Source organism: Orussus abietinus, unplaced genomic scaffold, assembly GCF_000612105.2.
Source record: "Orussus abietinus isolate OABI.00-Male unplaced genomic scaffold, Oabi_2.0 scaffold190, whole genome shotgun sequence".
NCBI classification, from domain to species: domain Eukaryota; kingdom Metazoa; phylum Arthropoda; class Insecta; order Hymenoptera; family Orussidae; genus Orussus; species Orussus abietinus.
The window spans coordinates 109,016-180,511 of record NW_019394345.1 but is presented as its reverse complement, the minus strand read 5'-3'; the positions used below and the strand labels follow the sequence as shown (position 1 = coordinate 180,511).

General features: G+C 40.3%; 1 protein-coding gene across 1 annotated transcript; it reads right to left on the bottom strand.

Annotated features, from left to right (window-relative positions):
* Positions 1–21,215: 21,215 nt before the first annotated feature.
* On the bottom strand, positions 21,216–44,344 carry LOC105698992 (flocculation protein FLO11-like; the record flags this gene model as incomplete). Its single annotated transcript, XM_023431868.1, has 5 exons — positions 44,273–44,344; positions 39,033–39,376; positions 34,335–34,624; positions 30,200–30,304; positions 21,216–21,414 (listed from the first exon to the last, which is right to left on the bottom strand). Coding segments are annotated over exons 1-5 (1,010 nt in total), but the record flags the coding sequence as incomplete, so codon positions are not given.
* Positions 44,345–71,496: the final 27,152 nt, after the last annotated feature.

The following is a 71,496-nucleotide window of genomic DNA, read 5'->3' as shown; positions in this document are numbered from 1 at the left end:
CTCGCGATCCGGTAGTAGCGGATTAACGCTTTTGACGATAATCTAGTTAATCCGCTACTACCGGATCGCGAGATATCTCGTCAAAAGCGTTAATCGGCCAGTATTGGGTCGCGAGATATCTCGTCCAAGGTAACGAAATGGTTAAACCGATTGAGCCATAATATTCCTCTTAAGGTGATATGAAAGAGTCAGCCTGTATATTATATATATACAGGCTGACTCTAAGAAAGCTCTAAGAAGCATAAAACATCATAAACGTGCCCGGATCGCGCCATGTTTGTTCTAGTCCATGATAAGGAAGTAAATTTTGGATGAAAAATGAAATTTCATGAGTTTCAGGGCCTACGTTAGGGCCTCCATATTTCCGTGGTAAAATTTGAAACGAATTAGATGTACCGATTCGTTTCAAATTTTACCACGGGAATACGGAATGCTTCATTTCGTATAATTCTCAACGTAGAGGGTAAAAGACTTCACCATGAATATAAATGTCGGTAACGGGACGCGCCAGCTTCCCATTTGAGTATTCAAAATGACGTTACCACCAAAAAGAGTACAGATGAATTTTAATTTATCGACGTCGATTAAATTTCTCAGCGCCTTTTACATCATCTTAGAATTGGGTTTCCGCGGGGAGGAAAACGTTTTCCTATGTCAGCATCAGCCGGACACTCGTCGAAGCCATGAAAGGTGGTGGTCGGAGTTTTAAAGACGAATGATGGAATTTTATTTCTAAGCGGAAGCGCGCCATTGATGCACCCGCTGTTCCGTTTCCTTTTGGATAAATTCGCGAGGGATGAAAGGGGCAAAGAGCCCACTGGACCGAACCGGAGGGAGCGGAATCGTCGATTCGCTGAATATCGGTAGACTAAAGGCACGTTTCTTCGGCTCCATCGCCAAAATGGCCGCCGGTGGACCCTACGGTATCTCGACTAATTAATCCGCAGACGGGTGTCGGTTAATTGCGCACAATACGCCGGCCCCTTTTCGAATTACGAATAACGCGTCGTGGAGGTGACGCGAGATATCGAATTATCGGGTCATTGTTTCTGACAGGTGCTTTTAGGAGACCTGCCGAGAGGGGCGAAAACGAGCCCCAATATGGCGGGGGAATTGCAAGCTCGAATAATTCACGCACAGTGCCGCATGATCGTCTGCCATTTTACCCGGACCGATGCCCGCTCAAACGTGTCGATGTTAAATTTACCGCAGAAGGAATTGTCGGCTAAAAGTGCTCATGAAATTGTCCAAAGGTGACGTTTTTCATCTAGTAATGTATCAACGAAAGATTAATTATTCAATGTTTTCGTAAAATCTGAGGCTTGGACCCTTTTCCATCCAGGAAATGGCGCCCGTTGAAAGTTTATAAATAAGTATTCTTATCTTTTATTTGTTAGGGAATCATAATTTACACCGGATATACGGGGTAAGTCGTATGAAAGATCGTATTAGATTTACCGCAGACGGAATTGTCGGCTAAAAAACTTCACCTTGAGGTGAAATGAAACCCCCTTCAAATCAGTCGATTCGAATACAACACTTCTTTTAAGAATATTAGACCAAACTGTCCGAAACATTGACACATCACTCCTGATTATCTAAGAATTGTCCTGACACATTCAAACTTTTGATTTTTTAACCAAATTTTTTAACTTATCACAAACCAGAACCAAAATGGCGTGGAGCTCTCATATTTCGATCAATATACAATTATCGAAGGCTCTGATATGAGAAACGAAAGGATCAGGACAATTCTATGACAATTTAGAACACTCTGGTAATCGATAAACTCGTATTTGAACAAGATAAAGGTAAAAAAAGTGTTGTATGGGCTTCTATCCTAAAACGATGGGAATACGAGGTCTCGGAGTGAAAATTTAATTGACCTGGAAATCACTGATAATGCAGGGGGTCCCTCTGGAGTCAATTAGGGCCCCAGAAAGCATGAATCCAGAAGATGTCTGGAGTTTCACTTCGATTTCTTTATAATTATTGTACGAAAACGACAGGTGGAGTATGCCATTTGGTACAATACCCAATCTAATTCGACGCAGCTATAAATATAAAAATGAACGTCGGCAACGTAGGCATTTAGAAAAATCTTCTTCATCGACGTCGATCAAGTTCCTCGACGTGTTTCCCTTCACCTTAAACGTGACATGAACGTCGCCACTGGAGCATCCCTCTTCTTTCGTCTGTTACGAGGAATCATTGCAAGGATCCGTTGGGAAATCGCATTACACTTCCTGGCAGACAATTACTAACAATTAAGGACAATTATGGAAAATTAGGAGAACGCGTCTCGAATGACTCGCGAGTCGATTTACTTTTTCGACCGAGACGATCGCGGACGCGTCAAGAGTCCTTTGCCGAGCGCAAAAAGGAGCCAATTTCTCCCCTCGGAAATATTCGAGGAAGCAGTCCACCCTTCGCTTTCCTCCTCTCTTTATTTCCTCCCGTGGGATGGCTCCTCCAGGATCTCCTCGGCGAATTGAAACGACTACCTCGCGGCGACCGTCCGGGATTCCGGCTCGGTCGCTCGGCTGGGGTTTGTCACTCTTCGTAATGCCGTGAATTATGCGATCCGAGATGGCCTTTTCCTTCTCACCCTCGGGCTCCGCGGATTCTTCCCAGGGATTACGAATTCCGAATTCGGAATTCGATGCCGCCGGCCGGATTCCGCTTTCCTCGGAGCCGACCCGAGACTCGTCGAGGAAAACTCTTCTGGGCTGATAGCGAGAAAGGATTACCATCCCAAGAGAGACATCAATCGACTTCTCAAATGATTCACACCGATGCTTCTGCTAAATCGTTATGAGACAACTCTCTAGGATTTTACCCCCAATTATCCGAAATTGTCTCGTAAAAATGACTAGGGGTCTAATAAAGGGACATCCTTGCGACCCGAGGAAACTCATTTTTCAGGCTGACAAGTAGGTATTATGTTTTTAATAAGAGGGAACTAACTACGTCCATCAATTTTTATTCATGGAGTCGCAAACTTTGTCGTGACATTGATTACTATTCCACGCGAAGGATATTACTTCGGGTACCTAAGGTGAAGTGAAACACGTCGAGGAACTTGATCGACGTCGATAAAGATTTTTCTTAATGCTTACGTTGCCGACGTTCGTTTTTATATTGACAGCTGGGTCGAATTATATTGGGTATTGTGCCAAATGGCATACTCCACCTGTCGTTTTCGTACAATAATTGTAAAGAAATCGAAGTAAAACTCCAGAAATCATCTGGATTCGTGCTTTCTGGGGCCCTAATTGACTGCAGAGGGACCCCCTGCGCCATCTGTGATTTTCAGGTCAATTAAATTTTCACTCCAAGACCTCGTATTCCCATCGTTTTAGCATAGAAGCGCATACAACACTTTTTTTGCCTTTATCCCGTTCAAATGCGAGTTTATCGACTACCAGAGTGTTCTAAATTGTCGTAAAATTGTCCTGACCCTTTCGATTCTTATATCAAAGCCCTCGATAATTGTATATTGATCGAAATATGAGAGCTCGACGCCATTTTAATTCTGGTTTGTGCTAAGTTAAAAAATTTGGTTAAAAAATCCAAATTTTGAATGTGTCAGGACAATTCTTAGATGATCAGGAGTGATGTGACAAAATTTCGGACAGTTTGGTCTAATACCTTTAAAAAAAAGTGTTGTATTCGAATCGACTGATTTGAAGGGGGTTTCACTTCACCTTAATTGGCTAACTTTGGCCAATGATGTACAATATTGGGTGAATGTTGCGCCGTAATTCAATTATTGAATGGGCAAGTACAAACGAGATATCTGCAGCTTATAACATGTAGTATTCGTTTGTTATTCTTTTGATCATTTACGGACTTCCACGGTTTTAATAGTTTCACATTATTACTGCTAAGTGCATTGAAGTAGAGTCAATTGGTATTTCATTATTTGTAAAATGTTAAGCGATTTCATATCGAATACTATTTGGTGGCCTAAATTAAAAAAGAAAGTAAGCCTAAAATTTCAGAAGACTAGTATGAGCAAGTTCATGCAAATTTGTTAATTTGCTAGGCTTTGAAATCGGTAACATGTTCCCATTCATGATCCCTGATTAAATATACATTTCAGAGCAAATCGATTACCTGCAACTTGGCGCGAAATCCAATCGAGTCTTTTGACTTCATTTTGCATGCATGAAAAACATTTGCCATAAAACATAATAAAATGTCATGGATCAAATGTTATTTGGAGATCATTGGAAACACGAAAAACCTTTTAGAATCGAGTGTGCACATTTCTCGATTGTTTTACTGGATGCAAATTGATACCCGAATGGAAATAATCAATATGGATGAATCTCTACGTTCTCTATTCTTTTGATCTTGTTTGTTGAGTTTGTTGATAGAAATTTCAGGATCACTTAGTTCACTANGCAGATGGCGCAGAGGTTCCCTGTTCAGTCAATTAGGGCCCCAGGAAGCACTTGTATAAAAGTTTGTTGATAGAAATTTCAGGATCACTTAATTCACTAAAAACATAACAGTTAATGTTTGTCATTAGAACCTCGAAGTCTTCGGAATGTTACAAGTGATTTGAAGCTTGAAAAATAAAAAAATATAACGATTAGTTCATTTTATACAAGTTAAACTTAAAAGTCACTAAATTTCTAGTCATTAGAGAAAAACAGAGAAAATGAAGACCGTTAACTTCTGGTATTGATTTTTCTGTTACGTAATTAAAACCAATTAATAACATGAGTTCACTGCATTTATAACAAGTACAATGTTAAATGTGATAAAGTTTAATATTACAATTTATCGGAACAATTTACATGAAATTCTATTCCTAGGGTCAGGAGTGAAAGAGAAGACCTCTAGAATGAAGCAAAGCTCAACTGAGTATGTATTTAAAAATTTCCGAGGTTTACCCGAGTTTGCACATACCCACAATCCCAGTAATACAAATTTGAACCTCAACCATACAAGAGCGGACATAAACGTATATTTGCGGTTCAAATGAGAGCAAATTCATAAAATTCCATCTGCCTTGAATTGTTACATTAAACTTCGAATCCCTTCGTGCGTTCATAAAACTTATATAAAGTAAACATTTTCAACATAAATAGATAGTAATATATTATTTTCATACTTTATTATCTTTCTCTTATTTTTCATTTTAAATATTTCACCATACTCTGTATATTTTAAATTGTGCAGTGCTGCAATTACTTTCTTTGGATACATATAAACGGTTGAATAAATATAAAATATTTAATTGAATAAATTAAAATATTTCTCGCAGTGCTGTAATTACTTTCTTTTGATACATATAAACGTCTCAGATATGTACCAGGTTACTGCTTAAGCGCTTCTTGACCCAAATTTATAAAGTTCACTCGTTGGTTTCCAAATGCCTAAGAAGTGTCTTGCACTTTTTAGAACCCTAGTCCCGACGGAATCGTGCATTACTTTGCAAACTTCCTTGCATTTATTCCAATATATTCAAATTTCTCTTCTTTACAGTCCCCTTTGCATTTTTTTAGAAATATATATGTATACTTCGAGGTACGCAATTTCAGCATAATTTCCATATTTTTTTCGGCAATAGTTCATGCAAAAATTGTTCTGCCCAAGCTCTTCGAGTGCACCTTTAAACTGCTCTTTGTAAGAAAGTGCAATGGAAATGAAATTACCGACAACGGAACTCACGAGAGATGCTTTCAGCGGTATCAACAAAGGGCAGGGAAAAAAGACAATGTTCAGAGTGGCGACTCTATTGATATACTTGCTTAAGCGGAAATATTGGGAAATTAAAAAAGAGTGCGCACTTTCTCCATCTGCTCGCCCTGGAAATTGACTTATCCGAGGGAAAAGCAGCCCGAGGGGAGACCCGTGAGATTTCCGATTTCTTCCGTCCCCTGTGATTAAAATTTACATTTTTAGTGGAACTCGCAATCTTCGCGGAACTTTCCTCAAAATCAATTTATAAATAAACTTTAACTATTTCAAATGGATATCGTCCATTTGGGATTCCCCCGTTAAACTTTTCCTTCCAAAAATGGAATTATACTTCGGAACTCTGCGCTTGCAACTCGAATAAAGGCCACAACCTTGTGAAACAATTATAACCGACAGAGACCAAATTAATGACGGCAGTAATCATCCGCAAAAAAAATGTGATCTCAAATAATCACTCCGAGTTTTCCTAGATTTTGACTTCTTTCACTCCATTGAAAAGCGATTTATTTGTGTCGCAAGCGCAGAGTTCCGAAGTTTAATTCCATTTTTGGAAAGAAAAGTTTAACGGGTGAATCCCAAATATACGATATCTATTTGAAATAGTTAAAATTTAATTCAAGGTTCAATTCAAGAAACTTTCCTCAAGATCAATTTATAAATAAACTTTAACTATTTCAAATGGATATCGTCCATTTGGGATTCCCCCGTTAAACTTTTCCTTCCAAAAATGGAATTAAACTTCGGAACTCTGCGCTTGCGACTCAAATAAAGGTCACAATCTTGTGTAACAATTATAACCGAGAGAGACAAAATTAATTACGACAGTAATCATCCGCAAAAAAAATGTGATCTCAAATAATCACTCCAATCGAGTTTTCCTAGATTTTGACCTCTCACTCCATTGAAAAGCAATTTGCATATCGATCGAAGCTTCTCTTTCAAACGGATAACTGCGGTCCAACCCCATTTTGGAAATACATTTCGTTCAATACTTTCACGGAAAACCCGGAAAAGTTTGCCGCACATTCAAGAGGGTCATTGTCCTAACGAAAAGTCGAAGCTCGGAAAGGAAAGCCCCACGGAAGTTCCAATTCCTTCTCTCGCCGGGGGTGCGTTTGCATTTGCATTTCGCTCAGAGCGGGGAAAGTCTGTCTCCGCGAAATCCGTGAAATCCACGGAATCTAAGAAATCCAAGAAACTCAAGAAATCCACTGAACCTCCGCGTCCAGAAGCTCAAACGTTCCGAGGTCGGGATCAAGACGTCTTTTCCGCATAAATTCTATGAATGGAATAATTCACTTTTCGGCAAAATTCCGCGGCCACGTAGTGTTTCCAGCACGTGCCAATAAGTCTAAAAAAATCTAAGAATAAGAAAAAATGAAGACGCGGATAAACGTGTGCTTTAAGGTGAAGTGAAATTCCCTTCAAATCAGTCGATTCGAATACAACACTTTTATTTAAGGGTATTAGACCAAACTGTCCGAAACTTGGACACATCACTCCTGATCATCTAAGACTTATCCAGACACATACAAAATTTGGATTTTTGGAACAAATTTTTTAACTTAGCACAGACCAAAATTAAAATGGCGTCGAGCTCTCATATTTCGATCAATATACAATTATCGAAAGCTCGGATATGTGAAACGAAAGGGTCAGGACAATTTTACGGCAATTTAGAACACTCTGGTAATCCATAAACTCGCATTTGAACGGGATAAAGGCAAAAAAAGTGTTGTATGCACTTCCATGTTAAAACGATGGGAATACGAGGTCTCGGAGTGAAAACTTAATTGACTTGGAAATCGCAGATGGCGCAGAGGTTCCCTGTTCAGTCAATTAGGGCCCCAGAAAGCATGAATCCAGAAGATTTCAGGAGTTTTACTTCGATTTCTTGATATTTATTGTACAAAAACGACAGGTGGAGTATGCCATTTGGTACAATATCCAATATAATTCGATACAGCTGTCAATATAAAAACGAACGGCGGCAACGTAGGCATTTAGAGACATCTTCTTTATCGACGTCGATCAAGTTCCTCGACGTGTTTCACTTCACCTAAAAGTTTGGACCCCACCGACACACGAGTGTTTCAGCCATGCCCTCGAAAATTCAGGAATGATCCAATGAGACATTATTTTTACCTTCAATCATTAACATTAAAACAACTATACCGTCCGATTTCGCTAAATCTTCTTCCCGGGTAGACACAAGTAAAGCGAGAATTCTGTGATACGAAAATTATCAGAACGACGAAGCTCTTCTCATTTCATAATTCGAGACCCATTGTCCTTATTCTCAGGCAATATGAGGCGGCTGAAAATAGACAATTTCAGTTAATAAATAACAAAAACGACCGCGAAATAGATTTTCAACACAACGGACTGATCGTCAACCAGAATGATGACTGTCGATCACACCTCCGAATACGTTCTTAAAAAACACGTCCTCGGTCCCGGAAGCGTCGCAAGCTCGAGGACCTCGATTCGTATCTTACGGAAGAAAAAGGACCACTTCCGGGAAAAACGCCTGGAGCCGCCGTAGCCATTTCCATTTTGACTCGGACAAGTAGAAATCGATGGTCCGTTTCCGGGAGATCTATACGCTCGTATCGAGAAGCAAAGACAAATGGCTGAAAGTTCGAGCCTTTTTTACAAACTGACGGATAGAAAGTTCGGATTGCATCGAAACCCCTAGTTTCAGTGGTGCTCTGAAAAGTTAAACGACCGACGGGATATTATTTTCATCCCGTTCCCCTGACGAATGAAAACGACTATAAGGTATAATTACCCGAAACCTTCCTGGACAATTATACGCGAGGGTGAAAGGAAAATATTGCTTTTGAGAAAGTATTAGGACAATGATTCACCCCCATGAATGGTACAGCGACCCTTGTTTCTATCCCCAGGCAAAACAGAATGGACCGGAAGTTGACATTTTGGTTAATAACCGGCAAAACGTCCATGAGACGTGCTTTCAACACAAAGGATCGAACGTTGTTTCTATCCCCAGGCGAAACAGAATGGACCGGAAATAGACATTTTGGTTAATAACCGGCAAAACGTCCATGAGACGTGCTTTCAACACAAAGGATCGAACGTTGTTTCTATCCCCAGGCAAAACAGAATGGACCGGAAATAGACATTTTGGTTAATAACCGGCAAAACGTCCATGAGACGTGCTTTCAACATAAAGGATCGAACGTGCATCAAAGATGTCACTCGCGTCTATCGAAGCATACCCTTGTGTTCTTAGATGATCAGGAGTGATGTGTCAAAGTTTCGGATAGTTTGGTCTAATACCCTTAAAAAAAAGTGCTTTATTCGAATCGACTGATTTGAAGAGGGTTTTACTTCACCTTAAGGTCTGATAGGACAAGAGGGTTTGTAATCGGACGCCGTTCAGGAAGTGACGCGAAAATGGCGTACCCTAATAAATACTTGGGTTTCCCGTGGGAGTGCCTCAGGACCCTTCTACGTCGTTTTCGTTTTGACCCGACGATGGGGTAAGGCGACTAAGGAGCCCAACTTCATGCAAATCCTATATAAGAGATGTTGCTCTTGAATACGTATTAAGGAGAAAGCGAGAGTTCGGGTACTAGACTGACCATCGAGGGAGGACCTTAATAAATAACTAAAACCCCTAGCCTCTTATTCGAAAATCTTTTACGACTTTTATGCATCGTTTTCGGTTCATCGATACAGAAGGGTAAATATAAAACATCATTTTATGCGACCTATTCATATTCTTTTACGCATACCTGCCTATATATCCGCAGACAAAAGAATTCACAGCCGTAACGAGACATTTTACTGGCAGCAACAAACGTGAACACTTGCAAATCGGCCGACAAAATTATTGTCCAGAAACATTTTCGTTATACCGACGACGAAAAGTCGATTACTTCCCGGGGTAACAGAAATTCTATTCATAGTTGCAATGTTGTTTTTTTAGCAACAACAAATTGTATATCGCTCATTTGTTTGAGGACGAACGATAATATTTTTTTGGCTGTTGCAACAAATTCATTTGCTAATTTAACAAGCACTTTTTATAACGAAACCTCTCCAATGGCTGCATCTATGATTCGATAGAATTGCAAACATTTCTATTGTTGGTGCGGTTATTCCTGCAGTAAGAGCAAAAGATTGGCAATGCCGTCCTTTGCTAAAAGTGTAAATGTTTATTTTTCCGTGTATGTACGAAAAGATCGATAGTTTTCCTGATTGGCAGCCCAGTAATTAAGAAACTCAGGAAAGTTTCTCGCCAAATTAATATAGATACCCCCCAACTTCAGGAACTCCACTGGTCGTTTTTGCTCTTGATCAAATATTCCTAAAATAACGAAAAGTTTTTCCCACGAGGATCGACCGTCAAGAATCTTATAGGAAATAATTAAGATCCTTCATCCTTCTTCCTAAAAATCGCCGCTGTAGCTTTGAAAATACCACTTCTGTACGTTATTTCTATCTTACCCCGTTAAGAGATTAAGAGTGGGGCTTGGTATAACGGGGAGAATAAATCGATTTTCTTTCTTTAATATAAATCGATACTGACACCTATGAAAGATATATTTCCACACTTTTAAACCGAAGTTCAATATATTAAGAATGCTATAAAAAATTCCGTGCTTGCACGTCATGCATTTAAATCGGAGAGCATATCCTTGCGACACACCATTTATTCCCGATTCCACCAACCTCGGTCAAAAAACTAATCCTCGGTTACGAGTTGTACGTTCCTCCACATTTTAACAGCGGGTTAATTTCCATTAACCGCCGATTACATTAACCAGCCGAATTCAATCGTTTTTCAGTTAATCGAACTTCGACCTAAAACTGCACAAACGTAAAGAAAACATGGATTATGTATAACTTTAATGATCGGCAGAAATGAAAGGATCTCATTTCGCAAACCCATTATGCAAAAATTTCTAAATCCATTTATTCAAGAGAAAAGGAAAATAATCACGACCATTTGCGCTGCAGTTGATAGGATACTTTCTTTCAAATATTTAAGCATTATTGTTTTACTTCCAATATTTGAGCAATATTGTTTTTCTTTCCAATACCTAAGCAATATTGCTTTCCTTTCAATATTTAAGCAATATTGTTTCTCTTCCAATATGTAAGCAATGTTGCTTTCCTTCCAATATTCAAGCAATATTCTTTTTCTTCCAATATGTAAACAATATTGTTTTACTTTCAATATTTAAGCAATATTGCTTTCCTTTCAATATTTAAGCATTATATTTTTTCTTCCAATATCTAAACAATATTGTTTTTCTTCCAATATTTGAGCAATATTGTTTTCCTTTCAATATTTGAGCAGTATTGCTTTCCTTTCAATATTTGAGCAATATTGTTTTTCTATTTGGGGTAGCTCACCCCAATAAATAGTTGGAAATTTCCCTTCCCTGCTTCCGGGCGAAATCAGAAGGGAAGACTTTACATCGGGTCCTAAAGAAGTTAAAGAGGCGGATCTATTGATCGGGGGTTAAATACCGACCGCGTGCAATGCCGAGCCCCGTTTCCGTCATAAAACGGAAGACAAGAGAGAGAGAAAGAGAGAGAGATGCGCCTCTCGGAAGGAACGATCGGCCGGCAAAAGTGGATGGAGGCAGTCGGCTCGATGATCGAAAACAATCATCCCCTTCCTCGCCGGGGAGGAAAGCTCTCGTCTAAAGGAACCGACTTCGCAGGGGTGCTTTTGAGTTCGCCCGTTCGCTCGGTGGGGTGGAGGGGGAGGGCAAGGGCGAGGCGTGCACCCTGCACGCAAAAACCGAGATTAATGGACGTCGTACATGGGCATAAGCGTGAAATGCAGTTTATGCCGCAAAAAGAAGAATGGCCCGCTGTATTTTAGCGTTAATGGGGATTTTACCGCGAAACAAAAATCCACCCCCGTTCTACCTTTTTCTTCCCGGGTCTTTAACGGGGAAATCATCTTTTACCGGATATTATGAGCGCGGTACGTAATTTCGCAGGTGTTTCAATTTCGGCCATTAGAGATGACATTTTCAGTTTTCACTTCAAAACTCTTCACTTCGAAAGTTTTCACTTCGAAAGTTTTCACATCGAAAGTTTTCCCTTCGAGTTTTCCCTTCGAAAGTTTTCACTTCGAAAATTTTCAGTTCGAAAGTTTTCACTTCGAATGTTTTCACTTCGAAAGTTTTCACTTCAAAAGTTTTCACTTCAAAAGTTCTCACTTCAAAAGTTTTCACTTCAAAAATTTTCATTTGAAAAGTTTTTACTTCAAAAGTTTTCACTTCAGAATGAGAAATTATGTTTTTCAAAACGCGGATCGGCTGCGTCTCGTCTCTCATCGTCCTCGGGAACGGGATGGGAACGCCTGTAAGTATCTACGCGTCTCCGGTTCATCTCGACGAGCGGCTGAGTGAAATCGTCAACGACGAGCGATAAGTATTCCCGCGGATCGATTTATCACGATCAACCTGAATGCACGCAATTGCGCGCACATTCCGGAGGATATGAAAATTTCATAAGGCTCGGAAAAGGTGAATCATAGGAAGCCCTGGGGGAAATGAACCGAGAGGGAGGCGTGCACCCCCCGGCGTCGCTTCGGCTCCATATTTTTTCGTCTCCTCGTCGACTCGATACGCCGACTAAAAAAAGGAGTTGCCTCTTCGGCCACGGTTGATATAATCCGTCACTGTCGCTGGCATATCGAATTAAAATCCTTCGTTCGGCCTGTCCTTCCTGGGCCGAAGCTTTTTCGTCAGTTGCAGACGACGTCAAAATCACCTTCACCGGCCAGGCCTCGTTTTTGACATTCTTCACGTTTTCGATGCCGGGACAATTCCTAACACCGAAATTGCTTCGCAAATTTAGGAATTTTTTTTTTTAACGGTGAGATTGGGTCGCGAGTTAGGAAGAAACGCAAATGGAATTGACATGGATCACTTGGATTATTTTTTTGGTCCGCAAGAAAATTCCACTTTGTGTTATCTGAATCAATGGTTGTGCTGACGATTGCTGCGATGATATGTCCGAAATCGATTTGCAAGTTATGACTGTTGGACGATAATTAAATATTATTGGAAGCGAATACATTTGTCTTTTTATCGAGATCTGCAGCTGGAACGTAAAATAGAATAATCGATTTTTTTGCAAATTGCAATTAATACCGCGATTATGCAATTGTTTCTCTGGGTGCACGCCTTACCTAACAAGGAAGATATCCCAGGTCGATCTCTCCGATTTGATTTCTTTTATAATATGTTATAGTAGACTAAAAAGTAAGCGACACGTATTTTTTTTTATCTGCCATTAAACACTTTAAGGGGGTGAAACCACCATCCAAAGTAAGGCCTGTGAGGGGTAGCTCACCCCTTAACTTTTTTTTTTCATTGAGAAAATTATATTTTTCATTTCTCGTTATGAGAAAGCTTTTCCAGATGTCGAACGACGCCGAGATCGTAATTTTTCAAGGCAGAACAATTGACAGCTGTTCGATTTCGGATCGCTTCCGATGGCTGCTAACTAGACCAATTGCGCTATCATTTGCCGAACTGATATCAATTAGCGCGACCGTCCATTCCACGTGGACGACATTATGCGTCCTGTAGGGCGAATTTATTGTTGTCGCAATCTGGGGTCGACGTCGTAATCACGTCGTCGAATTAAAATGTCCCTCCCGCGTCTCTCTTCCTCCCAAAGGACAATTTCCGCAACGCTTGTTCATCAGCTGCGAGTGCCGGCCGAGTTGCTTTTTGTTATCAGTCCACCGTATTTCACGGAAAACACTCGCGATCCTGATCTGGAACGAGTCAATTGTTATTCGTATCTGGGATGCGTTTTACACGCATGACCGAATTGAAAATAATAATCCATCCTCGAACAAAAAGTGACTACCCAGTGCTAGGGAAATGGCACTTTCTGGGCGGCCTTTCATTTAGACGGACGAAGGAATGTGCAATTTCAGTTTCAATTATTTCCCAGGTCTATGCTACGAAGTTACGGGCGAATATAAACATATGTACGTGTATAATCAAGGGCATGTGCGAACGAGCACATGCGGAAAAATGGCGCCGGCTTGCTGCATAGTGCGAGAGGAAAACATTAATGACACTTTTTTTATAGGTCAGGTACTTTTTCATGTACATGCGCGTAAGGTGCAATTACACGTGGAAAAATGATTCACTGCGAGAGGTCTCCGAAGTGTGGGGAAGCTTTAAAGGGGGTTAGTAGATTGTGAAATTCGTTCTAATCAATGTGAGTCTTATAGAGAATAAGAAGATGGAGAAAATAGTTACTTATGGAGCTGTATTATTTTATTGGCGAAGTATTTAAAATCGAAAATGTTTCAAAGCGTTTCAAAATGGAATAATAGAATGGCGCCCGCTAATTTCATTGTGTGACAAAAGCGAGAGGGAAACCTTAATGACACTTTTCTTATAGAAGGTACCTTTTTAGGTATATGCACGTAAGGTGCAATTATACGAGAAAAAATAATGATTCAATGCGAGAGGTCTCCGAAATATAGAGAAGCTTTAAAGGGGGTTAGTAGATTGTGAAATTCGTTCTAATCAATGTGAGTCTTATAGAGAATAAGAAGATGGAGGAAATAGTTGCTTATGGAGCTGTATTATTTTATTGGCGAAGTATTTAAAATCGAAAATATTTCAAAGCGTTTCAAATTGGAATAATAGAATGGCGCCCGCTAATTTCATTGTGTGACAAAAGCGAGAGGGAAACCTTAATGACACTTTTCTTATAGAAAGTACCTTTTTAGGTATATGCACGTAAGGTGCAATTATACGAGAAAAAATAATGATTCAATGCGAGAGGGTCCGAAGTATGGGAAAGCTTTAAAGGGGATTAGTAGATTGAAATTCGTTCTAATCAACGTGAGTTTTGAGTGCAAAAAGCAATGAAAGGGTGATTTCTATTGGCCTTTTATTCCTGGCATCTGAATTCCTCTTTCATTGATAATCCGTACCTTCGGTTTTAAAATAATATTTTCTGCTTTCTAAAATCACCTTAACATTTTGTATTAAACTTGCCATTCTCTTAGGATTATGTACAGGGTGATAAAAAATAAAAAATGTCCAGCTTGCACAAGTCTACCATTTTTTAACATTTTAAAACATTGTTATCTCATATTCTCCTTAAGTCAATTCTTCAAACATGATATAAAACAATTCTGTAAGCAAATGTTCCCTGTACCTTTCCACTCTCTTTTAAATTCTCTTTAATTAAAATGCATTTCATGACCCATTAACCCCTTCAACGGAGATTCATCCTGCAGCATGCAGTTCTCGTCAGTAACCAGGATCCCAAAATGCAGCGAAGGGATGAAACCGAAAGTTGCACCTAATTGGCTACACTTTATTCTTTGGATCTTAAAATATCTCATCATCTACAGAGAAATAACGTCAACATTTCTCTTCCAACCTTCCATGAATAATATTTAGGTAAATGAAAATATAACTATATTTATACATTACTGAAAAGACGTATTCAAGTTGCACGGTGTCCCTGGTACCATTTAGCGACATGTCACATCTTTTCATATCCACCGCCATTTTTCACCTGAAAAGGTCCTCAAGATTTATAATGTTTTTACGCATTTTACGAAATTACCGAGTTTTTCCTACTAACGAAGAAGAAGCAAGAGTGACCAAGGCAAACATTTCCAAACAATTTCCTTAATTAATTGTACTCTTCGACAAAATTAGACCCACAATCGACGTAATTTCTGTTCGCAAGTCCGCTGTATATAGTGCCGCGCACTATATGGCCTCGTTGAACACCTCGTTACAACTTCCCCCGACTTAAACGAAATTAAGCGCGTTTTTTACGGGAGTCCGGGTGCCCGGGTCGTGCGGCGCATTTAAATATCGCCAACTTTTTTTTTTTTTAACAGTTTTACAGTTCACGGTTTACGATTTCCAGGAAACCCTTAGGAAGACACGCGGGGAAATAATTGTTTAGAAAGAAAAGTCAAATCTAATTTTTCCTTTTACAATTAACTGTGCTTTTACGAGATGTCACATATTAGCACTGCAGATGCACTTAAGGTGATATGAAAGAATCAGCCTATATACCATATACATGTGCATATATATACATATATACATATATATTGTGACGATGCACCCTGTGGGCGATCGCCCCAGGGCTCCAAATGTTAAACCTTAATCCTGAAAACCTTTAAAATCCTTTCCGCAGGCAGTGGTATTATATTTTATTGTATCATTTCATCCAGGTCTTATTTCAGCATGCTCGACGCTTAAGGTGAAGTGAAACCCCCTTCAAATCAGTCGATTCGAATACAACACTTTTTTTTAAAGGTATTAGACCGAACTGTCCGAAACTTTGACACATCACTCCTGATCATCTAAGAATTGTCCTGACACATTGAAAATTTGGATTTTTTAACAAAATTTTTTCCGCTGTCTAATCGGCCAGGATTCTGCGTGATCGGCCTCTTTCGTTTCACTCGGCCTAGTCTCGTGTGAGCGGCCTAATTGTATTTCGCGGCCAAAGTCTCCTGTGAGTGGCCTAATTGTATTTTCGCGGCCAAAGTCTCGTGTGAGCGGCCCTTTTGTACTAAAATATCGCATTGCTGCCTCTCTTCTCGGTCGGACCAGGAAGCCGTGTCGAACCGAACTCGAGGATGTTGTCTTAAGCGGTCGACACGTTAATTCCCATTTTCGCGAAGCATTCAAAATTTGGATTTTTTACCAAATTTTTTCCGCTGTCTAATCGACCAGGATTCTGCGTGATCGGCCTCTTTCGTTTCACTCGGCCTAGTCTCGTGTGAGCGGCCATTTTCCGAATTTGTCGGCCTAGTCTCGTGTAAGCGGCCTAATTGTATTTCGCGGCCAAAGTCTCCTGTGAGTGGCCTAATTGTATTTTCGCGGCCAAAGTCTCGTGTGAGCGGCCCTTTTGTACTAAAATATCGCATTGCTGCCTCTCTTCTCGGTCGGACCAGGAAGCCGTGTCGAACCGAACTCGAGGATGTTGTCTTAAGCGGTCGACACGTTAATTCCCATTTTCGCGAAGTGCGAACTTCGTTTCATGTACTTTAGTTCATTTTCGTGAAGTGCGAAAATGGTTCACGTGAAATTCCGTTTTACGTGACGTTTTACGAACGATTACAAAAAAATGCCGGCTTGTCCAGGGGCTAACACGTGTTTCTAGAGCATAAATTTAATTGCAGCTGAACATCACAGATGGCGACGTTGGTCCTAAACAGTCGTTAGAATAATGAATTCCCGGGATTTCGACAGTTTTTCATCGATCTCTTCATCGTTACTTTACTGAAATGGCACATGAAACGCTTCATTTCGTATAATTCTCAACATGGAGTGTAAAAGATTTCAACATAAATATAAATATCGGTAACGTGACGCACCAGCTTATATCACCACTTGAGTATTCAAAATGACTATCATCAACAAAGGTTTAGATGAATTTCAATTTATCGACCTAGATTCAATTTCTGAGCGCATTTCATATCATCTTAAACGTTATCAATTTTCGTATTTCATATCAATTTTGGAGTAAACCGTCTGCCGTCTCCGAAAGTTCTCGGCGAGGAGTAACGAAAGGAGGCATCGAAGCGAGAAAATCAAATTCATCGATTTTTTTTCCGTACTAGGTGTGGACTAGAATCGAAGTCGAGCTTTTACGACGGTGGTGCAGTTTTTAGACCTGTAAATGAGAGGCCTTCCAGCACTTTGAAAGCATGCAAACCGTAATGGCGGCGGTGCCCTGTAACCACGTGGCATTAGTTTTCCGAAACGGGCAAGGCCTGTAACGTTGATACATAAAGACGCCATTAAGATAACGTCAGGTTCATTACGACTTGGTTCTCGGTAACGTGGGCTGCCTTCGTAAACTCTGAGCTTTAGGGGTGGCTGACAGCACAGGTGTAACCCCTTAACTCAGGAAACGAATTTAGAAACGATCTCCTTTTATGAGGCTTTTTACTGTGGTAATCACTGGTCGCTTAAATTGGTGTCTCAATTTAAGAATTTTACATCCATGCATATTTCATGAGTAATAACGGAGGAGTCGCTAATTTTGCGGTGCGTGCCCTCGGTACGTAAACTGTATGCTTTAATCACTGCCCTGATACCAGAAATAAATGTCAAGCCAATATTTGTCTCCTACGAGGATTATTAATCATTTTATCAATCAGCGATAATGCCTTTTCAAGTTGTTATTTTATGGCGCGTGCTCTCGGAAAGATTGCACCTCGGAAGCAACTGGCAACCGAGGTGTATCCACCAACTCAGAAAATCAACATAAAAACCAACTCTTCTCTACGAAGTTTCACCAATTTAATCAGTGAGATCACCTTAATCAATTTTCCATGCACATATTTCATTCATAATTGGAAAATAGTTGACACTTTACATTATGTACACCGTAAAACTCGTATATTAGAGCGGCTGACGTCAGACATGCACCTTCCTACCTCAAGAAACGAATGTAAAACATCACCAGCGTTTTTACCAGTATAATAAATTTCATAAATCGTCCTCTTAATTTTTAAGCAGTTATCAACATTTTTTCGTTCTTATAAATTTCACGGGTAATCGCGAAAATGACGCTCGTTTCTCGGTGCATGCTCTTCAGTCATAAACACCATGGTTTATGAATAGCTAGTCAGCCTAGGTGCAGCTCCCGGCTCAAGATATGAGTTAATAAGCAATCTTTTTCCCCAAAGGTTTTTACCAGATTAGTCAGTCGCTAAATTCGGTATCTCAATTCAAGATTTTTTCTCCCGTCCATATTCCACGGATAATCACTGGGGCGTAAGTAGAAATCCTTAGCACAATTTCTTTTTTTTTTTACTGTCCTAGTTGAGATCTATGTAACAAATTTAGGCTCCTTCTCGCGCACCTAAGGATCCGTGCAGTTGACGAAGGGGCAATAAACCCGAGCAAGGATATTCTCAAAGGGTCTCTTTTCAAGGGTTTTCTTCAAAAGTACGGGGCAACTTCTGACGACCATGTTTTTTAACCCTTTGCCGTACTTTAACAAGCTTGACTCGTGATACAAATTTTGGCCCAAACATTACCATCACGAGTCAGACTCGTAATCTCAATTTCGGATAAAAAAATTGTTCTGTGCTGCAAGCAACTTTCCTTGCCATTTCGACCGACTTGGAAAATTTTCACGAATCACTTGGGTTGGAATTTTACCGAGTTAATTAGTACGGCAAGGAGTTAACTCTCTAGAGTGTCCATCTCTAACGACCAGACGTCGCTCAAGGGTTTTTCAGGGCTGTTTCAAATACCGGTATACCTGTAATTACCGTAAACTACGAAAATTGCTGTAATCGGTATCCGTATTCAAAAGTTTTCCATTTTTATATAGTCGATAGATAAGTAACCACGAAACGGTCGCAAATTCCGAGGTGCATGTTAGACCGTAAACTCTGCACTTTACAATCAGTTGACAGCACGGGTGCAACCCTTGCTTCAGGGAACGACATTAACCCTTTGCACTCAAGAGGTGCCTCTCAGACACCGCTGGCAACTGGAATGGCACAGTCCTCAAATGCAAAGGATTAACACTAACTCTCAGGTGCCGATTCAATTATCTTCCGGTACATATTCTACGGATAATAACGAAAAAATCGTTAATTCCTAGGTGCACGTTCTTAACTCGTTCGCTACCACGATCATAGGTAGAACAACAGGATGTGTCACACATACGGATGTGACGACTGGCAGCTATCGAGTTAAATAATAAACCACACATTAGTGGTGGTGATCGACAGACTAAGTGCAACCCCGACTCAAGAAACCAATTTAACATTAATCTTCATTCTCTCGAACTGGTATCAATTTCATCGGCATCCCCATTAAATAATTGTCCAACCTTACATAGTTTACGGAAAATCACGAAACGGCCGCAAATTCCGAGGTGCATGTTCACATTCCGTAAACTCAGCACTTTAAGAGCAGCCGACAGCACTTATCAGGGTGCAGCCCTTATCTCAGGAACCGAATTCAACGCCAATCTTCATTCCTTATTCTTTTCTTCCCGAAGGACGATGTTTACTTGATCAACCTCAGAAATCAGTGTTCAGTTTCACGGAGTGGAACGAAAATAGAGTATTGACTTTCTCCATCCGTAGGTGTTTTACAGATAATCGCGGAAGGGTTTCTAATTCCGGCGTACACGCTCTTAGAACCCATACTCTGAGCATTCGAGCCAGCTTCGTTGTACTTACACGTCCGAGCATATCGAACTGTCCACGCATATGCACCCGGAGCCGTACGAGAGCTAAATTACCCCACGAATGCGGAACAAACAGGGTAATTGCCGTCAATTAGCAAAATGTTGATCCTAGATCCAGGGATTCCGCGATTACGGACTTGATCGAACTGGCGCGCATTTAATCTCGCGACTAATTATTATACAAAGAAGTAGTATCCGATTCTAACATTTCGACGCATCAAATTGAACATATTTGCTGCATCTTAAAAATCAAATAGGGGAGACTAGGGCTATTTGTTACAAGGATGCTGCAGCAAGTTTAGGAAAGCTTTCGCTATGTGCAGCGCCTCCACTTTATTGTAAGAATTTTTTTAAATATTATTTAAATATTTCTCGGACTCAAGAATTGTCGCTACAATGCTTCTCCGCCAGTACCACCGTTAGTTGTTATCTTTCGATTAAATTTCTTTAAAAATAAACTTACGTAAAATCGTAAAACGAATATTAAAATTAAAAACTCATTTGAAAAATTTGCAAACAATGCGAACTACATGACTTTCGAATATTAAATTTATAATTTTTCTTTGCAATTCCACAAGATTACAACGCGGTGTTATAAAATTCTAAATTTGCTTAGAATTTTATAATAAATGTATACTAATTCTCTATTAAGACACATTTATAATATTACTGCAACCTTACGTACCAAAAATGTATGAATTTTATGAATTTCTTTAACAGGGTATATTTCACTACTTTTTGTTGTTATCTTCTCCTTTCTTGTTTTCTGTTGGATTTACATACGTTTTCAGCAGAATTTTTTACAGGTAGCAATTTGTCTCCTCGTGGAGCAAGTACACTTTACAGAGGACAAAAATAATTCAAATTTAAGTGTATTAACTGATTGACATAAAAATATCAACATTACAAAATGTGCCCGAGGGTTTACTCGATCGACGATGATAATCCCAAGTTTCCAAGTAGAACAGGAAACTCGTAATAAATTATTAAGCCGAAAATTAAATAATTAGCCGCGGTCTCCCCTACCTATATTAACGTAAGCAATTAAATCATTTCACCTTCGCCGCCTTTCGCACCGAATGGATTAAATGGGTTTCGCCCCCAACCTTTTCTGAAACAATACCTACAGCTTTCTCAGCCCGCCTCCCCAGGTGCATAAAAATATTCGATAGCTTCGTGCATCGCCAGGGATGTGACCTGGCCGATAGACGGCTGCGCACCCCCTGGGGTGCGAAAAGGTGACGAAACTGAAAAGGAAAGAAACGCGGACCTACCTCATCTCGAAGTCGTGGATGTCCTGGAGGGTGAGGGTGTTGGTCACGTCCAGGAGCTGTCGCATGTTGTCCTCGCGACGTCTGTTGTCGGCGTCGGGGCGCAGGAGGATGGTGGCCGCCGGGGCGTCCAGGGACAGGGAAGGCTGCTGCACCACGATCGTGGCCTGGGCCGACCTCTTGGTGCCTGCTGCACCCCCGCCTTGGTAGCACAAAAAGGAAGATCAGTCCCTTTCTCGAGGTTCCAGGGGTCACCGGGTCGCCGGAAAGCCCTCAGAAGGCCTCCGGAAGGCCCGCAGAAAGCCCCCAAAAAGCCCCCAAAAAGCCCCCTGAAGGCCTCCAGAAGGCCCCCGAAAGGCCACCGAAAGACCCTCGGAAGCCCCCCGAAAGGCTCGCAGAAAGCCCCCCGAAAGTCCCCAGAAGGCCCCTAGAAGACCCCCAGAAAACCTTCAGAAAACCCCCAGAAAGCCCCCAAAAAGTCCCCCAAAAACGCCCAGAAAGCCCCCTGAAGGCCTCTGGAGGGAATCCGGGGCCCCTCGCGGAGGGTAAGCACCATAGAGCTCGTAGAAATTAGAGAGGAGACATTACTACAGCATATGTCTTCAAGTGTCCGGAGAAGGTAAGATAGAGGAAAGAATCCTCTCTCTAAACAACCCCGAAAATATGCTGCGCGCGCATAGGAGCCTCGATACCAAAAACCTGAGCAATAGGGCGAATGGTAAGAAACTTTTTTTTTCCCACAGGAAATTTCCTCATTTCACAAAAAAATGGCACGGCACGGCCTACACTTGTGCAGTAAGAATTTCCGTCAGTATTTAGAGAGGTAAGAAATCTCTCCGTCTAATCTCCTCCGAACACCCCCCTTCCTTTTTAGGTCTCCTTCATTTCTATAAACTCTATGGTAGGCACATGCGGAAGAGGCAGGGCTTCGGAAAACACCGCAGAGTGGACTCGCTGCCATTTTGAGTCGTGGGGGTCGATTGAACTTTGATTTCCTTGCGTGAACAAATATATCTTCGACAAAAAAAAAGAGACCCGTGGTAGTATGGAATATACTTGCGTTTCAATGGAAATTTTTGTTTCCCCCTACGAATAGAGCAATAGAAGGCTGACAGCCTTTCAAGGATTTTGATTGGCAGAATAACTATTTCCTTTTGCCTGGCGATAATTACAATACCACTATTCGACGTGCCGCGATTAGGTTATGGTTTCGCTTGTTACTTAGAATGAATGAAGATATTACGAAATCTGTTTTTACGCTTTTATTTCGTAAGTAAATGCATTCGTAAGGGTTACCGTGAAGTATAGTGCATCATCAAAGGAAATATTCCCAGACGGCACATCTACCGTAATGATAACGAAAGGCTATCTTTTTCGAGTCATCTTTTCGACACGACGAATAGACATATTTTACTAAATATATTTTACTATTTATAAATATTTTACTAAATATAGCAAACTAAAAGATGTCTTTGTATGGATGCCTAATAGAAGAGGTGAAAAACTATTTTTAAGATGTTAAAAAGTAAGTGGAAGGAGGCAGTATCAGTACCATTTCATTCAGATACAATTTTACATATAAATATAATTTAAAAATTATAGCTTTACCTTTTTATACAAAGATAAACTTAATTTCGAAAGGTGCGCTATCATTTTCTATGTCATTTCGTTTAATAATTCAAATTTATATAGTTTTTATCTTGCTAGTGGAGCATTCACAGAGGTTTGTGATGTTCAAATAACATACCGCTGCAGTTGGCAATTTTAGATTACTGTTATAATTTTAGTAATAGTTACAAAGTCATTGGTTACGATTGCAAGGGTTCATAGCAGAGGAAATCGAATTATCTAAAAATATAGTACTTGGTACTGAAATATTCGCTGCCCTTTCAAATATATTTACCAAAAAAAAACAAACATATATTTATGGTTACTTCAAAATTTGGTGAAATATGCCTCTAATATAAACTTAATAGTAATTTTCATAATCTTAAGTAAAAGATGAGGCGTCATCTTTTTGTCGACTGTATGGCATAACCAAAGAATGACTTTTCAGGAAATTCGGCATCTTTTAAACATCGTTTAGTCGTCGCTGTCCTGTTTAGTTCTTGTCACACTTAACACAATATTTATTCCAATTTTCCACTATTTCTTTTGATTAATATGCAACTGGAATAATTCTACCAAAATGCAAGTATATTCTGCAGAACCTAACTTTGTAGGAGGTTCCTCCGGATTTTCTAAATAACAATTACTGAAAACTCTCTCCGTAAAAAGTGGAATAATTCTCACTCTTATCTTAAGTCCTTTTGATCTCGAGAACGTAGGATTAAATGTAGAGCCTTTGGAAAGAAATATTAAAATTACCCTCAAGACTTCCCTGCTGAGCTTTGTCAACGCGAATGTTCTACAAACAGGAACTAAAGGTAAGGAAATGTATTATAAACAGGTCCTTTGTCGCTTTATTAAAATTTGTCTCAGGAAATATTAAACTGAAGACAATAACAACGAAACACTGAATACCTAGTTCATCGTCAGGAACGTCCCACATTTTAAAATTAACTATTAACCGTAACTTATCCCGCCGATATTCAGCATAACTTTTTCTTGTGTTATTCAATAAACAAAAATTCGTAGAGAATTTCCTTCCGTAATTAATATTTTCCCCACAACTTTCAATAAAGCTCCAAATATCCTACATTTACATAACATTGACCTTTAATTTCTACTCACACGTGCGTCAATTCAAGATTGGACATCTTAAACTATAGAGTTTCTGTTAAACTGAATTAACACTCCTATAAGGCAAAATTAGCTACCGAAATGTTAAGTGACATCAAGCTGGCGAGCAGATTTTTTAATTTTTTAATGTCATACGCTACTCTTGTCGATTATTTCTACTCACACGTACGTCAATGCAAGATTGAACATCTGACACTTTAGAGTTTCTGTTGAAGTGAATTAACACTCCTATAAAGCAAAATTAGCTACCGAAATGTTAAGTGACATCAAGCTGGCGAGCATATTTTTTAACTTTTTAATGTCATTCGCTACTCTTGTCGATTATTTCAACTCATACGTACGTCAATTCAAGATTGAACATCTTAAACTTTAGAGTTTCTGTTAAAGTGAATTAACACTCCTATAAGGCAAAATTAACTACCGAAATGTCAAGTGACATCAAGCTGGCGAGCGTATTTTTTAACTTTTTAATGTCATTCGCTACTCTTGTCGATTATTTCAACTCACACGTACGTCAATTCAAAATTGGACATCTTAAACTTTAGTTTCTGTTAAAGTGAATTAACACTCCTATAAGGCAAAATTAGCTACCGAAATGTTAAGTGACATCAAGCTGGCGAGCATATTTTTTAACTTTTTAATGTCATTCGCTACTCTTGTCGATTATTTCTACTCACACGTACGTCAATTCAAGATTGAACATTTTAAACTTTAGAGTTTCTGTTAAACTGCAGTGAGACACCTATAAGGCAAAATTAGCTACCGAAATGTTAAGTGACATCAAGCTGGCGAGTGTATTATTCAACTTTGTAATATCATTCGCCAGTCTTGTCGAAATGGCAGCGACCCGGTGCAAGGTGAAATGCTAATTCGCTAAAAGAAGGAAAGAAGAACTAAAAGCAAAAAAGAAGCATGTCCGTGTAGCCAGGCGAGAGGTTTTAACACGAGAGGGAACTATCCATTTCATCGGATGGTACTTTGTCCTTCTAATGATGAGCCGTATGGTACATCGTTGCAAGTGTACCAGTACCGAGGAGAAACCGTATTCTTGCCAAAAGCTTTTAAAGCCGCGAATAGGTAGAAGCGAAGCTTTCGGCCGATTCCTGACACCGGGCGAACCCCGCGCTCAGTTATTGCACGGTTCTGTATGGTAATGAATGGTTTTGCGGGACACGGTAAATCGCTACATCGCCATATGTAACGTTACGACAACCATAAACTTGGTAACGCTAGAACAGGGCATAACCTTGCGACATGGGCCGCGGTTTCGGGTGACGATACCTGTCAACGGAGCACTTTGCGTCAACGAATCATTGCCAATTTGAACTTGCGACAACATGCCGTCCAAAATAAAATCGTTGCACGAAGTATCACGATTCGTTCTATTTTTATTCCGTTTGCCAAACAGGAAATTAAGACGACACGAAAGCCGCTGAGAAATTCAATCGACGTCGATGAATTAAAATTCATCTATACCCTTTTTGGTGGTAACCCAATTTTGAATACTCAAGTAGCAATGTAAGCTGGCGCATCCCGTTACCGACATTTATATTTATGTTGAATTCTGTTACACTCTACGTCGAGAATAATCCGAAATGAAGCGTGTTTCACATGCCATTTTAGTAAAATAATGATGAAGAGATCGATGTAAAACTGTCCAAATCCCGTGAATTCGCAATTCTAACGAGTGTCTAGGACCGGCGTCGCCATCTGTGACGTTTAGCGGCAACTAAATTTTTGAACACAAACACGTGTTAAGGTGAAGCGAAACACGTCGAGGAACTTGATCGACGCCGGTAAAGAAGATGTTTCTTAATGCCTACGTTGCCGACGTTCGTTTTTCTATTGACAGCTGTGTCGAATTATATTGGGTATTGCACTAAATGGCATACTCCACTTGTCGTTTTCGTACAATAATTATAAAGAAATCGACGTAAAACTCCAGAAATCCTCTGGATTCATGATTTCTGGGGCCCTAATTCGCTGCAGAGGGACCCCCTGCTTCATCTGTGATTTCCATGTTAATTAAATTTTCACTCCGAGTTCTCGTATTCCCATCTTTTTAGCATATAAGCGATAAAACACTTTTTTTTGCCTTTATCCCGTTCAAATGTTCAAATGTTCTGGTCTGGGCTAAGTTAAAAAATTGTTTCCAAAAATCCAAATTTTGAATCTGTCAGGACAATTCTTAGATGATCACGAGTCATGTGTCAAAGTTTCGGATAGTTTGGTCAAATACCCTTAAAAAAAAGTGTTGTATTCGAATCGACTTCGTTGAAGGTGGTTTCACTTCACCTTAACCACGGGACAAGCCAGCATTATCTTGCAATCGTTGGTGAAAGTATTTTCCATATTTTCCCTTCTGACTCTGTAATATTCCATTTCTACGGCATTCGAAATTGTTCGAGCCAAATTCTGAAACTCTTCATTTTCGGTTCTAAGCCTCGAAGAAGCGTAAAACATCGAAAACGTGCCCGGGCCACGCCATGTTGGCTCTAGTCGATGATAAGTAAATCAAGTTTTTATGAAAAATACTTACAAAAATACTACTTTACTGAAGAATACAACTTCAGGGCCTCCATATTCCCAAATTTACCGAATTTGGAACGAATCGGTACCTCCAATTCGGGGAATACTTTCCCTAACGATGTGACTTCTCATATATGTATATATATATATAGGCTCACTCTTTCATATCACCTTAAGGACACTTGAATCGAAGGCCAACACAAAGGAAAATTGCAAGTAAGCTATGAAGGAAACGTCATACGGCTTCAAGTGCGCGGTTGCAGGTACAGAGATATTACTGAATGAAACTGTGTCGTGATTTCGACGAAACGGGAAACATTTGTCAGTATTTCAATTGTTGTGCCCCTCTCGTGCTAGAAACGTGAACACTGACACCTCAGCACACAACAGAAGAAGGAGAGGAGAAATAATGCGGGATAAGAGACGACGCAGACAGTGATAAATAATAGCGGATAGTCAACTGGCAAACTTGGTCGATTGCGGAAGAAAGAGAATTTTCTTTGCACGATAAATGCGATCAGAGAGCCTCAATGAAACGTTCCTTTTCCGAGTTCTTTTCTCCTCATTTCAGGTGGCTCTCGGTTGAATTTCTTTATTTAGTATTCCTCGTTCCGTCCGAGGTATTTCATCTTCAAAGCAGATTCTCATACCAAATCTCACGAAATTCACGCCAAAAGCCCCCAGGCACTAATGGCAAAACTACTACTCTACGTAAGCGACAACTTTTCGAAAAATAAATCTATGCCGGCTATTGGATAGAGAACACCCGCGACTAGTTGAAATTAACCAGAAAGAAGAAAAACCTTAGTGATACTCTCTCCCCTATTTCGAATGAAAGCCCGATCAAATAGCACCGATTTCACGTCAAAAGCCTCAAAAGCGGGTAATCAAAATCGAGGGAGCCTCCGGCCAGGGTCATTTAATCCGCCTTAATTATTTATTACGTCGACTGAAAGCACTCGAAACAATCGGATCATAGAACGAGAACATATTTTCAAGATGCACGGTGTCATGAAGTCTCTGGACTGGAATATTTAAGGTGAAGTGAAACCCCCTTTAAATCAGTCGATTCTAATACAACACTTTTTTTTTAAGGGTCTCAGACCAAACTGTCCGAAACATTGGCACATCACTCCTGATCATCTAAGAATTGTCCTGACATATTCAAAATTTGGATTTTTGGAAAAAATTTTTTAACTTAGCCCAGACCAGAATCAAAATGGCGTCAAGCTCTCATATTTCGATCAATATAGAATTATCGAAGGCTCTGATATGTGAAACGATAGGGTCAGGACAATTTTACAACAATTTAGAACCCTCTGGTAATCGATAAACTCGCATTTGCACGGGGTAAAGGCAAGGAAAGTGTTTTATGCGCTCCTATGCTAAAACGATGGTAATACGAGATCTCGGAGTGAAAATTTAATTGACCTGGAAATCACAGATGGCGCAGGGGTCCCTCTGCAGTCAATTAGGGCCCTTGAAAGCATGAATCCAGAGGATTTCTGGAGTTTTACTTCGATTTCTTGATATTTATTGTACGAAACCGACAGGTGGACTATGCCATTTGGTACAATATCCAATATAATTCGATACAGCCGTCAACATAAAAACGAACATCGGCAACGTAGGCATTTAGAAAAGTCTTCTTTATCGACGTCGATCAAGTTCCTCGACGTGTTTCACTTCACCTTAAACGCGGATGAAAGCACGAGATTCATTTGCCTCGGGAACAAGGTTTCTGAAAGGCCGGTAACGAATTCTGTCTCAATGACCGTCTGAGAATTATTCCGCGTGTTAGCAAAGAAATATTCCAGGAAGAAAGTCCTCGACTTTAGGGCGGTAACGAGATCAAGAGCACCGGCGATCGAGTGCGAGCTCAAAGGAGCTCCTACCTTCGAAGTGCATCTTCCGACCTCGAGAGTTCACGACCGATCGAAATCTCTCGCTTTTGCGAGTGTCGTTGGTCGTCCCTGCAAACTCGAACGAGTGCGAGAACTCGCTCGAGAGCCCCTCGAAATCCTTCGTCCGATTCGTCTCAAAAGTATTTTTCCGTTTTTCGATTTCTGTTCTTTTTTTTTAATCCTCCATGCCCCACGTTTCTTATATTTTTGGAATGAAAGAAAAAGCTGAACATCGAAGAAGCGTCGGTATGGCACGGATAATGTGCTATACAAACGTGAAATACAAATTAAGTAACTTTTTAAAAAATTCCTTCCAGTCTTGAGATCTTAAGGTGAAGTGAAACACGTCGAGGAACTTGATCGACGTCGATGAAGAAGATTTTTCTAAATGCCTACGTTGCCGACGTTCGTTTTTATAGTGACAGCTGGATCGAATTGTATTGAATATTGTACCAAATGGCATACTCCACCTGTCGTTTTCGTACAATAATTATAAAGAAATCGAAGTAAACTTCCAGAAATCCTCTGGATTCATGCTTTCTGAGGCCCTAATTAACTGCAGAGGGACCCCCTGCGTCATCTGTAATTTCCAGGTCAATTAAATTTTCACTCCGAAACCTCGTATTCCCATCGTTTTAGCAAAGAAGCGCATACAACACTCTTTTTGCCTTTATCCCGTTCAAACGCGAGTTTATCGATTACCAGAGTGTTCTAAATTGTCGTAAAATTGTCCTGACCCTTTCGTTTCTCTTATCAGAGCCTTCAATAATTGTATATTGATCGAAATATGAGAGCTCGACGCTATGTTGAGTCTGGTCTGAGCTGAGTTTAAAAAATCCAAATTTTGAATGTGTCAGGACAATTCTTAGATGATCAGGAGTGATGTGTCAAAGTTTCGGACAGTTTGGTCTGATTCCCTTGAAGAAAAGTGTTGTATTCGAATCGGCTGATTTGAAGGGGGTTTCACTTCACCTTAAGAAAAATGTTTTATTCGAGTCGACTGACTTGAAAGTGGTTTCACTTCGCCTTAAAATCGTAATGGTGAAGAAAGCGTGTTTGAAAATCAAGAATTCATATCGTGTACGCTACTTCGAAGTCGCAAGGGTGCACGGATGGCTTTAGGCTCTCCCTTGTCAGAAAATCTTGGGAAGGCCGGAATTTAGCATCCAGGAAAGTGCCTCGTGACTCGAGTCCACTTTGGAAGCATTTTGAAATAACGTTATTACTCTCCGAGAGTCGCGAGTCCTTGGCAGTCCCCGAGGCAGAGGTGGTTCGCGTTCGCCCGGGCAATTTCCCCGAATTTCCGGGAATTTCCCGCCGTTTCGAGGATACTTGGAGAAAATGCCGGGCATTTCAATGCACTCGGAGGTATCGCGAGGCTTTCTCGCCGCATAATTGACGTTAGCGCTTCCCGGAGCAAGAGACGAGCCACCGGACGGTGGGACATTTGTCACGAGGCGAGTTCAAAGGAGAGGCCGAAAGCTCGATAGCGTTTGACGTGAACGCGGTTTGCGCCCCTAATGGCGGGGCGCAGGGTCGCAGGGGCACCGGAAGTCCCCCGGTGGCCGGAAGCGAGGAGTAGAGGCTGCCAGAAAGAGAGGAAAGTCAGAAAAGAAGGCGGGAGGTGTCCTGGGAGAGGCGTCGGCGGTGGCGGTCGAGTTTTTCGACCCGTGGCAGAGAAACGTGTTCGTGAGACGCGAGGCAGCGCAAAAAGGACAACAGACAGTTAAAAGCCCACAACTCCACCGCATCAATTTATACCCCCCCGCCACGGAAAGCTCGCCGGAAGTTCTAGGGACTTTTAGACCGGACTAGGCCCAGGAGATCGTTCCGTGGCCGGGCGGACTGTACCTAGTGCGCAAAACGGGAAAAAGAGCCTGACCCACGAATGAATGGGTGAAACGAGCGGATGGCATTCTGAAAGAAAGAACATCAATTCAATTCCTTTAACGTGCCGCTGTGCCTTCCACCACGCTCTTGCGAGCGAGGAGAGTCGCGGGGCTAACGAGGTAACGCGCGCCCGTCCCGGAGAACGGAGCGGTTCGACTTTGGTTCCACGCGCAACACCGAAGGAGTCGGAAGTGGAACCCTGGCTATTCGCGAACCAGGTACCGTCACCTCGCTGCCGCTCCCTCGACTTCTCCCCGTTCTCCTCTCTCTTGATACCGGGAAAACGATTCTCTTCCACCGAGGTGGAAGAGAACCGATTTTCCTTGAGGTATTACTTTTTTCTCTCCAGTCCTTCTCCCTCTCTCTTTCTCTTTCTCCGTGACGCTTGGCACCCGGCGTCTTGCGGATCTTATTCGCGCGCGTTTCCTTTGTTTACTGAAAACCGGTAATGCAATATGTTAACAAAGAATACCAAGCGCGGCCTGATCTCTCTCCACCATATCTCTTGTCCACATCGCGGTAAGAAATGGGTCGTAAAAGTCCCCAGGATTTTCAGCGCGTCTCTCGCGTAAATAACTCGACCAAAGAATATCTATTGTCATTTCCCTGAGTGCCCGATTATACTTTAAGACGAAATCATTTCGACTTGGAATGAAATACCGTCCTTCAGGGTCAGTCATCCCCCCTGGGGCGCTGAAAACCCTAGGAACTTATGAAATCCCACTTTTTGCCATACATTCACCGATCTTCCTTTTTCCTTTTCATTAACGCTCATCTTGGCCACAAATGCGAGCTATTAAAAAGAAGTGCGAAATTAAAAATGGGGCTGGAGGGGGGTGACGATACGGGAGGGAAATCGCTCGGAACGGGCGTTGACTCGAAATTAGGGATCTACTAGTTTTCGCAAACATTTCATCGTATCTTTACAAAGGTCTCGTCAAAACGTGTCCGGAACTCGACACGTCTATAATCAATCGGCAATTATAAAAGTTATTAATTCGATCTAACGGGGGTGTAAGGAGCGAGGGGTCTCTACAGCAGGGCGTGCAGGGGTTGCTGTTAATATTTACAGAAAATTCAGAAAGATCAGGACGTAAACCCCCTGACGACTCGTTCCATGTCGCCCTTTGTTTCCCAGAGCTCGTCCCTCTATTTTTTAGGAAATTCGGAACGCTTCGCGTTAATTATAATTTCTCCCCTAATAATCACAAATAATAACGCGAAAACAGCTTCGAAAGCGTCCCGTTTCCCGATCAGGAAAAATTCAGCCACCATTTTCTGCAATACGCGTGTTTGTTGTGCTCAACCTTCTACCCTTACAGTCTCTACTTGCTGCAAAATTATTGAATTCAATGTAGAAGAGATCGAGGTCAAGTGTAACATGGGGCAATTCTAACAAATATTGTAAATTATTTATTCAAACTTGAAAAAGCACGGTGAAGCAGTGGAAGCTTTCCATAGATATTATGAATAACCCGCAGTGAACTGCTTCAAGCAAATTCGCGAAGGTTCGAAATGAAGAGCGTTCTGGTGGTCGATCTTCACCGAGAACGCGAGGGCACTTGAAACATTATTTTTACCGAGGCTGATGAAGGATTTCGCTCCGGTGCCTAAGTACGTTCTACCGAATGCACGGAGTTTCTGAGCGGGCAGAAAGACATACATATCAAATATGGAGCTCGGCAATTAATTTTGGAAGCGTTCCAAAATTCGACCGCTCGAGGGACCTTGAGCCAAAAGTTTGGAACTCGTTTGTGAAGTTGCGATACGAAGCACGAAGCGTTACAGGTTCGAGGTAACGAAAACACGTGATCCCAACTCTACTACTCGAAGCTGCTTGGAAGTATTTCTCCGTTGGATGCGACGGTTAACCACAAAGGCAGAGAGAAAATCTTTTTGTATCATTTTACAAGGAGAAAGTCCCTGGATATAATTGACTGACGAAGCGTTCCGAGCTTCGCGCAAACGCGCCGGCCTCGAACTGCCAAGAAGTACTTGGCGTCGTGACTCTACTGCTAGAGAGTCGTCCCCGAGGACTGGAGAACGTTTCGCCACCCCCCACCTCGTGCAAGGGCGGGTAGAGTTGCCGTGGACGGGACGAGTCGCGTCCCATTTCCCATGGACCGGCTAATTTGAAACTGCGACCAACCCTCGCAAAGTTGGAGAAAATCCGGATAAAACATTTAACCGTTTAAACAGTCGACTAATTTACCACCCGGAACATCTTGGATCGTGCAATTGTAAGAAAATACCGCATTGACCCAAGTAGAACACTTCCTTGGCCAAAATATAGCGAAATATTGGTCCATTACGTGGACGTTAGCCAATATACAGCCAATAATTTTGCAAATGTTGGATGCAATTTGCAAATGTTGTCCGTTGGATGCGACGGTGAACCGCAAGGGCAGAGAGAAAATCTTTTTGTATCATTTTACAAGGAGAATGTCCCTGGAGATAATTGACTGACGAAGCGTTCCGAGCTTCGCGCAAACGCGCCGGCCTCGAACTGTCGAGGAGTACTTGGCGTCGTGACTCTACTGCTAGAGAGTCGTCCCCGAGGACTGGAGAACGTTTCGCCACCCCTCACCCCGTGCAAGGGCAGGTAGAGTTGCCGAAATTGAAGGGGAACAAGTTCCCCATGGACGGGACGAGTCGCGTCCCATTTCCCATGGACCGGCTAATTTGAAACTGCGACCAACCCTCGCAAAGTTGGAGAAAATCCGGATAAAACATTTAACCGTTTAAACAGTCGACTAATTTACCACCGGAACTTCTTGGATAGTGCAATTGTAGGGAAATACCGCATTAACCCAAGCAGAACACTTCCTTGGCCAAAATATAGCAAAATATTGGTCCATTACGTGGACGTTAGCCAATATACAGCCAATCATTTTGCAAATGTTGAAATTAATTTCTATTTTAAATATTGAAAATTAAATGTCATTTAAGTATTGAAAATGAAACACTTCCTTCGCCAAAATATGGCGAAATATTGGTCCATTACGTGGACGTTGGCCAATATACAGCCAATAATTTTGCAAATGTTGAAATTCATTTCTATTTTAAATATTGAAAATCAAAAGTCATTTAAATATTGAAAATGAAACACTTCCTTGGCCAAAATATGGCGAAATATTGGTCCATTACGTGGACGTTGGCCAATATATAGCCAATAATTTTGCAAAGGTTAAAATTCATTTCTAGTTTAAATATTGAAAATCAAATGTAAATTAAACATTCGTTCGACATCGTAAGTCGCAGTCCTTGTTTACATATATTGTTTCAATGTTGTTATTCCCAGTTATATATAAGATATATGTTTTTCAGTATTGAATTTATAGCAAATTTTATATTTTAAGGCCAATATTGCATTAACTACGGAAAAACCGTATTGCTTCTAAGCTGCTATTTCCACGTGAACTCTATATTAGCAATGTGATACTATACTTATATATTAGCAAACATTTATTCCATATTCTTTTATCAATGTCACTCCGACGATCGCAATGAAATATTGACGATTTACGAATTCGACATGGAAATACCAACATAGCACTGATCCGTAGAAACAATGTTGGTTGTATATTTTTATTTAAACACGTTTCAATATTTATAAATATACGCATGAAATATTCATCTAATATTGAAATAAGTACAGGCGATAGAAATTTGTTTTCGGACGTGGAATACATACATCTTTTCAATACTTTTTAGACATTGTTTTCTTAAAACTGTTCAACATTCAAATACGCATATTGGTATAATCTTTCAAAATGTTCACAAATTGTACTCGGTAAATATTTGAATTTGTTACACGACCAATATTTATATATAGGAAACCCAATGTTTAAGCAATACTGCTTTTCTACTTGGGGAAACTGCGGATCCACGGAAAGACTTGAACTATCCTTCAAGTTCTGAACGGTAATTAGTCACAGGATTTATTTCTTAAAAAAAGAAGAAGAAGAACCAAATCTCTTGCGCGGCCGTTAAATTAATCGGGCTCGGTTCTGAACCAACTCTGGATTAACTGTATATACGTTTTGCGTCCGATTACCTGTGGACCTCCCTCGACCTCTTGACCCCGTTGACCCGTGAGGAGTGCAAGATGGCTGACCTCCGCAGAGCGAGATGTCCAAAGGATTGGTGGTCACGTTGATGTTGGGCTTGTTCTTTTGGCCGGATTTGGACTCGCTGGTTCCCTTATCTGAGGATTGCTGGATTCTGGAGATACCGTTGAACGACTCGCTCGCGTTTTGCCTCTCCTTAGCGGCGACCAGCGACAGCATCGAGTTGATATGGTTCGCGTCCGGTTGACCGGCATCAACCGAACCTCTGACGGGGGTGCTGAAGAATAAACGGACGAATCCCTCGGGATTAAAACATAGAAAAACGTGTAAAGTCAGTTCTACGTCTATACCGGAGATCGAAGAGAACCGATAGCCCGTAAAGCGATGAAGCAAAATTTCGCATTCAAGATGGCTTTGAAAATTGGAGATGATTCGAATGCTAGAGACGTACGAGGATGTATAAGAGTGTCCCGTAAGTTTCTTCCTTTTCTTTGATACGAAATGAATACACGGTGCGGAAGGAACTTATGGGACACCATAATATTAGGGTTCCTTGTTCCGTGAGTTATTGGTTAGCCCATTACAGAAAAGACATTCCGAGGATGTTCAGTCGGGGATGAAATCGGTCGGAGGTAAAAAGTAGACAGGTTGAGCGTCGAATTAATGCTCGGCACTTCGGAGGTTGAAAAATCCCAAATCGAAAAACAGTTCTGAGGGATCAGCAAAAGTCACGGCAGATCCCTATTCGGGAGCTGGATGGAACGTTCTGCGCTCCTTTCTCAAAAGGAAAAAAAACACCCTCGAGGATTTTCAGGATTCCAGGGCGGGATGGAAATTACCGTAGGAGGTCCCTCGGGAACCTGGGGAGGTCCCGGAAGAATATTCCACGAGTCGGTCTCGTTAGGGATCCGCGACCCGCCGATCGGGAATCAGAGCGTGAAGGTGCTTCTTCTGCCGCGACAGATGCTTAATGCTGCAGAAGTTAACCCGGGGTAAAGAGAGGTCGGGGAGGTCCCTGAAGACGCGAGATCCGTCCATTGATATTTTTCTTTTTTTGCCCAACTAGACGCAATTCAAATCATTTTTAAACACGAACGCCTTTTCCCCTATCAACACCTGGTCGTGTCTAAAGTTATCGTACGAAAGAACAAAAGTACCCGGAACTTAACACATTTGCGACCGCTGACGTGAATTCACGTATTTTCAAGTTCTATTCCTGATTGCCGCTGACGTGAATCACGTCCATAACGATACACGATACAAGTTTGCGGCAACCACTTTCAGAATTTCATTATTTTCGCCGGTACTCAGTATTTGAAACTGAAAAAATTTGCCGCGAGCGAATGTGTTAAATAATTCATTCAAAGGAGAGAACTGTAATTAAATTACTTTATAATCTCTCCCAGAACCTCGCGGGGAATAGACAAGGGATTCGGAGGTGTTGCAGCGTGGTCAGGAATATTTAGAAAGGGTAGAAAAACCAGGTTACACCCTACTCTCCCCTCGCCACTTCCACGTGCTCGACTCGCCTCCGGGCCTCCTATGAGAGAGGACCCCACGTCAACATTGGGCCGTACATAGGGCATCATCATTCCATCATCAACATTCGCAAATCACGCACAAAGTGTAGAGGCCTTAAGGTGAAGTGGAACCCCCTTCAAATCAATCGATTCGAATACAACACTTTTTTTTAAGGGTATTGGACCAAACTGTCCGAAACTTTGACACATCACTCCTGATCATCTAAGAACTATCTTGGCACATTCAAAATATGGATTTTTTAAAAAAATATTTTAATTTTGTCCATACCAGAACCAAAATGGCGTCGAGCTCTCATATTTCAATCAATATACAATTATCGAAGGCTCTAATATGAGAAACGAAAGGGTCAGGACAATTTTACTACAATTTAGAACACTCTGGGAATCCATAAACTCGCAATTGAACGGGATAAAGGCAAAAAAAGTGTTGTATGCGCTTCTATGCTAAAACGATGGGAATACGAGGTCTCGGAGTGAAAATTTAATTGACCTGGAAATCACAGATGGCGCAGGGGATCCCTCTGCAGTCAATTAGGGCCCCAGAAAGCATGAATCCAGAGGATTTCTGGCGTTTTACTTCGATTTCTTTATAATTATTGTACGAAAACGACAGGTGGAGTATGCCATTTGGTACAATACCCAATATAATTCAACCCAGCAGTCAATATAAAAACGAACGTCGGCAACGTAGGCTTTTAGAAAAATCTTCTTTATCGCCGTCGATCAAGTTCCTCGACGTGTTTCACTTCACTTTAAGGCGACACGAAAGCGTGATATATATACGTACGCAAAAAGTGAAAATATTGATGAAGCTTTTCTTCAAACTGGATGCACCAGGACGATCCAACTCCATAAATTATTCCCGGCCATAAAAGCGAGACGCAAACTTGACGGAAAACCGTGTCTCTGGTTCAAAGGGAGGCAAAGCGTGTCCCGGATCGAATCGGGAAAACTTCCTTACGGCGCCGTTCCGCGAGCCTCCTCCCTCCGTTCTTCCTCCCCGGCACGTACGCGCACTTCGAAGAAGAGGCCTTGCATTTTCCCTGGGTACCGAACAAAACTCGCGCAATTCGACCTAAGTGCCCCCCTGCAGAGGCTAGCTCGAGATCACGAGAACCCGCGAGGAGTGTTAACGCGCGAAGAGTTTGAAAAGCTGGGCTGAAAGGTTCTCCTTGGGCTCGTATGAAAAGGGACTAAAGGTGGACCAAAATAGCCGCCCGACAACGGAACTAATGGCGTTCACCAACACCCTGGGATAACTGCATTTAGATGACATCCGAGTTTTTGAGCACGCATTGGTGCTCTAAGCTTCCCATAGAAGCTTTTTCTTCTTTAACCTTTTCGTTACCTTGGACGAGATATCTCGCGACTCAATCCTGGCCGATTAACGCTTTTGACGAGATATCTCGAGATCCGGTAGTAGCGGATTAACGCTTTTGACGATAATCTAGCTTCCTGGCACTAATATTTTGACATTCTAGACAAATTATACCACGTAGAAAGTAAATAAAAATAATTTCATTAAATTAATAAAAACTGTATTTATTTCTTCCTTTTAGCTATACGAATTGAATTAGTTATAAAACATATTCATCCAGAATGTCAAAATATTGGTGCTAGAAAGCTAGATTATCGTCAAAAGCGTTAATCCGCTACTACCGGATCGCGAGATATCTCGTCAATCATCCAGAATGTCAAAATATTGGTGCTAGAAAGCTAGATTATCGTCAAAAGCGTTAATCCGCTACTACCGGATCGCGAGATATCTCGTCAAAAGCGTTGATCGGCCAGTATCGGGTTGCGAGATATCTCGTCAAAAGCGTTAATCGGCCAGTATTTGGTCGCGAGATACCTCGTCCAAGGTAACGAAAGGGTTAACACATTCGCTCGCGGCAAATTTTTTCAGTTTCAAATACTGAGTACCGGCGAAAATAATGAAATTCTTAAACTGGTTGCCGCAAACTTGTATCGTGTGTCGTTATGGACGTGATTCACGTCAGCGGCATCGGGAATAGAATTTAAAATGACGTGAATTCACGTCAGCGGTCGCGAATGTGTTAATATTTCCCACGTGGTAGATCGTAACGCATCTACGAGAAACCTGCGTTTATGCAAATTTAAAGTGCCATAGTGCAGGGTATATTGATTTTTTAAAATAGACCGATGAACTACGCCTGGCAGATACCCCGTTAAAAACCATTCATAAAATTCATACACGGTTAGTACATAAGATTGTTATAAAATTATAAATTCGACATTCATTTCGTCGTCTATACCTTCGGACTCCGTATCCAGATCGTACCAAAATTTACATAAGACCATCGGGAAGATCTACCTTCTTTCCAACAATAAAAGGAAATCATCGCCATTCCAAAATCTGGTGAAAAGTTATGCGTGAGCGTATGTATAAAAAATATGAACATGTACGGGAACCCGATTCTGGAGTTCATACGATCAACTTTTGCATGCGAAATTGACAGTTCGTATCCAACTGTCAAATATTGACCAACAACGAGACTTTGCAACAGTGCGGAATTTTGCATGCGAATCCATTCATCTGTGAAAAAAATGCGCATGAATTCCAGAATCCGATTCCTGGTCGAATTGGTAACCTTCTCCTTTTTTAGATGTCGGTTCAAAATCAAACGGAAATGAAAATAGAAGATTCCTTCCGATCCATATTTTTGGATACGAATCTATTCGTATGCGAAAAACATGCGCATGAATTCCAGAATCGGATTCCTGGTCGAATTGGTAACCTCCACCTTTTTCGAAGTCGGTTCAAAATCAAACGGAAATGAAAATAGAGGATACCTTCCGGTCCATAATTTTGCATGCGAATCCATTCAGATGCAAAAAAAATGCGCATGAACTCCAGAATCGGATTCCTGGTCGAATTGGCAACCTCCTCCTTTTTTAAAAGTCGATCTAAAATCAAACGGAAATGAAGATAGAAGATTCCTTCCGATCCATGATTTTGGATACGAATCTATTCGTATGCAAAAAAAATGCCCACGAACTCCAGAATCTGATTCCTGGTCGAATTGGCAACCTCCTCCTTTTTTAGAAGTCGGTTCAAAATCAAACGGAAATGAAGATAGAGGATTCCTTCCGGTCCAGCTGCGGCAACTCGAAAAAACGTACCTAAAGAAATCGGTGACCTTGAGGTCGGGCAGGGGCGGGGTCCGTCCGCTGGTGAAGGTGAACCTGGACTCTTGGTGAGTCCCGATCATCGGGGTGGGTGGCGGGGCCCCAGGACTGTCTACGGCGTGGTTCGAGCTGGGGGCCTGGCCCCCGGGGGCAGTGCTGTGCTGGGCGTCCTTCGTACCGGATGCTGGGGTGGATTCTACGTAGCCGGAGTTGGCTCTGGACGGGGTCTGCGTGGTACCGCTCTGCGAGTGGGTGGTCACGGGGGGTGGCGACATTTCCGGGAATCCGTCTATCAGGTCCAAACTGTCGTCCGGCTGCTCACCGTCCGTCGTGGTCACCTGAAACCAGGTTATTTCGACGTCATACGGTGGAGTCGAGGTTACCGCGAAACTTGGCCCGATGTCAATCACAATGGACAGTCTCCGAGGAGGTGCGCATAATTCGTAATCCGATTCCTTATTGGTATTCGCAAAACAATTTCTTACAGGTGGTTTAACCCTTTTAGTGCCGGGCGAAAAAGAGGTGCTTATGCGAAGATAACCGGCCGAATTTTACGATTTTACTAGGATTTGGAAAAAGGCTCATAGAAACCAAACGAAAAGCAATATTTACATAATTCAAAAAGCAGGGTATTAAGGACAAAATAGAGAATAAAACGGTGACGGTAATTTTTCTATATTCATTGAAAATTACATAAATAACAAAGGTATAAGTGATCAAAAAAATAAGAAAAATTGAGTTCTCTGTTTCAAAACGTAATTGCACATAGGAAAAGTCATCTTTTTATCATAAATTTATGTAGACCGTTTATTGCAAAGTAAATACTTTAAATTTCCAATATATTTTTTAACAAAATAAGTAATATTGCACAAGGAACATAAAAAATAACTCCAAGGCACATGGGAGGCGCCGGACGGATTATCTCATCCGAAACAAGTAATTGTTATAGGTTATAGGTTGTTACAGGTAGGTTATAGGTTGTTATAGGTGTTGTTGTATCGTTATTTTAATTCTCTCGTAATGAAATTAGACTATTTATAACGTATTATAAAATTATTTTGAGATAGAGATCTCTCGCAAAGCGAATAGTAAAGCGCTACAAGGTGCGGGCCGATATATCGGCTCTGGCACTTTTCGCCAGTGCAGCGAGGGCCGATATATCGGCCTCCGGCACTAAAAGGGTTAAAGGGCCGCTAAATCTGGAGTTGAAGTACAGACTGTAGAATTTCAAGTGGCAGCATCGACACGGCGTATCGTTTCGGAAATATGTTAACTGGGGCGGATTCTGTTTATCGAATTCTCCCTAGTAGCATAGAATAATTTCTAAATATTTCTTTGTAATCTTTGCTAAATATCGCAAGCGACAGATCTTTTAAGATTTCCTGTAGATTTCATTCGAAGATATTTGAAATATTTCTTGAAAATCTTAAAGACATATTTAGTTTCAATAATTTATAAACATATATAGAAATTATATTTTCTAACCTATGAACGTAATAATAATACATTTTTTACTTCACGACCGTTATCGGACACTTCATTTGGTTTCAAAAGACACGAGGTATTTTTCTAATATTTTCGTCCCGCTATTTCATTATGGGAGCACGACTGTGATTTTGATTTTAAATATTTTTAAAACGTTTATAATCTATTCGGCAGATAATATTTAAAAGATACTTCTATTAAAATGAAACGAAATGTTTTGTATATCTGGTAGAAAAATATTATGAAAACACATGGTAATATTATATAAATATTATAGGGATAATATTCTAAAGTAAACGTTGAGCAAATATTTCAAATGTCTGCTAAATATTAACAAAATGTACGATATTCGTTACATACATAGAACATATAGGACAAATATTTTGTGCTACTAGGGCTATGTATATGCAGGGATGATTATACGAGAGAAAGAGGAAAAGGGAAAAATTAAAAGGCAAATTATTCTCAGATGTAAATTAAATGCAGCCACTGATTTGAATTCTGAAATTCCGGTATTCAATTTCGGATTTAGCGACCTTTGGAATTCTGAAATAAATTCTTATAGACATGAGATTACGGAATCAAACAACATAGGTTATGCGCACATTCCGTTGCATCGAACTGAGCAAGGATTTCTAATTTCTAGATAGGACCCAATGATACAGAAAATGATGTCGTTAAGCAGAATGCACATTATTTCCTCGACTCCGATTTACTAGATTTTAATTTGGTTTAGATTTATCGCTAATTAAAATGTATAACAATTCCGTCTCAAGTCCTCCGTCTCTAACAATGGCGAAGCACGTAGTGGCTGTTATTCGATGCGACAAGCTCGATTAAACTTCTACCCGAAATTGATTAACTCCCAGCCTCGGTACGCAGTCTCCACTTTAAGGTGAAGTGAAACCTCCTTCAAATCAGTCGATTCGAATACAACACTTTTTTTTAAGGATATTAGACCAAACAGTCCGAAACTTTGACACGTCACTCCTGATCATCTAAGAATTGTCCTGACACATTCAAAATTTTGATTTTTTTTTAAATTGTTTAACTCAGCCCAGGCCAGAACGAAAATGGCGTCGAGCTCTCATATTTCGATCAATATACAATTATCGAGGGCTTTGATATGAGAATCGAAAGGGTCAGGACAATTTTACGACAATTTAGAACACTCTGGTAGTCGATAAACTCGCATTTGAACGGGATAAAGGCAAAAAAAGTGTTGTATGCGCTTCTATGCTAAAACGATGGTAATACGAGGTCTCGGAGTGAAAATTTAATTGACCTGGAAATCACAGATGGCGCAGGGGGTCCCTCTGCAGTCAATTGGGGCTCCAGAAAGCACGAATCCAGAGGATTTCTGGAGTTTTACTTCGATTTCTTTATAATTATTGTACGAAAACGACAAGTGGAGTATGCCATTTGGTACAATATCCAATATAATTCGACACAGCTATCAATAGAAAAACGAACATCGGCAACGTAGGCATTTCATGGCATTTGAGGAATTTGATCGACGTCGATAAAGAAGATTTTTCTAAATGCCTACATTCGTTTTTATATTGACAGCTGTGTCGAATTATATAATATATAATTTCAAAATAATGCAACTGTATAATTTGCAAGCACAAATTCTGATGAAAACCGGGACATGTGTAATTGCCCCAGAATCATTTATTAGTTAAACTGTGAGTCTACACATCTCTAGTGCTTATCTTACAAAATATTAACATCACGACTCTTCAATTCGTGTTTAATGTTGACATTTCTTACTCATTGTCGTTAAACATTGCGGGTCACCGTTGTATTCACCTATCAACTGTGTGCTAGTCTCATTGGATGATTATTAATTAATTTTGAACGTCTCAACAATAATACATGCTTTACTTCATAACGTTTTCATTAAGAATGATGTTATGTGCTTGCGACAAATGATAATTATCACTCAAGTGAATTACTTTGTTACTACAGTTGTAGACGTTACTGCCAAATCGATGTGTCTACAACTATTCCGTACAATAGCTCATATTTCACTTAAATTGCACATTGTATATTTTTAGCAGACTACAACTCTTGAAAACTACATTCTCCACATTTACACGCTGTTGTCGTTACAGTTATTAAAATTGTAGTAGGAGTGATATTTCATTTTTCTCAGTAAAATTTTCCTATATCGTCTAAAAATTATTAGAAAATACATAATATATTTGCATTCTGTCAAAACTGATCGGATTCGTACAAACGAACCCTGTAAATTTAATAAAACACAACTAGTCGGTCTGGAAACTTTTGTTATTAGAAAAGAATTTGTATAATATCGTTTATCCTAATTCCAGTTATTACAACACCTTTTCCGTGGAATACACGCAGGTGGGAAGAAATCAATCACCAAGCTGGTATCTATTATTACATTATAGGACAATGTTTCTCAAGAAATATAATAAAATATAGGCCGTATTGCTCAGCAAATGCTAGAAGGCCAGAAAAACCTGCAATTACTTGCCAGTTTACCTGTCAGGGTAGAGTTGACACATTTCCTGATTGTTTGACAAAATGTTCGAGGTCTTCCAGTAATGTAATATTCATATCGATTACGGATGACATGCTTTGCGGTTGACATTTCTCAATATACTACATAACATGGTGCATTACTGAAATTCATGGAATTCAGTGACGTTTCTTTGAATGCATGTAAAGCGTCTTAGGTATTCCCTGAGTTACCCCTCGAGCCGCGCTTGACCCGAATTTATAAAGTTTACTCACGGGTCTTCAAATTTCATCTAAAGCATCTTACCCCTCTTAACTCTCTACTTTTTACATTTTATTTCGCTAGGTTCTTAAGCATCCGAGAAAAATTATACGATCTCGGCATATGAGCCCATAATTATGAAAGTGGTCTAAGTCAAAATAAAAAAAATATGAGTTTATCAGTTATTTCACCCCACATTATTTTAAACTATATTAATTCAATGTAATTTTTACGATATTGTCAAAAATGAAACATTAGAGAGTGGTTGTAATTTCAACATTATATGGAATTCATTTAGTGTTATACCCCACCACTAAACCAGTCACGAACGAAAAACAAAAAGATATTATGTGTTTACTACCCTTCCCTTTCCTTCACTTTTTCAGGAACATTTTAAGAATCTTAAAAACTCATCATGACAAAAGCCTAAAATGATAAATATGGATTACTTTTTAAAAATAATTAATAAACGTTCATAAATGATTTCATTAAAATTATTGTTTGTAATAAAACTCGTAGTTTTTTTATTGCTTTTCATAACCAAAGAACTTTACTTCTTGAGCCTAGTATCTGTCAAATAACTTCTTGCACGAAGCTAGGGGAACTTCGTGTCTCGACAAAGGCACATCTATCTCACTTCTTAGTAGATCAGAGTATCAACCAATCACGCTAACGCGTTCACTGACAATTCGACTTACTTCGAATGGGGTATACGATTAGTTAATCGCGCTCTAAATAAATGTGGGGGAACATTTGCTATTAACCCATAATTACCTTGGATGTTAACTTTAACCTACGATTAAGTAATCAATGGTTTAACCGAGGTTGGTGGAACTGGGCATACAACTTCTCGTAACGCCCGTTCTGGGTGATGGTCTGATTATGATGACAGCCAAGATTGGCTGTAGCAAAGATTTGTCGGCACTTATGATAAGTATCCATCGTGCAATTCGGAATATCGATGAAACATTGAAAAGTGATACCCGGACTGAGCACTCACCGTGGTGACCATCGTGTTGGCACTATCAGTGCTGGTGTTGATGGTGGTCTCGGAAGCCGTGCTGGACCCCATGACCACGACTTTGGGAACGGTGCGACAGCTACGACTTCCGCCCGCGGACTTGAAGTTAAGCCTCTTCAGGGCGGAAGCCGCGTGGGCCACCAGGTCCCCGTTGCGGGAACTTCCGGTCCCGTGGTGTCCCCGCGGTGGCGACGACTGCGACCCCCCGGAACCGCCCCCGCCACCCCTCAAACCGCCCACCTCGCCGGCCGAACCTCGGTTTTCCGGGCATCCCTGGAAAAAAAGATCGAGAATCCGGTAATTCAACCTCCACTTCGTAACCGACGACCTAACGCCCTCTCCAGAGTCGACAGAAAATAGTCTCAGAATCCAGTACCGACCTCAAGGCGATAAAAACTTTTAAGATGATATGAAAGGTGCTGAGAAATATAATCGACGTTGATAAATTAAAATTCAATCGTACCCGTTTTGGTGGTAACTTCATTTTGAATACTCAGGTGGTAACGTAAACTGGCGCGTCCCGTTACCGACATTTATATTCATGTTGGTCTTTTACAGTCTACGTTGAGAATTATACGAACTGAAGCGTTCCATATATCATTTCAGTAAAGTAATGATGAAGAGATCGACGTGAAACTGTCGAAATACCGGGAATTCATTATTCTAACGACTGTTTAGGACCAACGTCGCCATCTGTGACGCTTAACTGCAACTAAATCGTTGCTCTAAAAACACACGTTGGCTATGAGAGACGTGCTCTTGCAATCTTTGGTGAAAGTATATTCCATATTTTCCTATCTAACTCTGGAATATTTCATTTCTACGGTATTCTAAATTGTTCGAGTTAGGTCCTGAAACTCTTAATTTTCGGATTCGAAGCCTCCAAGAATCGTAAAACCTCGAAAACGTGCCCGGACCACAGAATGTTGATTCTAGTCCATCATAATTAAATAAATTTTGTGATGAAAAATGAAATTTCGTGAGTTCCAGAACCTATTCGAAGGCCTCCATATTCCCGTGGTTAAATTTGAAACGAATCGGTACTCCCAATTCGGAGAATACTTTCCCCGACGATTTGACTTCTCAGATACATATATATATATAGGCTGACTCTTTCGTATCACCTTAATCCCTACTTTCGTACAAATGAAAAATATTCTAGGTCAGTTCGAAATACTAAGGCAGAAATTAATGGATATTACTTTGGCAAGAGGGCGCTTAAATGAAGTCATTAAAACTTTCAGATCTTGGCCCCTAGTTATAATTCAAATAAATGTGCATAAATGTATAGATATGTGTAGGTAGATTTATTAATTGCTACGAATTTTGCGGATACGCAAAAAAGGGAAAATAAAAGGACCTGAAATTTCGAGGTTAGGTAATTGGCAGGGTGACGACCAGCGATGTCAATAGTCGGTCTTACGAATTGCGAGCGACATAATTTTCGAGATCTCGGGGAAACGTCGTAATTGCTGTTCCACGCCGAGCGGAAGATATTTCCTTTCAGAAGAAATTATGCCCGAGTGCTTTCCGGGAATCGATCGGCAACGCGTCGTCCTGTAATGAGAATTCCCTAGACAATTGGTTTGCTCGGATAGCTCGCGTGCGACACAATTTTAGAGGGCGATCCGAACGATAAGCGAAGGACATTTTGCGTGGGCTGTGGATGTTTCTGATCCTCCGCGGAGGCACAAATCCACTTTGCCATAAAGACCATATCCTCTTATCCGTCCGACCCAATATAGCCCTTATCGCGAAGTGAACCGGCACGGCTACGCCAGATATCTAAAAACGGAAGAACCAAATGTATGTACGTACAAAGTATAAAAAGAAGACTAAGAGAACTCCACAATGGCTCGCAGAACTTTATCACGCGTTCCGACCCGCCGGATCAATTTGATATAAAATTGCATCTCTTCAAAAAGAGTTCATAAATGATACTTGGTTTTTTTTTTCAATTTTCTGAAAATTTCAGCGCACCGACCCCGGACACTAAATGCTTGCGAATCGCAACTTGAGGACTCAAGAGTAAAGGGATTTCATTTGATTTACTTGAATCACAAATAAGTGAGAAATTGTACATTTTTCTCGTCGCAATATACAATGGAGAGAAAAACCGATAGGGTTTCGCGAGCGGTTAAATCACGGCCTCCTATTACCAGGGTATCGGTCAAAGTCAGTCAATTCGAGGAGTAAATTATCAGGCCATTGCAGAGGCACGTGAGTGATGTAGGTCATGTGCGGTATTCGCCGCGGGTGCAAAGCGCGCGAAATAACTACCGGGGGATAAATTGTTCCGTCCGTGGTGCAGCTGCGGAATCGTCGGGACGGATCGGTTACTCTCCGCACATTTTTCACGGAGCCCGAAGAACAAGAGGTCCACTTTTCAACCCTTTGGGAGTGAGCGCACCCTTAAAAAGGATCCTTAAATCTCCTATCTCTCCACCCTCCACCCTGAAAAAAGGAAATTTCGCCGAGCCGCTCACTTCGATTTTCGATAAAACATTTTGGAACCGCTTTTACGGGCAAACTCGAGGAGCAAAAAATCCCGAAAGGAAGTAAATCAGGTCGCTAAGAAATTCTGGAGAAATTCCCCTCCAATATTCTTCGCTGGGAGGCTGGAAAACTAATGACCGGTTCCACCAACCTCGGTTAAATCGTTGATTAACCGTTACCTAACCGTAGGTTAAAGTTAACATCTAAGGTAGTCAAGGATTAAAAACGTAAGCGTTCCCCCATATTTATTTAAAGCGTGATTAACTAATCGTATGCCCCATTCGAAGTAAGTCGAATTGTCGGTGAACGCGTTAGCGTGATTGGTGGATACTCTGGTTAATTAGAAAGCAAGATAGATGCGCCCTTATCAAGACACAGTCTCCCTATCTTCATACAAGAACTTATTTGACAGATAGTAGCCTCAAGAAGTAAAGTTGAGTTTGGTTACGAATTAATATAAAATATTTTCAAGCGTACTTCGATCATTAAAAAATTGTAAATAAAATCATAAACGCCTTCATCCGCTTCGTCATAAGATGTTGACACATCCTCAATATAATCCATGTTTTCCTTACGTTTATGCAGTTTTTAGGTCGAAGTTCGATTAACTGAAGCTAAACGATCGAATTTCGCTGGTTAATCTGAACGGCGGTTAATAAAAATTAACCCGCCGTTAAAATGTGGGGGAACGGGCAACGCATTGTAACCGAGGATTAGCTTTTTAACCGAGGTTGATGAAACCAAGCATTAATGTTGATTGGTACCTTGCACTGCAAATTTGGTTGAATGGGTTAAAATGCGAGTTAAAATGTCTAATCAGAATTTATATTATGTTCAAGTCAAATTTATCCTGTCAACTGCAGCGTGAATGGTCGTGATTATTTTCCTTTTCGCTTAAATAAATGGATTTAGAAACTTTCGCATAATGGATTTACGAAATGAGATCCTTTCGTTTCTAGCGATCATTAAAGTTATACATAATTCATGTTTTCCTCGCGTTTGTGCAGTTTTTAGGTCGAAGTTCGATTAACTGAAGCTAAACGATCGAATTTCGCTGGTTAATATGATCGGCGGTTAATGGAAATTAACCCGCCGTTAAAATGTGGAGAAAGGGGCAACGCATTGTAACCAAGGATTAGCTCTTTGACCGAGGTTGATGGAACCAAGCATTAATGTTGATTAGTACCTTGCACTGCAAATTTGGTTGAATGGGTTAAAATGCGAGTTAAAATGTCTAATCAGAGTTTATATTATGTTCAAGTCAAATGTATCCTGTCAACTGCAGCGTGAATGGGATTTAGAAACTTTCGCATAATGGATTTACGAAATGAGATTCTTTCGTTTCTAGCGATCATTAAAGTTATAAATAATCCATATTTTCCTCGCGTTTGTGCAGTTTTTAGGTCGATGTTCGATTAACTGAAGCTTAAACGATCGAATTTCGCTGGTTAATATGAACGGCGGTTAATGGAAATTAACCCGCCGTTAAAATGTGGGGGAACGGGCAATGTATTGTAACCAAGGATTAGCTCTTTGACCGAGGTTGGCTGAACCGGGCATAAGTGTCCCAGTATCGCGTTGCAAGGCGACGCGCACCGCCACGTACGTACATGCATAAACGACGTTAAAGCAAACCGCGCAACAATGGACGACACGAACAAAGGCCTCGATGCGCGCCATCGGCGAGAGCAGACAACTGGTAACAGCCCTGCCAACTCCAGATTAATTACAACCTGGCCAATTAAGAACTCCGATTCGAGTCCGCGGCGCATTCGTATTCCGCGCTCCGGCTTGGTGGGGCCCGCGGTGTGTGCGTTTCGTGAGTGCGGGTGAAAAAATAAAAGAAGAAAAAGCGGAAAAAAGAAAGAGAGAGAGGGAGAGAGAGAAACGGCTGGCACACTTGCCACTGTTCTCTCGAGGTCGTCCATTGACGATGCCAACCCGCACTCTGCAGGTTTCACGAGAGGGCGGTATCTTTTGTTATCACGCGAGACCAGGGCCTCTCTACGTTGAAATTCCTTTGCCTCGTTAATTCTATTAATGAAGAGTTATTGGAATTGGAAATGTGAATTAATATGAAAGTTGAAGCACGAGAAACGCCTCTACGCGAAGAAGGAGTAATTCATTTCCTCTTATTCCTCCTCTTAGAGCCGGGTGATAATGTCGATGAAAGGGTGGAACATACGGTCGGACGGTCTTTTTATCCGAGGAAGGTCCGAATTTTATCGATTTAACGGCACCCCGAGATTTTTTCGACTTCGACCCTCCAACGAAACACCATCCCCCTCGAGTCTGGCCCGTCCTGAGAAGGGTGCGAAGCCCTACTTTGGAAACCTGAGTTACGGTGTTACCCCTAAGATGTACATCAACTTCTTTGGCACTTTGGAATGAAGGGAGTCCGTTTTGCACCACCCATGAGCCTTCACCCCCGTAAGTGTTTTCCTCGAACCTGCTTGAAGGGGATGCAAAGTTCTGCCTCGAAAAGTCGTCTCATGGCGCACCCCCTAAAGAGTTACTCGAATTCCTCCTCTATGAGATCATGAAGCAGCAGGCACCAGTTTGTTCTGCCGATGTGTTATCAACCCCATAAATGTCTCCCTTGAACCCGCCTGGTAACGACGCGAAACTTCATTTTAGAAACCCGAATTACTATATTACCCCCAAAGGTATTTACGTGATTTCTATTTTAGAGCTTCATTTTGTCCCGCCTACGAGCTTTCACCCTTGCAAATGTCTATCTCAGACCTCTCTAAAAAGGGTGCGAGGTGACGCTTCGAAAAATCGTGGCACCATTCCACCCTTAAAGAGGTGTACGAACCTCCCCCTGCGTTTAGAAAGCAGAAGACTCGATTTATGCCGCCCACTTGTGTACACCCCGTTAAATGTCTTTCCGCCCTCTCTTCAAGAGGGACGTAACGCTTCGTTTCGGGAACCCGAGTTACGACGCTACCTCCAAAGAGGTGCTCGAATTCCTCCACCGTGAATTTGGAAAGCCCAACTTTGCGCCGCCTGTATGCGTACACCCCCTTAAATGTCGGTCGCAGCTCCGCTGGCCACCCTCCAAACATACATCCGCAACAGCCTCTACGTACCAAGAAATATTGGACGAAAACCCTGGACGTACGTTTCGTCGCTACACGGCGCCCTTTTCTTTCGCTTCCGCTCCCCTCTGTTCCTCTTTTATCTGTATTCTCATTTTTTATTTATAATTTTACGACCGCCCCGTCTCTCGGATTTGACAACAGGGGGTGGTGCTCGTAAAGCGAGGAGGGCTTTCAAATCTCGGGACGCATGTGCAGGGTGCAGCGCTCAGGGGGGACCGCGGGCACCCCGGGTCGCTATTTTGGATCCTGCCTCCTGCCCAACCCCTCGTATCGTAATAAAAAAGGGCTGCTTTTATTTTGTAGGAAATTAATGGACGCTCGCGCTCGGTGGAGGAGTTTCGGCACCGCGGGCCTCCCAGAGGGGCAAGATGGAGCGATCGGTTCGCGGGGTTTACGGGGTGAATGATGTATCCCTCAAGGGTGGCCCGAGCGCGAAGAGGGGCGACTTTCCTCGCCGCGCGAGCAACGGGGCGCGTTTGCTCGCGTTGGCGGCCGCGGAGAAAGATTCCGCTTTGCACGAGAGGAAAAGATAAAGCTCGCCACCGGTAAAATAATATTTCCCCGGGGAGAGAGAAAGAGCCGAGCCGGAAGAGCGGAAGCCTAGCCAGGGGAATAGACCAAAGGTCGGAGAATCCGAGACTCGACGACGAATCGCGATGGGGAATTTTTAGTTAAACAAAGGGATGGCACGGAAGGTATTTCGACTTTCGGATTAAAACGTGACGGAAGGACCGTCGCGGGACACCTCGCTTTAAGGACGCGGCACGCTTTGAGAATACGCAGCGAAAATCCGCTAAATTGGCAAACAAGAAGTTGGGGCAACAATATGTTGGTTCTGGATTTAAGGTGATATGAAAGTGCAATATATACATACCAAAAAGTCAAAATGTTTATAAAACATTTCTCCAAACTGGGTGCGCCGAATTATTCTGATATTTTAACACGTAATTATGGAGGCTCTAAGGAAGAACGCGCTGCCCGTGAAATTTCATTTCTCGAAACAAAATATCTTTTTTTGGTTCTTGTCCGCTATAAATGTAAAATTTAGAAAACTGTACAATTTTCTTTAAGGTATTTCGACTTTCCGATTAAAACGTGACGGAAGGACCGTCGCGGGCCACCTGGCTTTGAAGACGCGGCACGCTTTGAGAATACGCAGCGAAAATCCGCTAAATTGGCAAACAAGAAATTAGGGCAACAACATATTGGTTCTGGATTTAAGGTGATATGAAAGTGCAATATATACATACCAAAAAATCAAAATGTTTATAAAACTTTTCTCCAAACTGGGTGCGCCGAATTATTCTCATACTTTATCACGTAATTATGGAGGCTCTAAAGAAGAACGCGCTGCCCGTGAAATTTCATTTCTCGAAAAAAAAATATCTTTTTTGATTCTTGTCCGAGATAAATGTACAATTTTTGTTTGGAAAAATGAAATTTCACGAACAGCGCGTTCTTCCTTAGAGCCTCCATAATCACGTGATAAAGTTTCAGATAATTCGGTGCACCCAGTTTGGAGAAAAGTTTTATAAATATGTTGACTTTCTGGTACGTATATATCACATTATCATATCACCTTAAGGTGATATGAAAGAGTCAGCCTATATGCTATAAGGAAGATCCAGGCACCCATGAAATTTCGATGTTTTAACATTTGTTAGTAGATATTTTAAAAATTTGTTACACAAAAAGAAATTTCATGGTTATTAGGACCTTCCTTATAGCCTCCATATTCACGTGGTAAAGCTTGAAACGATTCGGTAAGATCGGTTCGGAGAAAAGCTTCACATCACCTTAAGGTATCACCTTAAGGTGATGTGAAAGTGGCGTCAAGCAGTTTTCGTTCATGAAACCTTTCTGCAAACTGGGTGTACTGAATCGATTCAAATTTTATAATATAAATATGGAGAGTATAAGACAGATCCCGAAACTCATGAAAGTTCAATTTTTAAAAACTATTCATATATATTCTTAAAATTAGTTAGAAAAAAAGAAATTTCATGAGGGCAGGACCTTCCTTACAGCCTCCATGTTCATGTTGAAATGTTTGAAACGATTTGGTACACCCAGATGGTGCGCAAGTTTCATAAATAATTGACCCTTCAAAACGCACTTTCACATCCCCTTAAGTTCCTTATTATTGCGCAACTTAGAGGATATCTAAGAATAGCAACAATTTGCGATGAAAAACAATCGGTGACTCGAGAATTCACGAAACACTATCTTAACATAATAATACGATAAACGTATAGATTTTCTTAATACATTATTTCTAGTTCTTTCTAGTTCTTTCATCACTCTTTTTAACGCGATAGTTTTGGAGAACTGGGTCGTAAATAAAGTTCTTAGTCGGGAGTTAGGAAGCAGAATGTAATGTCGAAACGTTGCGAAACCGTCGGCAACCACATACGGAAGGGAACCGCAACTCGTCACAGTCACTTCCGTGTGCGGCAATTTTCGTGCAAATCAACAACCAACTATACTCGCTTCCGGAAATCCATTCGTAGTATGAGGTTGCATTACGCCGCCTAACTTTCAAGATGCGTCAGTCGGCAACATTTCGAATGCAGAACACCCAGGGTTTCGAAAATTCACAAAACAGATGAAAGGGCAGATTCCTTTCTTTCAGTCTGAGTTCCACCAATATCCCGGTAGTTAACTGAAATCTAATGGAACTTCTACTTTTTTAATGGGGCATTTCCAAAGGATTAACTAGTAAGTAGCTCTTGAAACTTTTATTCGAGGCTTAGGCGAAAACGACGCCATCTTGAATCGATGTGAATCCGCCAGCGATTGAATGACTGAATTTAAGAAATTCAATCAATCCTAACCAATAAAATCCAATAAATAAAACCAATAGCTGACTCTTTAACTTTTAGCTACATATTCGCGAGTTTAAGGTAAAGTGAAACCCCCTTCAAATCAGTCGATTCGAATGCAACACTTTTTTTTAAGGGTATTAGACCAAACAGTCCGAAACTTTGACACGTCACTCCTGATCATCTAATTACCTTGACACATTAAAAATATGGATTTTTAAAAAGAATTTTTTAACTTAGCCAGACTAGAACCAAAATGGCGTCGAGCTCTCATATTTCGATCAATATACAATTATCGAAGGCTCTAATATGAGAAACGAAAGGGTCAGGACAATTTTACGACAATTTAGAACACTCTGGGAATCCATAAACTCGCATTTGAACGGGATAAAGGCAAAAAAAGTGTTGTATGCGCTTCTATGCTAAAACGATGGGAATACGAGGTCTCGGAGTGAAAATTTAATTGAACTGGAAATCACAGATGGCGTAGGGGGTCCTTCTGCAGTCAATTAGGGCCCCAGAAAGCACGAATCCAGAGGATTTCTGGAGTTTTACTTCGATTTCTTTATAATTATTATACGAAAACGACAGATGGAGTATGCCATTTGGTACAATATCCAATATAATTCGACCCAGCTATCAATAGAAAAACCAACATCACCAACGTAGGCATTTAGAAAAATCTTTTTTATCGACGTTGATCAAGTTCCTCGACGTTTTTCACTTCACCTTAAATTGCAGCTTGCCACCTGTCGTTGAAGATGGGTAACACTTTGTGCTAGAAAATGCCAAAGAGTGCATAATACAGGAACCAAGATAGAAATGAAGATTATTAATAAAATTATTCGGGGGCCACTAGTCGTATATAAATCTTTGACTAAGCTTGTCGAAAACGGTAACTTTTTCGCTACCATTATTTTCGGATAAATAATTATTCGCAAAGGACGAGATATTCGCAAGGACAATTCCAAACCCACAGGGAGCTCAAGTTTTCGAGAGGTCGCCGATAGGAAGAAAAAACGAATACAACCCCCGCGTTAGGGTAGGTTATGCAACCCGGACTCGGTAATGATCGTTCGATGCATTCTGTTTACGTAACGTGAAGTGCACCGTTCGATTCGATAAGTGGGAACGAGCTTACGCGATTCCCTATTAGAAACGAACAATGCTATACGACAAAAGGGGTCAATCGTCTATTTCGTCCGCAAAAAAGATCCCCTATTGTGTCGCAGGTTGCGCTCAATGGAAAGAAATCACAACGAATCGCGATTAATCTTAATGAATGGGAGAAAATGATAACGAGGTATTGGGAAAAAGCGTTATTGCTTTTCATAAGAATATGGGTAGATCCCTAGTAGCACAAAATATTTGTCCTATATTTTCTATATATTTAACGAACATCGTACATTTTGTAAATATTTACCAGACATTTGAAATATTTGCAAAACGTTTACTTTAGAATATTATCNTTTTTTAAAATTCCTATTATAATATAACTTCAAATATATAATGTAGAATACATAAATACAGTTATAGTTTTCATCTGACGGTATATAAAATTAATAAGAAACTAAATATGTCATTGAGATTTTCAAGAAATATTTTAGATATCTTCGAATGAAATCTACAAGAAATCTTAAAAAATCTGTCGCTTGAGATATTTAGCAAAGATTACAAAGAAATATTTGGAAATTATTCTATGCTACTAGAAATGCCTATAGGGGGAGAATTTCCAGCAGAAAGAAATTTTTGAAATTACTGGGACGGGAGCGGTAACGCGGAATGTAATTACATTTTGATAAAAATTATCATATTCATGTGGTAGAGAATTATAGGTCCTCTTGATAAGAAGCGATAACCGCCGGGGAATTTTTAATACCGGAGTAACAGTATCTGTAATTATATTTATTACCGTTCCACGTGGGAGTTATTATTACGCCTATTGCGTGGAATATATGAAAATGTAATGAAATCTATCTTCGTCCGCGTGTTTCGTATTACATGCATCCGTAACATTTATCGCGAGGTGTGATAAGATTTTATGGATCGAGGGTTGCTTAACAAATGCTAAGGAGCAGGGAAAACGAACAATTGTTTGCCTGCTGGTATAGAATTTGCGCATTACTTATGGTACAAGATGCACGTGATAAAGAATACCCTCCTCTTGTCTGTCACACTTGTCGTAATTTATTGCGTTTCACGTTTCTTACCGCACTGTTTATTCGGATTTCACATTTCCGTAATTTACTACCTCTCTTTAAATATGCATGACGTTTAATACGTTTACGAGCCTACTTTGTAAGCACTGCATAATCTACATTTTCAAGTGCACTCGTCGATCTAAACTCACATAAAGTACCTTCCAGTTGCATCCCTAGTAGCATAGAATAATTTCTAAATATTCCTTTGTAATCTTTGCTAAATATCTCAAGCGACAGATTTTTTAAGATTTTTTGTAGATTTCATTCGAAGATATTTGAAACATGTCTTGAAAATCTCAATGACATNTGGTATCAAATGGTAGCGGAACGTGTGACCTTTTATTTTAAATATTTCCGAAACGTTTATGATGTATTCGGCGGATGAACGTTTTGCAAATGTTTCAAATGTCTGCTAAATATTTACAGAATGCACGATATTCGTTACATATATAGAACATATAGGACAAATATTTTGTACTACTAGGGATCTTATAAAATGCAAATTTATCATATGATACCAAAAAATGACGCACATCTGCAGCATTTTTTCTATTTATTTCAAACTATAAAATTCTGTCTTGTTTACTATACCACGCGAGTACGTTTTACGAAACCTATATATGCCCCTGGACGTTCGATTTCGTAATAATTTCCAACAGTCTCTTTTCCTTTTTTTATAAATATTGAAGAGTTCTTTCTATATAGAATTCTCGTTGAAATCATTGATAATTAATTCCCGACACTCCTTTCGCCAATGGTAATAAATTTTGAGGCCGGCGATGCGCAATACCTCAATATTAAAGTCTTTGTTGTATTTTCAAAGGCAAATAGTGAGTTTTGAGGGAAGTTGCGGCGTCGAGCCCCAGTTTCCCTCGGATTTCCACGATCTCTTTACATCGCCGCGTTCCATGCCCTCGGATAATATCCCAGCGTACAAATTGACCAATTTGCATGCTTTTACCGCGAATCCGACACGGCGCTAACCGAGTATAATAAAGTTCATACAAAACGGCAGCACGCGAGGATCGAAAAATATCCACCGTAAATACAACCCTAAACGGCGCGATTCGCAAATTATTTCCCAGCGAATTGCATGTTTTCTCGTGGATATCGGACGACACTCGGATAGTTAAGATGATAATATGAAAGGCGCTGAGAAATTTAATCGACGTCGATGAAATAAAATTCATCAATTCGATTCAAACTCACCCTTTTTGGTGGCAATGCCGTTTCGAATACTCAAGTGGGAACAGAAGCAATTATTTCCCAGCGAATTGCATGTTTTCTCGTGGACATCGGATCGACACTCGGATAGTTAAGATGATAATATGAAAGGCGCTGAGAAATTTAATCAACGTCGATGAAATAAAATTCATCAATTCAATTCAAATTTACCCTCTTTGGTAGCAATGCCGTTTCGAATACTCAAGTGAAAACAGAAGCAATTATTTCCCAGCGAATTGCATGTTTTCTCGTGGACATCGGATCGACACTCGGATAGTTAAGATGATATGAAAGGCGCTGAGAAATTGAATCAACATCGATGAAATAAAATTCATCAATTCGATTCAAACTCACCCTTTTTGGTGGCAATGCCGTTTCCAATACTCAAGTGGGAACAGAAGATTGCGCGTCCGGTTATCGACATTTATATTTATGTTGATGTCTTTTACAGTCAACGTTGAGAATTATGCCAATTGAAGCGTTTTATTTGCCATTTCGGTAAAGTAATGATAAAGAGATCGATGTAAAACTATCGAAATCCCGGGAATGTATTATTCTAACGACTGTTTAAGACCAACGTCGCCATCTGTAACGTTTAGCTGCAACTAAATTTTTGCTCTAAAAACACGTGTTAGCCCAGGGACAAGCCAGCATTCTCTTATAATCATAAAGATTTCCCAACCTCTCGAAAGCTTCAATAGGGTTTAGATTTTTCATCCAACTCCAAGGATTTCATTACTCCTTTAAAAAGCTTCCGTTGCGAAAACTTTGGGAGGACTCCGGGAGACCTCCAATATTGTTACAAGCTTCTGAAAGCCTGTCATGGATGTCAATGATCTTCTCGTCGTCACACTTTAAGATGATACGAAAGGCGCTGATAAATTTAATCGACGTGGATGAAATTAAATTCATTTACATCCTTTTTGGAGGGAATGCCGTTTTGAATACTCAAGTGGGAACAGAAGCTGGCGCGTCCCGTTATCGACATTTATATTTATGTTGATGTCTTTTACAGTCAACGGTGAGAATTATACGAACTGAAGCGTTCCATATGTCATTTCAGTAAAGTAATGATGAAAAGATCGTCGTAAAACTGTCGAAATCCCGTGAATTCATTATTCTAACGACTCTTTAGGACTAACATCGCCATCTGTGACGTTTAACTGCAACTAAATTTTCGCTCTAAAAACACGTATTAGCCCCTGGATAAGCCAGCATTCTTTTGCAATCGTTAGTGAAAGTATATTCCATATTTTCCTATCTGACTCTGGAATATTTCATTTCTACGGTAAACTAAATTGTTCGAGTTAGATCCTGAAACTCTTTCAGTAAACGTCATTTCAGTAAAGTAATGATGAAAAGATCGACGTAAAACTGTCGAAATCCCGTGAATTCATTATTCTAACGACTCTTTAGGACTAACATCGACATCTGTGACGTTTAACTGCAACTAAATTTTTGCTCCGAAAACACGTATTAGCCCCTACATAAGCCAGCATTATCTTGCAATCGTTGGTGAAAGTATATTCCATATTTTCCTATCTAAATCTGGAATATTTCATTTCTACGGTATTCTAAATTGTTCGAGCTAGGTCCTAAAACTCTTTATTTTCTGTTCTAAGCCTCCAAAAAGCGTAAAACATCGAAAACGTGCCCGCACCACATCATGTAGGTTTTAGTCCATGAAAAGTAAATATATTTTCGATGAAAAATGAAATTCCCTGAGTTTCAGGACCTAATTTAGGGTCTTCATACTTCCATGGTAAAATTTGAAACGAATCGGTACATCCAATTCAGAGAATACTTTTTCCAACGATTTGACCTCTTAGATGTATACATATATAGGCTGTCTCTTTGCTTTCTGTCTCCCCTCACAGGTAACTCTTCACACTCTACACAGGTAAATTATATATAAATTGTCGTTTACTAAGATATCCCGCCAAGAACATTTCTATTGGCATTTTTGTAAACGCGGTACAATTTACCCAACTTTACCCTAGAGATTTATGCTTTGATTTTTGTGTATATGTATATATGTCGTATATTTATGATAGATGTATATATATTTCCATGGTAAAATTTGAACCGAATCGGTACATCCAATTCGGAGAATACTTTTTCCAACGATTTGACCTCTTAGATGTATACATATATAGGCTGTCTCTTTGCTTTCTGTCTCCCTTCACAGATAACTCTTCACACTCTACACAGGTAAACGATATATAAATTCGTTTACTAAGATATCCCGCCAAAAACATTTCTATTGGCATTTTCGTAAACCCGGTACAAATTACCCAACTTTACCCTAGAGATTAATTCCTTGACTATTAAACGGCGAATCTTCCGAAAGGTTTTTTAATCGCGCTTTCGCTTGGCTTGCAAGCCCGTTCTCTCGGGGAATTGCATATCGGCGCGGTCGTAAAGAGGTCGGGGTGGAAACGGAAATACAGTTGCATGGCAAACATGGGATCGGAAGTGGCGGTACGCAGTCTGTGACGTCAGGTCCTCTGTGTCGTACCTTACGCGACACGCAACGTGCCAGAGATATACGCGCGATGCACGCGAGGGGACCCCCTCGCAACGACGGGCAAAGATATCGCGTTATCACGGGGAATTGGAAATTCCGATTGCAGAACTCGGCAATGGCGCTCACGTGGGAATCCGGTGTCTGGTTATCAGAGACCCCCCGCGAGCATCTCGCCATCCGAACACCCATCCGCGCGATCATCCCCTAACGCGATCGCCCCCACGGGACGACCCGGGACGACCCGGGGCCTCGAAAAGCTCGGGAAGCTCGAAAACGTCTAGGAATTCTCATCGCATTTCACCTCGACGATCGGCTTCGACGTTTCAAAAGATTTCCCGACCTCTCGCAAGCTTCAATAGGGTTTAGATTTTTCATACAACTCCGAGGATTTCATTACTCCTTTAAGGTGAAGTGAAACACGTCGAGGAACTTGATTGACGTCGATAAAAAAGATTTTTCTAAATGCCTACGTTGCTCACGTTCGTTTTTATATTGACAGCTGTGGCGAATTATATTGGGTATTGTACCAAATGGCATACTCCACCTGTCGTTTTCGTACAATAATTATCAAGAAATCGACGTTAAACTCCAGAAATCCTCTGGATTCATGCTTTCTGGGGCCCTAATTGACTGTAGAGGGACCCCCTGCGCAATCTGTGATTTCCAGGTCAATTCAATTTTCACTCCGAGACCTCGTATGAGTACAAACGATCAAACGGACAATTGTCCATTTGATCGTTTGTTTATATGGATATAACGAAATGTTCGTCACGGGATTTGAAGCACTTGAATGGGCAGACATTAGATAATTGTAAAAGAAATTTACCTCATTTCGGGATCGAAGATTACAGAAATGTCGTTAGTTTTTTAATCGTACCCCCCCCCCGAGCAGACTTATCAACTTCAGTAGTTATGTATCAATTTGTCATTAGAGAATGTTCCAATTTAAAAGTTCCGTCAAAACAGCGCAAGCACTCAGGTACTGTAGATAGCGCTGATTTGGAACTAATGTAATGAGTGTGTAATGTAATGTAATATAATCATAATGTAATCAGTTGTGTATCTATTTCTTAACCTTATCTCAATAGAGTCTGGCGGTCCACAAAATTTATCTTCGCCCAGATATTACTCTCATGCAACAACCTGTCGCGTTAACAATTATACCATTCTAAGTGTTAATTAAACCGAAGTGAAATTTTTTCGGAAAAGAAAACATACACAAAGTAACTGTAATTTGTTTAATAACTTTACTACAACTCTTGCTGCATAAACCAGTTCAACAAGAAAACCACTTGTTTTCCATGGATTAACCATTTTATCGGTTCTAGTAAACGATTAATTTCGACATTTCAACAGATTTCCGTCCATCCCAAAAAAAGTTAGTTTACACAATTCAAGAATGTTTCATTACACGTTTCAAGGTACACCTAAAATACGTATACTGTTTCAGAATATTCAATTTCAGAATCATTTGGCAGTTTTCTAGAGAGACATTGAATGTTATATAAGGTTTTGCAATCTGTCAATTTCAATGATCTTATATTTAATAAGTTAAAAAAAAAAGACAAAGGAAAGAAAACGTGCAGTTTCTCGATCAGCTCGGTGTTTCTGAAGATTTAAATACGGCTCTGGTTTAAGTAAAGTGGCAGGATTGAAAGAAAACTGAAGAATTTTCATAAAATGTCCAGTCAGTGCTCGACTTCAACATTTCAAAAGATTTCCAGCTCTTTCGAAAGCTTCAAAAGGCTTTAGGTATTTCATGTTACTCTGAGAATTTCATTACGGCTTTAGGATATTCATTTTCAGGAGCCCTGGGCGTTCTCGGGTACCTTCGAATACCTCTATAAAGTTTACGAAAGTTTCTCCGCTTTTGAACATTTCACATTTCTTAAGGCGGGGAAAAATCCTTACGAAGAAAAGTAACGCACGAAGTAGCTGCAATTTTCTTCGTGATTTTAATACAATCCGCGCTCATGTAAACCAATTGAACAGAAAATAACTTGAGAACTGTCATTGGATTTCTAGTCGATAAACTCCAAGAGTTTCGAAGAGTTTCCGAACCTCTCGAAAGCTTTAAGGTGAAGTGAAACCCCCTTCAAATCACTCGACTCGAATACAACACTTTTTTTTAAGGGTATTAGACTAAACTGTCCGAAACTTTGGCACGTGACTCGTAATCATTTAAGAATCGTCCTGACACATTCAAAATTTGAATTTTTTAACAAAATTTGTTAACCTAGCCCAGGCCAGAACCAGAATGGCGTCGAGCTCTCATATTTCGATCAATATACAATTATCGAGGGCTCTGATATGAGAATCGAAAGGGTTAGGACAATTTTACGACAATTTAGAACACTCTGGTAGTCGATAAACTCGCATTTGAACGGGATAAAGGCAAAAAAAGGGTTTTATGCGCTTCTATGATAAAACGATGGGAATACGAGATCTCGGAATGAAAATTTAATTGACCTGGAAATCATAGATGGCGCAGGGAGTTCCTCTGCAGTAAATTAGGGCCCCCGAAAGCATATATCCAGAGAATTTCTGGAATTTTACTTCGATTTCTTTATAATTATTGCACGAAAGCGACAAGTGGAGTATGCCATTTGGTACAATACCCAATATAATTCGACACAGCTGTCAATATAAGAACGAACGTCGGCAACGTAAGTATTTAAAAAAATCTTCTTTATCGACGTCGATGAAGTTCTTCGACGTGTTTCACTTCACCTTAAAAAAGGCAAAACATTTCTTGCTATCTCGTCGCTTTCATCGCGTCTTTGGGGATTATAATCCCCAAAGACGCGATCTTAGAATCTCTGGAACGGAAAGATTATGAAAAACTTTTACAGATTTCCACGGTTTTATTTTCATTAAGCCTAACACAAACCTGGCTAACAATGAGTAAAGAAACCATTAAATGCCTTCGTTCGAGGTAGCCACAATTTTTCCCTCGATAATTATTTCCCTTCCCAATTTGTTGCTGTCAAATATAGAATTCAAAATTCAATGATGTCATAACTATTCCGAGCAAAATGGAAGTATTACGGGAAAGAAGGTGAATGAGGTGAAAAAGGTGCCACGGGGCAAAAGCTAAAACCCCACATCGTCAGTACGCTAATTAACGCCCATGCTCCATTTTGGAGCCGTGGTAATTAATAACTAACTTGTCAAGTCGGTGGAGTCTAAAAACTCTGGGAAAATATTTTCCTTAACCTGCTCCTCCCACGGTTTACTCCGGGGTTAATCAGTGCGATATTAGGTCAAATATTGTTTTATTTCTGCCGTTAGGTTCACGTATCCGCGAATCGTTATTACGAGTGCCCTCGGGAGAAGTTAATGAAAACTAGTCACCCGTTCTCGTACTTCGATATTCCCCCGGGAAATCGCCGAGCGTGGATTTCCATTCCGATTCGCTCGGGAAAAAAAATGATAAAATAATGTTAATTGCTTCGCAGAAAACGGGACCACTTTTGCACGTTTTGCGCCATTTCTGCCCTTCGCCGCGAGAGGAAAACTTTACGGAGGTTAACAACAATTACATGCGCCATGTAATTATATTTCAACTGCCAAGCCCATGCGTACCGGTTACTTTGTACCGAGGAAAATATTTTCCCGGCGGAAAGTTACAAAGGAAATATATTTTCTGAACGCCACTACATGAAAGTGTCGTGTCGACTCGAAATGTGATTTAGCGAAACGTTCCAAATTAGCTTCCAAACATATCATTCGTAAACTTATTTTGGTTACTACAGAAATGTACATTATTACAAACTTGTAAATACCTTTTAGTTGAAGTGTTTTAGATCTACTATATTTACTTAAGTATTTTTACTCTTCCTGCCTCCTTACGGCGATATGAAAGAGTCAGCCTGCATATATCTGAAAGGATCAATCGTTGGTGAAGGTATTCTCGAAGTTGGGTGTACGGATTCGTTTCAAATTTTACCACGGGGATATGGAGGCCCTAAAGTAGGTCCTGGACATCATGAAATTTCATTTTTTAGACAAAATTTATTTACTTATGATGGACTGGAACCAACATGGCGCGATCCGTTTCGATATTATAGGCTTCTTGGAGACTTCGAATCCAAAAATTAAGAGTTTCAGGACCTAACTCGAACAATTTAGACTACCGTAGAAATGAAATATTCCAGAGTCAGATAGGAAAATATGGAATATACTTTCACCAACGATTGCAAGAGAATGCTGGCTTATCCAGAGGCTAATACGTGTTATTAGAGCAAAAATTTAGTTGCAGTTAAACGTCACAGATGGCGATGTTAGTCCTAAAGAGTCGTTAGAATAATGAATTCACGAGATTTCAACAGTTTTACATCGATCTTTGTATCATTACTTTACTGAAATGACATATGGAACGCTTCAGTTCGTATAATTAGCAGCGTAGATTGTAAAAGACTTCAACATAAATATAAATGTCGGTAACGTGACGCGCCAGCTTATGTTATCGAGTATTCAAAGCGACATTCCCACCAAAAAGGGTATAGACAAATTTCATTACCGACTTTGATTAAATAAAATTCATCTATACCTTCATCTTTTTGGTGGTTATGCCGTTTTGAATACTCCAGTGGTAACACAAGTTAACGCGAATCGTAATGAATTAACGATTTAACTACTTATTTCTATTTTAATCGATATCTCTCGTGTACAGATGCATGCAACAACCACAATAAGGACACATTTAGTACTTAGATAAGGAATATACCTTTGTAATAATAAATTAGTGATGCTTATGACATTTTAAAAAATGATCGCAGGAAATAATTCGAAAAAGAAACATCATTCATTTTGTTTGTGTGAAAATTCCTGAAACGAACCACGTAAAACGGACTCTGGTGTTTGAGTCCCTTAAGATGAAATGAAACACGTCGAGGAACTTCATCGACGTCTATAAAGATTATTCTAAATACGTACGTTGCCGACGTTTGTTTTTATAGTGACAGCTGGGTCGAATTATATTGGGTATTGTACCAAATGGCATACCCCACCTGTCGTTATCGTACAATAATTATAAAGAAATCGAAGTAAAACCAGAAATCCTCTGGATTCATGCTTTCCGGAGCCCTAATTGATTGCAGAGGGACCCCCTGCGCCATCTGTGATTTTCAGGTCAATTAAATTTTCACTCCGAAATCTCGTATTCCCATCGTTTTAGCATAGAAGCGCATACAACACTTTTTTTGCCTTTATCCCGTTCAAATGCGAGTTTATGGATTACCAGGGTGTTCTAAATTATCGTAAAACTGTCCTGACCCTTTCGTTTCTTATATCAGAGCCTTCGATAATTGTATATTTATCGAAATATGAGAGCTCGACGCCATTTTGGTTCTGGTTTTGGGTAAGTTAAAACATTTTTAAAAAAATCCAAGTGTTGAATGTGTCAGGACAATTAGAGCGTAGATGATCACGAGTCATGTATCAAAATTTCGGACAGTTTGGTCCAATACAAATAAGAAAAAAAAAGTGTCCTATTCGAATCAACTGATTTGAAGCGGGTTTCACTTCACCTTAATGGTAAGAAAAGTAAGAATTGTGTACAACCCGAGAGCTATAAAACGGATTATTGGAAGCAATTTAAAAGAAAAGTATCAGATAAAAGGGCTGTGCTGGATGTAATGGCCGGCGGCGAAATGAAAGACACGCGACGGGAATAAAAATCGTCCGATCGGTATGTAAGGGCAGGAAGAATCGAAGAGCAAGGAACGTGCAAGGGAGTTTCTTGTTTGTCCGAGATCGATTATGCCGAGGAATTCGTTTTTCTCCCAGAGTACTCCGAGTTTCCGTACTTATACGAATTGCCTCGCGGAACTTCAGAGAAAGAGCGAATTGGATCCCGGCCGAGTTTGCATAAGAATGAGTGCGGTCCCGGACTCTGGAAGGAAAGCATCAAAGGGTTTTTAATTACCTGTGATCGTAAAACTCCGTCAATTTGCTCGTAACACAAGGGGGGAAATAGTAATAGAAGATTCGGACATCGTTATTGCAGCTTATACTTTCATCGGTCGCTTTTCCACCGATCAGCTTTTCTTTGGTGTCGCGAGTGCACGAGTATCATAATTTTATAACATTACTGTCGGAAGTTTTATTCAGACATGGTATACTAATTGTATAACATGTTTTGTATTAAAATGTATAACATATATTATAAATTTAGTACATATGTTTAATAAATTTATAGTGATCACTACTTGATATTAAATGTTCTTTCTGCAAACAAACAAATTTGACGTATGTTCTGGGCACGTTCGAGGACGATTTTAGAGAGAGCCCGACCTTAAGGGATATTTTCGTCGAGAAGCTTGTTTTTTCAGTCATTTTCAGGAATTAATTTTGCGAAAACTATCGAATCTACAGTGCCGGGGTTTTTGACGCATATAAAGTCATGTTTCAACCAGCTATACCAATTTTTATGAAATTCTTTATTGAAATCTATGCATGTTATGCGCTGTTATGCAGGTCGTTGCGTAAAACGCTCGTCCAATCGGGCGGACGGGTTGCGGCGATTTTAGTCGTCCGAAACGGAAGAACAAAATTTTTTAAATTCTATATGATTGTAGTTATCGTCTGAACTGGAACTAAGTAAGTACGAAATTTTTTATCGGATTCGTAGCTGTTTGAAAATTAAGGTGTTATTTTCCCGGAAAATTTTCAACTAAAACATGAGACCGGGGCTAAAATATTCAAGCTAGCGGTATCATTCTAGTTCGGACTATAGGTGAAGGTTCCGTCGAAATGTGTGCAAAACCCGAAGTCAATCGGCCCAATAGTTTTTGAGAAAAACGTCCGCCCGACTTGAAAAATGTCGTTTCGAGAAAAACGCGTTTAAAGTTTGTCATACATTTAGCACGTACGGTGGATAACAGCTGATTCGAGTAACTTACCCTTTAATCAGCTATACCGGGGCCATACAAACCAACTTCCTCAGCTTCAAAAAAAGAATATTGAGCCGCACGATGGGCACAACGGTCTAGGTACAATGATCGAGGGGATGACTACCGTGCCTCAACACACCGCAGCCATTAAGGTGAAGTGAAACCCCCTTCAAATCAGTCGATTCGAATACAACACTTTTTTTTAAGGGTATTAGACCAAACTGTCCGAAATCATCTAAGAATTGTCCTGACACATTCAAAATTTGGATTTTTGGAAACAATTTTTTAACTTGGCCCAGACCAGAACCAATATGACGCCGAGCTTTCATATTTCGATCAATATACAATTATCGAAAGCTCTGATATGGTAAACGAAAGGGTCAGGACAATTTTACGACAATTTAGAACACTCTGGTAATCCATAAACTCGCATTTGACCGGGATACAGGCAAAAAAAGTGTTGTATGCGCTTTTATGCTAAAACGATACGAATACAAGGTCGCGGAGTGAAAATTTAATTGACCGGAAAATCACAGATGGCGCAGGGGGTCTCTCTGCAGTCAATTAGGGCCCCAGAAAGCATGAACCCAGAGGATTTCTGGAGTTTTACTTTGATTTCTTTATACTTATTGTACGTAAACGACAGGTGGAGTATGCCATTTGGTACAATACTTAATATAATTCGACACAGCTGTCGACAGAAAAAAGAACGTAGGCATTTAGGAAAATCATCTTTATCGACGTCGATCAAGTTCTTCGACGTGTTTCACTTCACCTTAAGCCTCTGTAACTACGGGAGTTCTACGAGTTTCAAATTAATATTTTCGAGACACGTTCTCAGAACCCCAAACTATAAGAAAATGCAAACAAAAAAGATCGAATATTGAAGTTTCTACGCCCTTAAACGTCGAAAAAAATCTTTTTGCAACTATTGTCGTATCGAACCCAGAACTCACGGAAAAGTAGCAGGTACCTTGATGCTACCAGAGTTTTCTATTGATTGTAAGAATTTTTTTAAATATTGTTTAAATAGTTCTCGGACTCAAGAATGTCGCTACGATGCTTCTCCGCCAGTACGACCGATACTTGTCATCTTTCGATTAAATTTGTTTACAAATAAACTTACATAAACGAGGATAAAATGAAAAACTCATCTAAAAATTTTGCAAACAATTCGTACTAAATGACTTTGGAATATCAAATTTGTCATTTTTCTCTGGAATTTCACAAAATTACAGCAGGTCGAGATCGGCCATGTAAATTTGTTATGGCCTGCTTTAAATTACAATCTGGTTTCCCGCTTAGGGAGAAAAAAAAGAAAGATGTCTCGAGGAATCGACTCGCGAGGCGCGGCATTAAATTCCCCGAGAGGGATTTTAATACATTTCGACACCGAATGCCAGTTTATAAGCACTCGGGACGTCGGCATAATAAATTCCGACTCTTTAGTCCCGGAATTTGTATTAATAAATTCCACGGAATCCCTTTGCATGTCATTTCTCCCGTCAGCGAAGATATCCAGAAAAGCGTCCGTTCCTTCGCCTCGGTTCCGTGGAAATAAAATTCTGGGTCGCACAAGCGCAGTAGTAGGAGTCATCGTTCGATCAAACAGACGACCTCGCAAAGTCCGTCCGAAATACGCCGCAACCGAATCTCGATATAAGGCTACCTTGGCTGATACAGCTACACTCTACAGAAAATTCCACGTCAGTCCCATGAATTTTGTTTAAACAATCTCGAATGAGTTGTAGGATTTAAAAGTCCGTAATAAATTCAACTTGTAATTTTGGTCATTGTTTGTAAAAATAAAATTATGAAAGGTACGGGCTCAGGAAGGAAAATAAAAAACGTGAAAAATATTTCTGTGATAAATTAGAATCGAACATTGTGAAAAACTGGGTTCGGCCAAGGAAATTAAATTATCGAGAAAATCTAATCGGATGAAGATAGTCTTTCGTGTCTGGTAACAAAGTAAAAATAAGATCATGCTGAAGTCAATGGTGAGAATCAGGATATGATCAAACTTGAACTCCGATATAAGGCAATTCTGTATTCAGCAATTCAGTTCACGTACACAGCATAAGAACCACAATATTGATCCAAATTCGGAATTTTATCAAAAAGAGTGAGACTACTTAAAAAAACAACAAATTGAAGTGAATTATTGCGGGATATTGCCCTTAAGATAAAAAATTCAATTAAAAGGACTTTAACACTAGGCTTACGGGACCCGTCAATTTGACGAAATTCAAACTTCGAGAAGAAATACCGAAAAAACCATAGCATTAATTTTAACCATTTTTGTATCGTAAATTAATCATTTCATCCAAAGAATTTGTACACACAATTATTTTTTCCTAAGCCTTCTAATTATTAAAATCTGTGTGTAGTATACCTATCTCTACGAAACCCGTCAAATTGACGGACTAGCTAATTTCATAAACAATCCATATATATTTGCTTCGTTGCAGAGAGTGTAAGGCGAAGATGAGAGTGAAAGTTTGCATTGACAGTGGAAAGATAGAAGGATTTTCGGATAGTGAAGAGGAAAACTTCTTGAAAGGGTGTCGTAGCAAGAAAAGGATGCGCATTCTTTCTAGTTCCGACTCCGAGAATGAGAGGACGAGCATTTCAATCATTTCCCTGATAATTTTTAAAAAAGGACTTTTTACTTATTAATAATTCATTTAAACGTAAAGCCTAGTGTTGTTAAATTCAGACTTAATTTGAATAAATCCATTTTTTAAAGAAAATGCGTGTTTTCGTTTACCCGTCAATTTAACGGATGCTCGTAGAAACAGGTATGTATAAAACGCCCGTAAACCTAGTGTTAATAATAATTAATAATACTAAATATTTAATACAAGTTAAATGAATGCGTGTGTGAATATACTTTTGTAACGGATGAAAATATATATGTGAACGATAGTCACCAGAGTCGGAAATAAATTGAGAAGAAACGCCCGAGTAATCGAAAGAACGTGGACTCATTGTCAGAGAGAAGTGGAGAGAGAGAGGAGGGGAGGAGAGAGAAACTGATCACTCGGAAGTGACGATCCCGCAAAAGCTGACCGAAACTCGCCATAATTGAATCTGAAACTTTACCTTCCGTGCATAACTATGCTTAACCGTCTGGCCAACTTGCACCTGTTCTACTTCGAACTCCGGTAACGCTCGTTTCTCTACGAGGTAACGCGCCAATTAGAAGGGGACTATGTTTCCCTATTTACCGAACACGCAAATGCTACCCCGCGTTGGTGAAAAGCCAGCTATGCGGAATGCTGAATTAGCGAGGGATTATGCAAATTTTTTTGCGCAAGACCGCCGGGCGAAAAATTCCGCCGTTTTCCCTGGAAAAAAGATGCCCTCCGGTGGAGGGCAGGAAGTGTCGGCGTTTTGTCAGAGGAAATCGACGATCCTACGAAACTCTTGTTACGAGTATACATACACTCATATGCCTGACAAACTTGTACCTGTTCCACTCGAAACTCTGGTAACTCTCGTTTAGATACGAGATAACGTGGCACCGAATAGCACGAGACCGTATTTCCGTACCCCTGCCCATGCAAATACGAGCACCCATTGATGGAAACTCAACATGCAGAATCCCGGTTTCGAGATCCTTTAATCGCGACATTAGGCTAAAAAGAACTGCCTAGTTTCGAAAATCAAATTGCGACGTCGATGCTCCGCGATAAAATCGCGACATTAGGCTAAAAAGAACTCCCTCGTTTCGAAACTGAAATTGCGACGTCGATGCCCCACAAAAAAATCGCACTATTAAGCTAAAAAAAAACCCTCATTTCAAAAATAAAATTGCGACGTCGATGCTCCACAAAAAAAAAATCGCGACATTAGGCTAAAAAGAATTCCCGCGTTTCGAAAACAAAATTGCGACGTGGATGCTCCACAAAAAATAGCAACATTAGGCTAATAAGGACTCCCTCGTTTCGAAAATAAAATAGCGACGTCGATGCTCCACAATAAAATCGCGACATTAGGCTAAAAAGAACTCCCTCGTTTCGAAAATGAAATTGCGACGTCGATGCCCCACAAAAAATTGCGATATTAGGCTAAAAAGAACTCCCTCGTTTCGAAAATTAAATTGCGACGCCGATGCCCCACAAAAAATTGCGATATTAGGCTAAAAAGAACACCCTCATTTCGAAAATAAAATTGCGACGTCGATTGCGATATTAGGCTAAAAAGAACTCCCTCGTTTCGAAAATTAAATTGCGACGCCGATGCCCCACAAAAAATTGCGATATTAGGCTAAAAAGAACACCCTCATTTCGAAAATAAAATTGCGACGTCGATGCCCCACAACAAAATCGCGACATTAGGCTAAAAAGAACTCCATCGTTTTGAAAATAAAATTGCGACATCGGTGCTCCACAAAAAAATCGCGACAATAGGCTAAAGAAAAACCCTCATTTCAAAAATAAAATCGCGACGTCGATGCTCCACAAAAAAATCGCGACATCAAGCTAAAAAGAGCTCCCTCATTTCAAAAATAAAATCGCAACGTCGATGCTCCACAGGAGGAAGAGTCAACATCTGGTCGGGCAGAATTAGCCGAATAATCGATTATTAAAGTCTGTCTCGAGATATATTAACTTATGCATGTTCTAATTCGAATGTAGGACCACTTATTTAGATACGAGGTAATGTAGAACCGAGTAACAGGGGACTGCATTTCCCTATCCCCTAAATATGCAAATGCGAACACGCATTGGTGGAAATCCGAACATGTGGAATGCCGAATCCAGGATTTTCCGAATGCGGCGCCAAGCGGAAAGGCCCTCTTTATTTTTAAAATAAAATAACGAGGTTCGGGTCTCACGAGGGCAAGAGTCAACATCTAATTAGGTAGAACTAACCAATGCCCGATAATTCGGACATGCTGATCGCTAAATTCAGAATCTTTCTTGTGCAACATCAATCTAAAAGGAGCTCCTTTAAATTATTAATAAAATTCCAGGGTTCATATAGTAATACGAGTCGGCATTTGGTCTGACAAATTAAGCCAAACGAGACATAATTGAATCCCGAAGCTTGTCTTATCAATTTATAGGTATTCCACATATTTAATAGTGCTTATTTAGATGCGAGATATCATGGCATCGCACGACACGGAATATTTTCCTCTCCCTCGTGACCATGAGAATGCAAACACATGTTGATAGAAGCACAAGCTTGTGAATTGTTTAACACGCTTTTTCTCTGAATTATTAAATGAACGTCTAGTAAATTATTCAATGCATGTTTTTGTGAGTTATTTATTTTTCTTTAAACTAAAGCTTTGGGATTGAGCTTTCTCGATAGAGGGAATTAGCACAGATCCAATTGATTTGAACAAGCAAGGCGTAATTTAATTTTTAAGGACTTATCGTCAATTTACACATATCCCATTTTAAATTTGGGACACTTATTTTGATTCGAGGTAATGTGGCCTCGCATAGTATGGGACTGCACTTCCCTATCCCTGGTCATGCAAATGCGAGTACATGATGGTCGGAATTCGAACATGCAGGACGCTGAATTTCCGATTTTCCGAACACGACATCAGACTGGAAACCATCTCTTTATTTGAAAATTATTATTGAGAGGTCCAAGTGTCCTAGTAGATGTCAGTATATGAGCGAACGGAATCGACCAAACAAAGTATGATTGAATTCCACAGTTCGTTTAATTAGATTATTTAAATTCCTCTTGGGTCTTTGGTAATTCATGTTCAGATATCTATTACATAAAGCATTGCAAGCATTCCAGAAACCTCCTAGATTCGTGATTTTTTATGGCCTAATTGACTGCAAAGTGCCATTCTGTGCCATCTGTGATTTCAGTGCCAACTAATTTTTCTCTCCGAGACCTCGTGTTACCATCATTTTAGCATAGAAGCGCATAAGACACTTTTTTTTGTCTTTTTCCAG